At 36.3% G+C, this 72,089-nt stretch overlaps 1 protein-coding gene across 1 annotated transcript; it reads left to right on the forward strand.

Moving 5' to 3' along the window:
• Positions 1–4,162: 4,162 nt before the first annotated feature.
• On the forward strand, positions 4,163–41,326 carry SLC17A6 (solute carrier family 17 member 6; the record flags this gene model as incomplete). The annotated part of the gene is made up of 12 exons (XM_081279798.1): positions 4,163–4,248; positions 6,915–7,167; positions 8,722–8,840; positions 23,933–24,047; positions 25,014–25,101; positions 26,588–26,674; positions 29,942–30,084; positions 34,064–34,213; positions 39,010–39,142; positions 39,585–39,695; positions 40,088–40,215; positions 40,991–41,326. The coding sequence occupies 12 exons, from the start codon at positions 4,163–4,165 to the stop codon at positions 41,324–41,326; spliced, it is 1,749 nt and encodes a 582-aa protein (XP_081135924.1).
• Positions 41,327–72,089: the final 30,763 nt, after the last annotated feature.

Genomic DNA, 72,089 nt, shown 5'->3' on the forward strand with positions numbered 1-72,089 from the left:
AATATTATTAAAAATATTAGTTTGGAAGAAACAAAGTAAAAGAAATTTTCATGAGTGAATAATGAAAAATTTATAGAATTTTACTAATGGAATGTATAATAGAGATCACCTACTATAAGACTCCATTGTTGCCAATAAAAATGTGGTCCAAGGGGGCTAGAAGTCCTGGAAACTTATGAGAATGCTGAATATTGAGCCCCACCCTATACCTATTGAGTCAGAATCTCTGTTTCAATAACACCTTAAACTGTGAGAAATGGCTGCCACTCATGCTTATAATCAGGTGTGTGACTTCCAGCAATTCTTAAATCTCACTTTCCTCCTCCTTAAAATGGGAAGAAAACCATTTTAGGGCTGAGGTTGTGGCTCAGTGGCAGAGCACTTGCTTAGCATGTGTGAGACACTAGGTTCAATTCTCAGCACTGCATATAAATAAATAAAATAAAGGTTCATCGATAGCTAAAAACCTTTTTTTTTTAAATTTAGTTTAAAAATTATGAGGAATAAGTGATGTCAGAATGAAAATAAAGGCCATTCATAAACTGTAAATGCTACGCAGGTTTGTTATACTCAATGAAACCTTCTTGGGAGGAGGGACAGTTCTCCCAGAGGAAAGGTTGGTCTAATCATGGGATTTGAAGCACTGTTAAAATTGAATATAAAGTATTTGTGATAAAGGAGAGGGTCTAAAGAAAGTAATTTCTTTTTTATCCACCCAAATTAATACCATATGTATAACTGCTAACATGTCTTTGCCTAAAGATAAATCCAATTAATTTATCAGGGTCACAAAAGTCCATGTTCAGTGTTTGAAATTTGGGACCATTTATGAAGAAAATCTGTTGGGTGAGTGAATGGTATGTGGGTATACATCTCACATATTGGGAACAGCTATTATTTAAAAATAACCCCATGACATTGTTCAGCCTCAGGTGGTCCAACAACAATTCTTATAATTCTCTACATACATTTTCCCCTTGTTTATGACTTTGCTAAAAGTTCCTCCTCTGGCTGGGATGCTTTTCAACTGCTACCACCCCTCTTGCCTGCCCAGTTCCACAGGGCTGCCATCATCTTCATAGGTCTAAATTTCTTTTAAAATATTAAGACAGACAAGGGAACATTACCTTCTGAGATCTTTTGTGTTTACTTCCACACATAAGCTGAGTATTAAACTTGCCTCATTTTACCTATAATTATTTGTAACCATATTTGTCTGTCTCCCATGTAGCTTGTACAGTCTCTCATGGGGGTATTCCCAGACCTAGTGTAGTTCTTGGCACTCAATGAATATTCTTAGAATGGATAAATCAATATTAGCAATTATTTTGGTTCAGGCACTCAAACTGCTATCAAGAGAATGAAGGAAAAGGCCAGATAATATTTATTTCAGTGTAGGTGAAAATAATGTAATTATTTTACTATAGAAATAATATTTTAATGCTGGATTTATTTTGCTTGGTCTTTTTGAGATAGATAGATAAATAGATAGATAGATAGATAGATAGATAGATAGATAGAGGTAGATAGATGTGGCCCTCAAGTTTTCTGGTGGTTCAGATTTCTAGTCACTGAGGTTGAAATATAGGCAGGAATTCTTAAGAGTATGGTTTTTATATAACAATACCAGCTTCACAAACATTTGTCATAGCTTTCATTTTGCATAATTTTCAGAATTTCAAAATTATATGTATTTCTAAATGAAATAAATTTATTGGATGAGTTATTAAAGACTTACCATGGATATATTTTAAAGTACCTGGTTGAGGCAAGTCCTGAGTAACTTGAGATTTTGTTTTTAAGGGGCAAGTTTAATGAGTCTTTTTTTCTCATACCTGATATTCTTTGGAAGTAGATAATATTTTAAGGCATTCTAGGATTCACTGAAATATTTATTCACTGTTTTATTAGAGATGTATAATTTATATATGTTTATCAAAATTTAAAAGAAACTATGCTTCTATTATTATTCTTTCTTACCATAATTCATAGTGGAATATAATTTGGCAACTATCAAATTTAATAATAGTGTTTTTGAAAACTTGTGAATTTTTCCAATTATCTGTTCATCAAATCTATCCACTATATCATTTACACTATTCAGGGAATATTCTTACATGATTGTATATTTAGGTTCATATAGTTGAAGATTTAGGACCATGGTCTCTAACTAAAATCTACTCCCCCTCTTGGCTTAAATAACATTTAATGTTTTGACCTTGAGAATGTGGTTCAAGGCCAAGCTGTTTTATAAGCATTCGCCTGAATTGCATCTAAGAGGTTTGTGGGTTTGTGATTCATGTGAAAGGCATTAATAATTCATATTAATTTTGTACAGTTTTCTTGCTTTGCTTAATGAAATAAATTCATTGATGCTATACTTATAGATGAAAAATCTTAAAAAATCTTACACGGATACCTCTCCAAAAGTTTGCTTTAAGATAAAGCGGCTCAAAGGGGGGAAAGATTTCAACAGAATTTAAGTATATTAAAATAAATCTTAAAACATTTTCAAATTATATATATACATATACATATATGTATGTGTGTGTATATATACACACACATATATGTGTGTGTGTGTGTGTGTGTGTATTTGGGGGATACAGGGGATTAACTGAGGGGCACTTGATCACCAAGCCACATCCTCAGCACTATTTTGTATTTTATTTAGAGACAGGGTCTCACTGAGTTGCCTAGTGCCTTTCCATTGCTGAGGCTGGCTTTACAAATTATATACTTTTTAACAACCACAGGTATAGGTACAGATTTCATTAGTAGATTCATTTCAGTAATGTATTGAAAAATTAATTATAGATGCTTAAAATTCTAAGGAATTTATATTAATTTTTCTGTCTTTTATTTTCTCTAGTGCTCTGACATTATAGCTTTTTTTTTTTTTGCCTCCTTTCCCTTTCTCCGCCCCCTCCCCCTTATTTCTGTCTCTTAATTTCTATCTACCAGACTACCTTACTTTTCTTTTCAGGGATTAAATCAAACACACAGATGATATAATTATGCATTTTGTATTCAGATATTTTATGTTTTAAGAAATCCAGGTGCTCAGGAATATCGCAAACCTAAGTGAAATATCTTGCAATCTTCCTTCCCTGCAATACTGTCAGAGCTGGCATCATCATCGTGCTGGGCAAAACGTAGCACTGGAAGTAATTTGTCATTTTTAAAATAAAGTCTTCTTCCCTTGCAGAACCAAATACAACATTCTTCCTGCAAACTCTGGAGATGATGACATTTTCCCTTGGTTTCCATAGCATCCGTTCCTGAAGAGCCTCAGAATGGTCCTTGGTCAAGGCGATCCGCCCAGCTCCCCTAGAAAGTTGATAACCCGGGTAGCCAAAAGAAGCGGCCCCTTTTCTGAAACTCTGTCCGTGGTGCTGAACCATTCTGTCCAGAACCGCCCAGACGGGCGCTGTCAGCTGTTCTGAAAAAAATTCTTCCCTGACGCTGCCCAAATCAGAATTGTTTGTATTATTTACTCACGTCCTCAAAGAGCAGCAGACCTTCTCCATCTTAATTCGACACTACCGCAGAGCCGAGTTACGCCGGCGTGATGGGAGGAGACCAAGGGAAGGGAGGAAAAACTAGCGGCATTGCTCACCTGAGACCTGAGATGCTCCCATGAGTTTTCAAAGTGCTGGGCTTCTTACGGCAAAGACACCATTTTATAAAGTAGTATTCTTTTGATTTTTGCCCTTAAACAAGGGTTCTGCGACATTTACAGCCCCTCTGTTTAAAAGCCAGCCGACTTGACTGCAATAAGCTTTCAAAACCGGGAATGTACATTGTTTTTCAGTGAACTGATTTCCAGGACAAGAACTCATCTGCACCCGCCCAAATACCAGGGTACTGCTTGTGCCCTTTGCCACCGGATCCTTCTCTTCCAATGAGACTTTCTGATTGTGTCTACCAACTCTCCTATTAGGAAACCCGTGGGTTGCATGCGGCTATTCTGTTGTATTCTCATTCTCACTCTCCCTCCCCTCTCTCACTCGCACTCTTTGCTGGAGGCACACCAATACCATTCCGCTGAGAAGAAAAAGCCCACAACTACCTTAAGCGATTAAGACAATATGCGCAACCCTCTCCTTTCATAGTAATCGCTGTTTAAACCTGGCAAAACCGAACACCAGTCTTTGCAAGAATGGAGTCGGTAAAACAAAGGATTTTGGCCCCAGGAAAAGAGGAACTAAAGAATTTTGCTGGAAAATCCCTTGGCCAGATCTACAGGTAAGAGAAAGCAAACCCGCGGGGCTCGCCATGGGAAAAAAAAAAAAATCTGCAGGGCAATTTCCATAACCTTGGATGCTTAGAGAGACTGTAATATGATCAGAAAATCTTTTTGTTGCTCATTGCTGGAACAAGGCTGCTCTGGAAACCTGCTTATTAATGCAAGAATGTTACACTAAATGAACGTGTGTGTGTGTGTGTGTGTGTGTGTGTGTGTGTGAGAGAGAGAGAGAGAGAGAGAGAGAGAGAGAGAGATTTGTGTTGGTATCTGCAAATTTTCATCCTTTACAACCCAGTACTTATCCTATTTGCATGTGAAAATGACCAGTTCCTGTTCAAAGAGCTTTCCTTTTGGTGCTTATAAATACCTCAAATTAGATTCCTTTGATACAGACAAATGAATATCAAAGTACAACACTCTAAAAAATTAACCAAGAAATTCCGAAGACTAGTGGCAAAAAGAAATTAAGGTCTCAGCTTCGAGACCATAGTAGAAATTCCCCATGGGATCTTCCTTTTGTATTGAATGGAAAGGAATAAAAATGTATCAATAATTGATAACTAAAGTAGTTCTTCTCTCTGAACCAGCAATAATGTATATGTATTTTTAATCATTTACCCTCTTCTATATGTCTGTTTCTTTCATGGTAAATGCCCTAGTGTTTGCATGAGCAACAAAATAATAATCAGTGAATTTACTTTGAAAGTACTAGAATTGTTTTTTAAAAAATTTTAATACCCCTTGTAGCCACTGTACTAATGATGCTGTAAATTGCACAACTTAAATCTTTTCAGATATGTTATATGAATGCATCTTTTTGTTAATAATATGAGCAAAATCAACAAGAGAGAGCAGACTCAGAAGGATAAACGATTCTAAGCACTAATTTTTCACATTTGGGAAATTTGAAGCATTTATAAAATATAGGAGATGTCAAGAAAATGACCCATGCTCCTCCCAGTTTTGCAAATCTCTTCGGTTCTGGTGGGCTTCCTGTACACACCATCATGCACCTATGCGGCAGCACATACCGCAAGGGCCCTGCAGTCCCGCAGCTCCCCTAAAAAGGACTGCTCTTTCCCAGCCCAACTGCCATCAGGTGGGGAGTTTAGATGCCGAGAGAGTTCAGATTTGCATTTATGAACATATAAAATATCACATTGATGATTTTCCCCCTCGAATAAATAAATTGAATGTTTCCTAACATTGGAATCAGACTTGATGGATCAGCTTTAACCTACCTGTAAATACCTTTATGACCTATTATCCAGGTGATAGTCTATAGAATTTGAAAGTCTGATATTCTGTTCTGGTGACCTCAGATCTGGGGGCAGCTTTATACCAAGTATGCATTCTTGGTATTGATCTAAAATTTTCATTGGGTTCACTCGCGTGGGTGAAAATAACACAAATGTGCATGTGTTATTTAAAAGATCCCAGATTAAAAATTAATTCCGTAGTAAATTGGGAGAATATTTTTCAATTGTAAACGAAAAGACTTGATTTAAATATCGAAAACTATCTCAGGGGGATACAATGTTGTTACTTTTCACACTCGTTTTTTTTTTTTTAATATAAATTTCATGGACGTGTTGGATTAGAACAATAGTACCATCTTTTAGTAAATCCATTCCATCACTGGGCTTTCTCTTCCCTTTCTTTTCCCGCTTCCCCCAAGGGCGAAAGCCCGAAAGGAATTGAATAAAACAGGCGAAATCTTATGAAATACTATTTTTTTTTTAAAGTAAGATCTTTCACCTTGGTGTGGGACAGTGGTTCTGGGGGCGCCTTTGTATATTTGGAGGTCACATTTTCGTCTTTGGAAATGGGCCCCTGATATTTTTCGGTGTTTGTAACCGAGATAGTAATGACGCTAGATTGTGAATAATTAATTATTCATGTTCTAGCAGTAGAAAGCTCAGGTGTCAGCCATATGTACGGAGGCCTTTGTTTCCAACTCGAATAAAAATAAAATAAAACAAAGATGCTTAACAGAGAAGTAAGTATTTAACTGGCACCCTGGAGCTGGAGGAGAGGGAAGTAAAGTGCTTGACACAGAGAGGATTCGGGCCCTTGTTGGAGTGGCCGCGGGCCTTTTGCCCGGGTAGGGAGTGAGGGTGGGCTCAGCTGAGGGGCGGGATCCAGGCGTGCTCAACCCAGAAAGCTTCAACTTGGCTCTAAGCGAGCGGGTTGCGAGGTTGTGGCCGTGCGGGTCCGCAGCCAGGGAGCCCGCGGGAGGTTGGGTGAATGAGTAAGACCCGCAGTTGCTAGAGTAAAGCACTGCGGAACGGGGGGATGGGGGCGGGTGGGGAGAAGTCCACAGAGGAGACCAGGACACGCGGCTCTGCTAGCCCCTTCCCACAATCTGCAGACCCTAAATAAAGTCTGGTTCCAATGACCCATGCCTGAATGGAGGAACTGAAGGGGGGATCCCGAAAGCGTGGGGAGTCTCTGTTTTAGGCCCGAAGGTATTAAAATTCAAGCAACGCGGCCGTGGGGAGGGGGACTGATAAAATGTTAGAGAACGCAGAAGGCCCTGAAGCTCGAGGGAGGAACGATGTCAGTACCCCTGATCCCAGTCCCAAAGGGTCCTGGATAATGCGACTGGGCCTGCATCCTGGGTGCCTAACCCGGCGTCCTTGCTTCCCACTACTCTGACGCGCAGGGTGCTGGAGAAGAAACAGGAGACCGGGGAGACCATCGAGCTGACCGAGGATGGGAAGCCTCTGGAGGTGCCTGAGAAGAAGGCGCCGCTGTGCGACTGCACGTGCTTTGGCCTGCCGCGCCGCTACATCATCGCGATCATGAGCGGCCTAGGCTTCTGCATCTCCTTTGGCATTCGCTGCAACTTGGGCGTGGCCATTGTGGACATGGTCAACAACAGCACCATCCACCGCGGGGGCAAAGTCATCAAAGAGGTGGGCGACAGCGGGGTCCCCCAGGCTCTCCGCTCGCTGGCCTTGTGGCCTCTCAGAACCACATCAACTGAATCCTGTTATCCCCTCACCGAAAGAGGAAGGCAGGGATGCTTTCTAAGCCCTTTTCAAGTCCTGCTATTGTAGAATGGATCGCAATAGTGTTCCCCATCTCTTTATCTCTTCGTGTCTTTATCTGGGCCTTCCCTTCTTCGTCTGCAAAGTAGAACATAGCGTCCAGCTCACTAGGTTTTTGTGAAGAGTGGCTTTATACGGTTGGTGACTTACAATGCCTTCTAAGTCTAAATAGAAGTATTTTCCTTTTCCTTGGAGGGAGAGAGTAGCATATTAGTTATAATTTTCCCCGTCTTCCTCCAGATCCCACCCAAACATTTTTAATAATCAAATGAAACAAAACAAATCAAATCAGCTGTGTGCGTATCCGCAGGTTGGGTAGGGGCCCTCTAGGAAGGTCTACCTCCCTGATTTGGAAAGGATCTGGAGCACAGCGAGTCCTGGATCCACAGGGCGACCACTCAGTAGTCTTATAATGTGTGTCTTAGGTGGAGACGCCTAGAGATGGGAGGGTCAGTCCAAGGTCACAGAAGTCCCCCTAATTCTTTTTGTTTCAGGACCTGACCATAACTGGATTGTAAAAGGATTGGGAGGAGAAATTGAGGAATGCTCCGTGGGTGGAAAGCGTGAGCATTACTGGGGTCTGGGGAGTCCAGAAACCCCTACAAAACCCGTTTGGTATCAAAATTTCATTAAAGGGAGAAAAAAGGTCCCCAGTTTTCTGGACATGATAGCTGCTCTCTTACAGCGGCGAAGGCAGATATGTCACCTCAGTATCCTTTGAGACTCACCTTCTGGGGCTTTCCAGGACGGCCTGGGTGGAGTTAGGCCTGGACCTTCAGATATATCTCTCATCCACACCCTTTAATAATAGCTTCCTTTCCACTGACCCCCCCCCCCGCCGCCCCCAAAACAAAACAGAAAACTCAAGGGCAAATGGCTCTAAGACCTTCCTGCGGGAACCCTTCCGATTTGGGAGAGACACCCTTTCTCTTAACCCCTGCAGTCTTACCCTTTCCTTTTACTTAGTTTCCCTATTTGGATCAAGAGGGTTGTGTTCCATTCTCCAAAGTCATTACTGCACCCTCATTGGTGCACAGCCAGGGACAAAAATACCCTTGCCAGGAGTCTCTATCGCCCGCTAACCAGTCTTTTCCCTGGGAGTCTGAATTTCCAATTTACTGGGACAATAGAGATTCCCCACTCACTGAAGCATTCCCACCTGCCTGACGGGGAGGGGAAGCAAAGCTAGGGAGCCCAGATACACTATTTTCATGGAGATATATTTCGTTAATGAGCACTTTCTTTAATTAGACGAAGCAATTTTGTAAGGAAACGAAAATTAAGTCAGGACACCTTCAGACTAAAGGAAATGTCCCGCAGAGGTGAGGGCTGGTTTGGCCTGCAAATCCCTGCAAGTGAATTTTCAACACTAACTCTACTCTTTCTCTTCCCTCCCCTTTCCCCGCTCTACCTTTCTAGAAAGCCAAATTCAACTGGGACCCAGAAACCGTGGGAATGATCCATGGTTCCTTCTTTTGGGGCTACATTATCACCCAGATTCCGGGCGGATACATCGCGTCTCGGCTGGCAGCCAACAGGTAATGCGCCTGGCTGGGCTGTAGCTCAGGGGCTTGGTGTTTGTAACCTTCGAAGATAACCCAGTGGGCTTTAGGAACTGGGGGGGGGGGGAGTCTTTTGGTGCCTGGACCAACGCACAAAGGGCTAGACGAACTTTTATCTTTTTCCAGAGTCAAAAAGATTTAGGGTCTCTGAGGTGGCCGCGGGCAAATTTGCCCACTCCGGTGACTGAACAGGTTTTTCGAGAAAGGGTGGACAGAATAGGAGTTGTAGCCAAACAAGGAACCGCCATCCCACCCTTCGCCTCCCCCCCCCCCCCCCCCCCCGGCCAAGACAGCGTGATCCCAGGTGTGCAAAGTGGGTGTGGAGGGTCGTCAAGTGTGGTGCTTTTACCCGTGCGTCCCACGAGTTTAAAAAAAAAAAAATCATCAGTCCCAGATCTCTGCAGCGCTGACCCCCTGCAGGCCTCAAGGAATGCTTGGCCCTGGGGCATGCCTAGATGATGCTTTGTGTCTGAAGAAATCGAAATCGACTGGTCTCTATCAAAGCAGGTGGGGTTTCCCGCGCCCGGGGCGCGAGTCCACCTGTTAATGAGCTTGGCTGCTTAGGGGCGGGAGTGAGGAGAGCGCTCAGCTGCGCCCTCGGGCCTCCAGCTCAGCGGTGGTAGCTGCAGACGGGGTCCTAGCGCTAGCTTCCAGGAGTTACCCGGAAGCATCTGCAAAACCTGCCGCCGAAGGACTGATGGGTGGGGATGTCAAGGAGCACAGCCCGGCCACCCGAGGGTGAGAGGCAGCTTCATTTGCTTTATTGTGTATATTTTGATAATCAAGGCTAAATTTCTTTAGTCTGAATTGTTGTGCTGACAAAGAACACAAAAACTGCACACACCCTTCCAGGTCTTGCTGGAATTCACATTTTAGAGGAAGAAGACAATAGACCGCCTACCTAATCACAATCCAGCCTTCTTCTGTACTCTGGCCCCTCCTACTGCTAACTGAAATCTTTCAGGCCCCCTCCTCCCTTGGTTTTGGCACCTACAGTTCCTATCCCTGGAGGGATCTTTTTGACTAGTGCCTCCTACCATCTCCAGGGCCTCTGGAGAAATTCTTGGGGATTTATTTTAGGCTTTATGACCATGGAGCTCAGATTTTGGGGCAGTTCTTCAAAATGTTAAGGGGATGGTGCAATAATAGATTAGGAATAATGCCTTGGGATATTGTCTTTACCTGACAGCATAGATGATTAACCCTCAGACCCAGCAGGAGGCAAATATTCTCTTTTAAAATTAATCAATTTAAGATGGAAATAATTATCTCTAGCTGATGTAAAGACCCACGTTTTATGAATGTGATAAATCAAAGAAAAAATCCATGTTAGGGGAAAACATTTAAAGAAAATATTCACTCCACCTAATATTACTGAGTATGAACATGTGACAATTTTAGTTTTAAATTATTTTTTTCCTAAAAATCATTTCCTAAAACAAAACAAAATTTGCTAAAAGATTCTCCAAATGTATATGCATGAAATATTTTTAATTCAGGAGGAAAAAAAAATACCAAATGACCCCCCACTCTGAAAAAAAAAAAACAGCAGAAAATACAATAAGAAATTCAATATGATGTCAAAAGAAATATAATGGTGGCTCCTTTAAGGGTTGTTTCAGTGTCAAAATATTCAGCTTGCCAAATGCTAAAATGCTAACATTTTCCTGCCAGGAGAAAACACTAGGGATGCTCTAGCTTTCCTTCTTTGTAACACTGGGAGGTTAGTAAACAGGTCTTTCCTGGTTGGGGGAAAAAAAAAAAAAAGCAAGTTCATTGCTACCATTTGTGTCATGTTTAGTAATTTGTGTCATGTTTAGTAAATGAAAAGACTGGTGCTCTTAATTTATTTGCCACATTTTCCTCATAGGAAAAAAATTTGAATTTTGAAATTCTTACTGGATCTCAATTCATCTCCCTTTAAATGGATATTAAAGGGTGGGAAACTTAACAGTTTTTTATATGCAATTGTCTTGTGTTAAGTTAAAAATTATTGTAGAATATTATGAACATGCAGAAAATGAAATAGCCATACATCTTCATTTTAAAAATAAAACTAAACATTGCAAATATAGTTGAAGCCTCCTGTGAAAATATATGTTCAGCATATGTAAAATTTTCTTTTTGTGAATGTAAAAGTCTTGTATGCTTAATAATAAAAATATATTAAGAAATCATGATAAAAATCATAAATAATTTAATCAGCCAAATACACCTATTTTTTTTGCATGATGGTAAATGTCCAACTAGTCCTGTGAATGCCACATATAATTTTATTTAGAAGGCTTTTATAGGTGAAAATCTAAGAAATTTGTATAATAGATTTGAAATATGCATGTTTCCTAATGTGATTTTTTTTCAAAACCAGTAAGAACACAGCAGACCATTCTTGTACCTACAAGCATTGTATGCCCATTCATGTAAGCTTCTTCATATAGGTAATTTGGTAGTAAGATGAGATTCCCATGAGTGGAAGACTGGGGAGAGATTCTGTTCCCTCTAGATGTAAAAGATGTTTTACTTTGGAAAGTGTTTGCCATCACTGTTATGGGCAGAACTGGAGTGGAGGAACTGAGGTGTATAGAGACAGCTTCTCAGGAGAGAAAGGCTCCTTATTACTCCTGGAAAATTTCTCAATGAAAAACTAGCAGCAATGGTTTAGCTTCTCCCTTTTATTGATTAAGCAAAGACAGCCTCACTCTTTAGTCTGAACACAGACTCTTGGTCCTTTTATTGGTCAAATTCTAAGTATTTCAGCTTTCCCACTCATTGAGAAGAGAAACTGGTAGAGTCAGCAGGGGAAGAAATTCAGTCCCAAAGGAGGGCGCTTATGTAATTTTTTTCCTTTGTCTTTTCTTAAAGAGAAACTGCACATCATTGCCAGGAGAAATTAGTCACTTCCATGAAGGGCCTTAAAATGGGAAATCCAAGAAGATTCCTTTAGTAATCTGTAATGTTTTAAAATGAGAACATACTTAATATTGTGATAAAAAGATATTTGGAGCAAATTAATTTTGTCTTTAAATAATACAGGGCATGGGTAAAATAGTAATTTAGATATTTACAAATGTGAAATTGTTAAGGGTTGTTTTTATCATATGTTTCAATTGCTTTGAAGAACCTGGGTGAGTGTTTAATTGTAAAGGAAAAAAAAGAAAAAAAAAACAGATTTGTTTTTGCAAAGAGCATAACCAAAGAAGGCCAGATACACCAAAGACCAAAGGAAATTTGGTCAACATTATGACTTGAATGTATAACACTGTATCTACAAAGACTATTCTTGTCTTTATCCAGGTGGAAATATTATTTAGACCCTATGTATAATTTCCTCTCCCCTGCTCCTGTCCTCCTGATTTCTCCATGCTGCTTCTACTTTATCAGTATTTACCACCCTTCATACCAATATTTCACTTTATCCAGTAAATGCAAGCTGCACAAGTGTAGGTAATTGCAGGAAACATATCTAAATTTTTTTTGAGGTGTCTAGAACCTGGTAATTTCTTGATGTTATCATTTATTATTAATGCCATCTTAGATTAAGAAAAATCAGAATGAAAAAAACCTTATGTCTATTCAGCTTGTTCATATTTGTCTTAAGTATTAGTAATGCTAATAGATTATTTCCATTGTGATAAAAAGGCCTGTTTTCATATCTCATTTTTGTTTTTTAAAATTATTCTCCCATCCATATTATTTAGAATTGAAATCATTATTCACTAAAAATTCCATAAATCTCATTTGAGAGCTTTTTAAGAGGTAGCCTAACAATTATTTTTGGTAGAGCATAGAGTCTGCTAGTAATTCAGCGCATCTTTAAATATTAGCCAGGCATTAATACACTTATATAAATTCATTTAAGCTCAAGGCTAGATTTTTCTGTTAAAAACTACAGTATTCCTCTATTCCTATCTTTGTTTACAAAGGTTCAATTTATAGGGCAACATTTTGTTTCCTTGGATATTTCTTGCATATCTAACTTAACTTTTGCTAAGAAAAAGACATATCTCTATAAATAAGAGGCTGAAAATCACATATGCTGTAGCATACAATGACTTTCATGAGAGGAACCCATTTTAAAACTGGACAGGGCTCACCTAATCTAACCCTTCTATTTCACAGACTAGAAAATTAAATAGAGAATCAGGGATATGATGACTTAGTTAAGGTCACAAAGGGATTTTGATTAGAACTCAGGTGTCTCGAAATGCATGGCTTCAAACTACTTCTACACTGAGATTTAACATCTCTGCCTAAGCTTGTGTGCTTCACCACGAAGTTCATTTTCAGCAGCTGACTGAGCTACCTGCTCTCTGAATGAATAACTATAATCTATCCTGCTCCAAATCCAGGGGAGAATCCATGAGTTAGAAATAGAAGACTTTGGCAGACCCAAGGTTCCCCTGCCCCCTGCCCCCAGGAGAAACATACTGTATTTGTGTGTGCATACTGACTTCCTTATTATTTGTATACAACTTGGGTGATTTTTCTTTTCTTGGCAAAAAGGCAAACTCCACACTTGATAATGTTCTAGAAAAATATTCTAGAGAAAACATGGTATTTAGAATTTTTTCTCTCCAGTCACACCCTTTGACACTTTGGCTCCAAGAAGATGGGAGAGATTTGAGCATGACTAAAAGCAGTTTAGGCCTTTAGATCTACAAAAAGAAAGGGATTCTTCCTTGGGATTTTGACTCATACAACTCAATTCATAACCCTGATATGAGAAAGAGAGAAAGAGTATGTGTATTTTGAAATGAACAAATCCAAAGGCATGACTTTACATCTCTTTATAAAGGTACATTTTCATTTATAAAGGTGAAGTTTGGTATAATTTAGGTAAATATCCTGGCTTCCCTGATTATAAAAAAAAAAAATCTCTTGTTAATTTTCAGAGAGTAAAAATATTTTAAGCAAACAATTCAAATGCCAACAATTGACATTTTAAGCCCAGAAAGAAATGATTTTACTACTGCTATTCTTTTTCCTTCACAGAAGTCAAACATAAAAAGGTGCTTAGTTTATTTATTAGAAGAAGCATTGGAAATGAATTCCTAAGTCCTGTCAGCAAATACTCATGCACACACTCATTCATTCATTCATTCATTCATTCATTCATTCATTCATTCAGTCTATCTATTTATCTATCTATCTATCTATCTGTCTGTCTACTATCTATTTCTTATTGTCCTCTCTACTTAGCCATCCCTTTCAAAGAGGGATTCTTAATCCTTTCAGTAAAAAATATATTTGCCAATTCCTTTTGTGTGAGAGAAACCTGAGCATAAAGCCTGCTGCAAGTCTACCATCCTGCTGTGGTGGAAATGATTTATAGGCACACAGTCTTTAGGGCCAGAGGTGACTTTTTCTATGATTCACCTACCTGCCTATCAAACCAACATGCAGCTGTTATCTCCTTACCCCCTTAGGGGCCATATAGATTAGGTATCTGGGGGTAATGCAACCTTCTTCTTCTTCTTCTTTATTTTTTCCCTTAACAAAAGAAAATACCCTTTACCAGGAGATGAGATGGATTGAGGGCGGGGGAGGGGTCTCCAAGGACTTGCACAAGCTTTGCAGACGTGAGCTTCTCTTTCTCCATTCTCCTGTCCCCTCACCCCCTTCCTGGCTCTAGCTTCTTCTGCTGCAGCAATCTACTGCAATGCAGAGGCAGCTTTTGGAGGGGAGGGACATGATTTTGCAGGAGAGAGAGTCAGGTGGGCAGCTGGTAGAGCGCTTCTCCAGTTGCCATATGCCACCACTGGGGCCTTCTAATTTCTCTGTCGTGAGTGATGAAGTCATTTTTACAACTTAATGATGTACCAAGGGACCTAGTGGGCTGGCTTGTGCCTGTGTACTCCTTTTTTAATACGGAAATGGGGGCATCAGATGTGACAAAGGGAGGCACCCAGGCCCTGATTTGATTAGATTAAATAGATTAAACAGCCTGCATCGGTCTACTAATGCAGACCCTCCAGCAAAGGATTAGTCCCACACCTGGGGTGAGGAACACTAGTCTCCTGTTAGGTGACAAGCTACTGCCCAAATGGAAATTGATTGATTGACTTAGAGAAAAATGGATATTATCTGTGGAAGTGACAAGTCACCAGTGTTTCTGTCACCTATTCTGGGCAAATCTTTTTGGGGTGGGCTTGATACTCCAGGGGGTTTGTGACTATGTGTTATGGAAATGAGTGACTGAGAATTTCACTACTGACTCTTTATGGGGCCCCTACAGATGTTAATCTTCAGGCAGTTTGTGATGCAGTTTTTTTGCAAACACTGCTAATCTCTTTAGTTACATAGAGTCTCCCACCACACCTACACCAGTGTTCCTAAAGTGACTGTAGGAAATTTGATCATTTCATATGTAAGGGAAAGGAAAGGAAAGAGTGTGTGTGTGTGTGTGTGTGTGTGTGTGTGTGTGTGAAGTAGAGGAAAAACAAATAGAAATTAGACTTTAAATTGAAAATAATCAAATTTAATTCATTTTAGTTTGTTATTTGAGCAGAGGAAATCATGAGGAAAACAATTTTAAGTGGTTTCAAATGGTTTATCATTTTGAAAAACAACTTCAATATGCAAATGGCCCTCATTTTATCTCTCAGAGATTATAATACTATTCTTTTAAAAAAATTTTAGAGTTCCCGTATGCTTTTAATACTTTTCTTAGGGAAAGAAAAGATTTTAGAAATTAGTTGGCATTTCATTCCTTTTTTTCCCCCCTCAGCCCAGTTGCTGATGACATATCTCTGACTTGCATTCACACCCTGAGTGGGTTTTGTAGCATTTTAGCTGCCAGTTGTAAGAAGCAATTTGAACAAAATTAAATATTAGTCTGGTTGAGGTTCAATTTATTATTTGGATTTTCAACTGAGCAATACACATGCATAAATATTTAATAATTATCTAGTTTGATTATTTATTTAGTGGAAGTAATACGTTTACTTCATTGTTGAAAAAAACGTGTGTAATCTGTTAAAATTTTCATTGAGGCTTTATTTGAACATGTAATAGTGATATAAATATACTGCCTGATACGATAGAGCACTTGCCTTTAACAATTCAAAAAGTCCAAAAGAGCCAAAAGTTGGACAAGTTATTTATTTAGAAAACTTTCCTCATTTCTAAACATGCTTTTTTATGTAAGGTGTAGTATTTCTTTTCCTGTTAATTATTCACTCCTGTGTAGGAAAAAAAAAGCAATCAAGTCTTAAATGAATTTCTTTATTGAGATAGGATTATAAGGCAATAAATGATGCAAAATAAAACAACCAAAACTAGTCTGTAAAGCCAAATTCAAAGATTAATTTTACAAATATGTGATTCATTAATCACACTGAAGAGTCTTAAATGTCTCTTCTATAACCACAAATTGTTATGGCATACTCACATAAAGCTATACGATTATCACATGCTAGCATTTAATCTATGAAGAAGCATTGAAAATGCACCTGAAACATTCCACAGTGGGATGTTAAAAAACACAAAGATTGTAAAAGTACACCTAAAAAACAGTACAAAAGTTTCCTTTTTTTTTCTGTTTTGGTTTTATGATATTTTTTTCCTTGTAACCTTATGTAATCTAGTTTGTTTATTTATTTTTCCATATTTTTCATGTTGCATTATAATTATACCTAACAGTGGGATTCACTGTTAACCTATTCATGTAACACTATGTAACAGTGTAATGTGGTCTATATCATTCCCCAGTATTTACAAATGTTTTCTTTAGGCCTGCTGAAGTCAAGCCATACCTGACTCCTTAATTTACATGATGAGGAAGGGAAGACTATTCCTATCCTCTAGTTAACAACAACAGCAAAGGTCTGGGAATCTAGCTTTTAGATCAAGTTGAAACACAGAAGAGATACTCCATGTAAAGTGGAAAGGAGTCAACGAATATCAAAAGAGCTTTCCAGTCAGCATAGAGCAGATTATTCAGCAAGAAGTTTTCTACCTCCTTTTAAACAGCAGAAATTTGTATTAAGACTGGCAGAGGATATGAATTATAAATCATCTTCCTAATTGCTGTAGTTTTCCATTTGAGGAGGCACATGAAATTAGAGTTGAATGAAACAATAAATTCATAGATGAGTTAACTTTTTAATACATGTCTTTCTTTCTGACAGTGACTTTATAAGGCAAGCATCCTGAAACATATTTTACTCATGAGAAAACTGAATATAGAATTAGTAGAATTATTTTCCAAGATTCCACTCAATGGTCAGAAATATAGTATAAATCCCAGGATGTCTGATTTCAAATTATATTATTCCTTACTAAACACATTTCTCCTATTAAATTCTCCTGTTAAATAAATTTAATTTTTTAAAAATATGCACTGAGTCACTATATGACTAGGATCATAGGAAAAGAGCATGACTGTGGAATAATTTTAAGCTTTTACATGTTTGCAGGTTTTGATTTCTAGACAGATCTTTTTGATCAGAGGATGACTTAAAATATCTGCTATGGTATATATTATTTTCTGGGCAATATTTCTGTGAAACCTGATTATAGGGTTTCAGAGGATGAGGAGTGTTCAGTGATGAACAGGCAATGTGAGCACAGTTGGTTTCAGGAGATTCCAGTGTTGTTTGAAAGATCTAAGGATGAGGCCAGACTGGGCCATGTACTTGAACTTAGCAACTATCTCAAGTGAGGATTTACCCACAGGTGTGCTCTAAATTCCAACCCAAAGTTGCTGACCTACAATTATTCTGTGAAAGGAACTGAGCTTCCTAGAATTGGTAGGATGGCAGAGCAACAGTTCAAGAACAAATAAGTGGTCAATTAATTGGAAAGTTTATTGAGATAAAGGAGATTCAAAGAAGAAAGATTTGATATTGCCTACATATAGGTAGGAAGGGAAGTTATTATTATCCTTAGTTAAGGCATTTACACAAAAGTAATTGGAAATGCGTGACCTAAGGACATGTCCTATGTTCACAGCATTCTTTTAGCACTATGGGAATAAAATAAATGAAATCTGGACTCCATTCTCCATGGGACACAAATAATGGGTAAAGTGAAAGATAATATGACCTCTTGGATTAAGTGATCTACAGTGCTTTAGGAATATCTTCAAAGAGTAGAATAGAATGGAGGTGTGTGTGTGTGTGTGTGTGTGTGTGTGCGCACGTGCAAATGAGAGAGAGAAGAGAGGGAGAGAGAGAAGGAGGGAGAGAAGAAGGGAAAGAGGGAGAGAGAAGAAAGGAGATGGGATTGAAGGATAAAGGTGGGGTAAACTAAGACAGGTATTTATATAGGAAAGTTTGCACATTTTTAATTTATTATTTGCTTCCCCTTCAGATATTTTAGAAACACTATTGCGGCTCAAATTAAAAGGTTGGGGTACCTCCATCAATCCTGTGTGACTTCAGTATGGAGGATAGAATTCCTGTTACATGTCTTCATGTACCTCAGGCTGCTGGAATTTCTGTAGGACATGGAAAAACAATGTATTTAAGCTCACAGAAACAGCATAATTGAATCAAGACAAAACTGTCTGGAAGGAAAGGATGAGGAGTAATAACTGTGAAATTTATTAAAGGCTAGGGAATTTTTATGTTATGATAGCTAATGTTTATAAACCATTTATTCCAAAGCAGACATTGTACCCTTTCATGATTGATGTATTCAATCTTTTTAATGTTCCCTTGAAGTTTGGTAACTTGTTATTTCCATTTTACAGGCATAGAAAGTAAGGCTTAGAGAAGTTAAGTGAGGACAACTTGCCCAGGGTCATGCCTAATAAAAAATTAGAGCTGAAATCTGAATTCTCACAGTGTATCTACAAAACTTGTATTCTTAATTAATACTATGTCAGGTTGTTGTATAAAATTCCACAAGAAAAATATGATAGCAGCTCAGTCAATCTGGTTAGTGAAGACAAATTCAGGTCAAAGAATTTAATTTGGTTCTTGATCTAACTTCAATTTGTGGGGTTTTTTTTAAATGTACATCTTTTATTTCAGCAGGTGTTTCTATTCTAGCTTTGATCCTGCCTCTATGATAAAAAAATAAGTCCCACATTTTCATGTCTGACTCTAGTTTTGTAGGTCATCCCCACTCCCATATCTGCTTCTTTTGTGATGAGCTGGGAGAATACCTAGCATTGCTGAATCAATGATTCTCAAAGCAGGACAAGCAACATTGGCATTGCTTGGGAACTTTTCAGAAGTGCCATTCTCAGGCCCACAAAAACCTACTGCATTAGAGACTCTGACACCCAGCAATCTGTATTTTCAAAAGTGATAGTTGATTATCACGCATACTAAAGTCTAAATATCATTGTGCTAAACTATTTTATAGTCTTGAAATTCTTTTCTATACCAAATTCTAGTACTTCTTCCATTTCTTTATTGAAAGTCAGATTTCTTTACAAAAGGCAAAGCAAAAATAAGGGAATCTCTCATTTAACTACTTAATTCAAAATGAAAGAGCAAAGCAATACAATGCTATCCTCACTCTCAACTGTTTATACTGTCCATACTTCTAAATGGTTTTCATTTTTTTTTTTTGGCAGGTGCTACTAGGGATTGAACTCAGGGGCACTTGACCACTGAGCCACATCTCCAGCCCTATTTTTTGTGTTTTATTTAGAGACAGGGTCTCACTGAGTTGCTTAACACCTCGCCATTGCTGAGATTGGCTTTGAACTTGAGATCCTCCTGCCTCATCTTCCCAAGCTGCTGGGATTGTAGGTGTGTGCCACCATGCCCAGCTTCAAAGTTTTTATACAATATATATATATATATATATATATATATATATATACACACACACACACACACATATATATGTGTGTATGTGTGTGTGTGTATACACGTATATATTTACAGTCAGACTGAGAAAGTATAAAAAATAGTTTTCAGTTTATTATCTCTATTACCTGGCAAGTTATTTAAACTCATTGGGACTTGGTTACTCCATCTATAAAAGAGATCTAGAAGTCATAGCTTTATAATACTGTTGTTAGCTGAAAATGAGAATCTGGATACTCTAATTATTCAATAAGCATTGACTGTTATGGTTTCTACTTGACTGGTTCACAATTATGAATTTATTTTTATGTGCCAGGCACTATACCTTTGTTTAGTCTCAGAGCAGTCTTAAGAGCTATAATAATACATCAATACTGTCATTATACAAGTTCTAACATCCCTTGAATGCTTGGGACGTGCCAGACCCTTTTCTGAATACTTTATCTGTAATAATCTGTGTGTTCTGTTAATATTCCCATTTTGGAATCAAGGAATGAAGTACATAAAGTTAAATGCACATTTCAACGTCACTCTAGTAATAAGTGATAGAAATGATATTTGAGCCCAAGCAAGCTGGCTCTAAGTTCAAATTATTGTTCTTAGCCATTGCACAGTGCTGCTCTCTGCTCTTTTCATGGACAAAATATCAGAAGTCTAGAGAGATTAAATAACTTACCATTTACCATTATTAAATAACAGAGTTATAGAAAAATTTCTTTATTGTATCTATGTCAGTCTTTTTCTCCCTCAACCACTGCCAGTGACATTAGCTATGTGTGCCTCTGGAAGCCATCAACTCACCTGAAGAGAGGGATTTTGATCACCTTCAACTTCTTGGCTTCATGGGTCTCTCCTCTCAGTTCCAGTAAGCTTCATGCTTACTTCACTTTAGGGACATAATCATCACTCATCTCATGATCACCCCAAACTCCATCTTCTCTAGGATGTGCTAACACCTTGGACCCTACTCTCCACTTCCTTGTCCTGCCTACATGTGTTCAAACCATCCTCATTCATCACTGTATACTAGATATTCTTATTTTCCTTTCCACCACTTGTAGCCATATTCAATACTGCCCTGGTATCTGGAACATTGTGTGTTGCATAATGACATTTCAATCAATGATGACCACGTTTACAAGGAAGGCTCCGTAAGATTATATTGTAGCCACAACAGTTTGTTTAAGTACACTTTGACGTCTGCACAAGGTTAAAATCATCAGCAATGCGTCTCTTAGTACAAGTCCCATTGTTAAAGATGCACCACTGTATATAATGGATCCTCTTCTACTTTTGAAACTGTGCTGATCTGTTTCTTCTTTCAGAATTTCTTTCTTTTAATATTCATCTCCCAAGGCCTAGCTAGAAAGTTTTCCTGTGAAAGGTATGCTTCCTGGTCAATCCAACTGAAATGAGCTTTTCTCTCGTTGGGTTTCTATTTGTACTTCTGTTACGGCCTTTAGCACATGTTGTCTCTTGGTTCTCTCTTTCTCTGTCCTGTAGTACAGGAACCCATCCTTATCTTTCTGAGTGTCTGACTGCATCTTCTATATGAAAGAGCACATGTTTTCATTTCAGATATCTCTGGATTCAAATCTCAGCTCCAGCATTTACTATTTTCTGGGCCAATCTGTTTCAATTTCCTTAGTTGTTAAAGGAAAGGAAAATTAACACAGAGAGGTTTTGTAAGAATTAGAGGAGGTAATATAGGTGGGAAAAGTATAGTAAGTACTCTGCAAATCTTAGCACTCTTCCTCTAGCATACTGCTCTACTCTAAATATAATCTCACACAGGCTAGATGTGTGAATGAATAAATGAATGTTGAGGAGGGAGGCTGCTTCAATTTTAGCTGTATAGTAAAAGAAAGTATAAAGGAGTCTCATACATGGCAAAATGTTTGATAATCAGAATTTTAATTATTTGGATATTAATTTGGATAGCAGTTACATAAAATTAGATAAAATGAGGCAATGCAAATTTTGGTAGATTTTATCCTTAAACAGAATAAAGTCGATTTATTTTCAGAAGCAATGGAAACTAATAATGAAAAGCATAGCTAAAGGGATTAGTGAACTTGAAAGCATTTAGATGATATCATGAAATCATATTGTTAGAAACACTGTTCAGAGGAAGTGTGGAAATTAAACATTGGAAGTGATCTACTGGCATATTATTTCAGAAATAATAGTATGAATATTGATATTTAATTTATAGTTAGAATCCTGAAGTTCATTACTAACTGTGTAGTAATTGCATTGTCAGATATAAATCTTCTGGCAAAACTCACCATCCTGGAAATAAGATAGAACAGGAGCTGTAACAGGCATCCCTTATTTAGAAATGGTTAACAACATGAACAAGTAACTTCACTTATGTATAACTTAATTTCTATATGTATAGTAATAATACCTGTGTCATTGTGTTAATTAGTTGTGGATTTTATGGCATGTAAAATGTTAGCATGATGTCCACCAAGTCATATAAGCACTCATTAATTTTGATTATAGTTCATAATTGATTCAACTCTATGCGGGGAGAGGGGGATGATGATGTCCCCCAGGAAACATTTGTTAATTGATGGAAATGTTTTAGTTGTTATAACATGGGAATGGATGGGGACATACTACTTGCAACTAGTGTGTAGAGATGCTACTAAACATCATGCCATATGCAGGCCCACACTCTACAACAAAGAATTGTCTAACCCTAAATGTCAGTAGTATAGAAGTTGAGAGAATCTAAGAGGAAGAATGAGTAAAATTCATCTCTCACAGCTTATCTACTGTCAGTACTGTTTTACATCCCTTTAAACTAGGAGAGGGGAAGTGATGGTGGAAAGTTAGTCATACAAAATAAAATTTATGCATAATACCTTCAAGAAGAGACGTACACATGTTAGGCAAATGTAGACAAAAAGATATTTTCCCCCTCAAACCTTAGCATGCAATATTATCTTTGACTCAAACCCAAAGATATCTATTTACACAGATGTGACAGAGGAAGCAGGAAATAGAATACTTGCCTGATTAGTGATGATTTGTCTCTGGAGAGAAACCACAGAGGGGAAGTGGACATAGCCTGCATATATTTTTACACAACAGTATTTGATGAGTCCTATGAGTGACGATAAAAGAGCTGTTCCATTCAGCCCTTTATAAAGTCACCTATCAAATTTCGGGAACAAATTAATATTACTCAAGGCCCTTCTCAGAAATCCAGGTTTTTAACAATTATGCTTTTTAACAGTTTAAATGCTTCCCCTGGAACAATTTGAGATTGTATGAGGCAGCTAACCTTCACTGAATTTGGAGATCAGTGTGTGTGACCTGATAAAACTAGCCCCAAACAGAGTCAGTTCATTATAAATAGTATGTACCCAAAACAACTCTGCAAGGGCATAGTTCTTAAGTTCCCCAGCTGAGGGACATTTTTGTTCCATAGTGTGAAAATTACAGAAGCTCTTTTTAAATGATGAAATAGAATAGAATTTTTACTTGCAAATGGGTTAGGTGTCTAGCCCCATATTTGTAGCAATTCTTTCTTGAATTGTGTGTAAGTATGATCTTGGAGTTGTGCTTCTAACAGGATCTTTCCAACTACCTAAACCCCCACCCCTCAAAAAAAAAAAAAAGAAAGAAAAATAAGGTGTAATAGAAAAAGATATATTAAGTATGATTATTTGTATTATAAAAACATGTGCTATAATATGTAATCATTAGATTTCTTGTGAGGCATTTAAAATATGATTCCATTTTTGTAATTTCTATGTATATGCAGTTTCTACAAAGTTGCAAACTTGTATAATGTGAGGCCAGACTCCACTTATGCAATCATTGTTTTTCAACAACCCTTCAGTGACTACCAGCTGTGTGTCAGGCACTGTGCCAAGTGCTGGGGCTAAAACAATTGATTTGAAAAACAGGCTCTGCCCTTAAACAACTTACATTATAGACAGAGATTTGGGCCAAATACATATTCAATGATTCATTAAACATTTTCAATTTGCAATTAGATTTATGACAAAAATAAGTAAGTATAATATAAGTAAGTATAATAAGTAAGGTTTATTAGATTCTTCTTTTATTTCTTGTGCATCGAATGATGTATATTTCTTAGAGAGTTGAAGTATGCGTTTACAATGGCTAACCAATCAAGTCCAGAATATATTTTATTATTTCAGAAAAAAAAACTACTGTAAAATTATAATTGTTGATTAAGTGTTTAACTTGACCTGAGAAATTGAGCTCTGTGCCTATATGATGATGAATCATTCAAAGAGTCTTCTGTCTTTTCTATTTCAGGGTTTTTGGAGCTGCCATTCTTCTTACCTCTACCCTAAATATGCTAATCCCATCAGCTGCCAGAGTGCATTATGGATGTGTTATCTTTGTTAGAATATTGCAGGGACTTGTTGAGGTATGGAACTATAGAATGACATCATTTTAGATTATTTTGTTCTTGAGAACTACTAACTTGTCTTTGTCTAAATAAATATATTTTATTAAGTCGAACTACAGTTTATCAAAATGTAATACTGGAAAGGTTAGGTAATTAGATACTTGGAGATCAAACTGAGGGTCTCACACACAATAGGCAAACACTCTACTGTTGAGCTACATTCCCAGCCCTTGGGCATTTTATAGTAAGTCCTCAATGTCCTTAATCATAAGTATCCACTGATATAATACATTGAATATATACTTTGGGCATCTAATGGTAGTGATTTGTTCTTGTTTCATCTGTCTGCAGACATTGGAAGAATATCATTTAAATACTTGAGTTGGTCCTACCTATTGCCCCTTCTCTATCCACGGAGTATGGTAGAACTAGATAAGTAATCTAAAATATTTAGACACTGGAAAAACCTCCTCTCTACTTAAAAGTAATGACATCAAAATAATAGAAAAAGGTTAATTATTTTAAGTATCTTAAGTTCTAGACACTACTATCAGGAAGTATAAACTCCAAGGCTCTAAGCCTCAGATTCTTTTATATAGATTCTTTTTTTTTTTGAGGAATCACTGAATTTAATACTCACAAAAAATTCCCCAAATTTCATAAACTGTTCAGAATTACTTGTAACTTGATTAATATGAGGTTTTTTTTTTAAATTTTGCCTTAATCAGAAAAAATATGAGGTGGAAGAAAGACCTGAGGTTTGACGAACATTCGAACAAGTCACTGAAAAAAGATCTGTGTAGCGCATAGTCTGAACTGAAAGATTTTAAAATGAAATTTCAGGGTATTAGTGAGGACCTGTGTGTAGCAGATTTCCCTAATATCTTGGGACCATCCTTTAGGAAACAGCCTCTGCCAAGGAGACGTGCTTCTTTTCCCAAGACTCTGCATCCTAAATGGTGATAATTATCTTCTGCATTGCAGGGTGTCACCTACCCGGCATGTCATGGGATATGGAGCAAATGGGCCCCTCCTCTGGAGAGAAGTAGGCTGGCCACCACCTCCTTTTGTGGTGAGTAAAATCTTAGGAAAACCTTGAATAAGAATTAAAAATGTGCGAAACTTGACCCAGTAAACTCTCTGGATTTGGCAGGGGGTTAAGTTCTTGAACATCATTTCAATTTCATCAGTTCTTATTAGTTCCCTCAAACTCTCTATTTCTTCTGTTTTGTATTTCTCTAGGAGTTGATCCATTTCTTCTAGTTTTTAAATATAGTCATGGTTGGTTTTTATTCCACTATTTTTTTCTATTATTATTTTGAGATTCACAATGTTAGTTCTTTTTAATACAGTTAGACATAAAAATGTACAAAGCACATACATTTTAAACACATTTGGAAAAGTGAACATATAAACAAATGACATCTGTGGATTTATGTTTGCAAACATTAATTTTATTTTGAATTCTATATGGCATTATAGTCTCACAGTTTATTAGAAGTAATATTTGATACAGCTATTTGCTAGAATTTTAATGGACAAAATTGATAAAAATCCAAATCAAATACCCTATAAAATAATTTAAAATTAATATGGTTTTCAACTAGTTTCATAAGTAATGGTACCATAATTTTCTGTTCATTAAAAATTTTGCCTTAGGGAATAAAACTGATTTACCGCTATTTTAAGAAAGATAATTAATAAACATTTATTGCACTTCAATCTCTATTTTTAAAACTCAATGCTTTTTTGGCTACTCTGAAAATACTTTTGGTTCACTGCTAACTTTTAAATCCTTAAGACAATCAATATGATCAAAATTTCTTTCTTTCTCTTTCTTTTTTTGTCTGAAGAGTGCTTGGGTTCTTTATTTTTACACCAAAACTTCAAAGCAAGAAAACAGTTTTCCAAATCAAACAAAGAGAAAATATAAATCCTTTGCAAAATTCAAGGATTAGGATTATTGCAAATAATTCTAACAATAGGAAATGAGACATTAACCATAATGAAAGATTAGCAGTGTTATTACCTATAATTATAGCATTTATAAACATTTGTGCATACGTCATAGACATAAATATTGCCATATTTGTCTGCACAACTAAGTTATTGTTTTCACAATAACTTTTGGTAAGTTTTAAAATGAATTTAAAAAAAAAAACACTATGTAAAGCTGAAATTGTATGATTCTGCTACAAGGAGATACTTACCCGACCTTCAAGAACAGATCTCCAGTGTCTGGTTAATGTTGAAACACTCTGCTCTCAGCCCAGCACACATATAGCATCTAACATACACATTTGTTTATTTTTGAATCTATTTTGTGTCTTGGGTAGGTGGGTGCTATTCACTGTATAGCTCTATATTCCGTATAGGAATGCGCGCGCGTGCGCGCGCACACACACACACACACTCGCACACACATGCACACATGAGTATATGTATGACTGCACATGGAACTGGGTGAACATGTGTGACTGTGTGAACCAACCCAAGAATGTGAGATGAATTCGAATTTCTATTGATTTCACTGACTTTCCTCTTTCTTTCTACTTTAGGTTCTTATGCTGGGGCTGTAATTGCAATGCCTTTAGCTGGTATTCTTGTACAGTACACTGGCTGGTCTTCAGTATTTTATGTCTATGGTATGTTACCATTCTTTATGGTAGAATTGTATGAAATATGCATAGGCTAAAAGAAATATGGCTGTAGGCAACGAGGTCACTAAGTGTATTTTTCTGTATTCACTCATTTTCTTGCCTTAATGGGGCGGAGGGACAATGGGGTAGTAAGATGGTGGAATGAGATGGACGTCATTATGCTAGGTACATACATGTATGATTGCATGAATAGTGTGACTCTACTTCATGTACAACCAGAGAAGTGAAAAATTCTGCTCCATTTGTATACAATGAATCAAAGAGATTTCTACTGTAATGTATAACTGATTAGAACTAATTAAAAGAAGAATTCTTTCCTTATATTCTGTGGTTGAAGAAAATATTTTATAACTGCTACTTTGCCTACATTGCTATTTCTTATTTTAAAATAAAACAAGTACATTGCTGATGAAGACTTTGTAATGTATGAAATATGTTTTTGGTTATGATGATAAAGGATAGCTCTTGAGTTAAAGCTGACAAGGAGAAAAGAGGCAGAAACACACCACTCTTTGTTTTGTTTTGTTATTGTTTCTTGGTCATTTCCTTGATTCTACCTTCTTAAGACTGAACAGGGAGAGGGAGGTGTAAGATGGTAGTAGTGCTAATGCCACATTTCAAATCTGTGATGAAATATCAGAAATTAGCTCCTGCAGCAACACATCTTAGTTGTCATTTCCCCATACTTAAAAGCAATTAAGCCCCCACATTGAAGTGTAAATCGAAACCCTAAATCTAAACATGCTATCAAAAAGACAAAAGCTTACTGCTTTAAAATACCCTAAAATCGCTCTAAGAGGCATTTTAATAGCAAGGAAAGCAGTAGTATTAGATAGCTGAATTCCAATGCTGTTGTCTCTGATTAACATCATCTTTAAATATGGGTATGATAATCTGAAATATTAATGAAGTCATGCCATAGAACAGTATTGGGATGCTTCCAAATTTTCCCTGATTCATTCCCATTTTGAAATGTTCTCATCAGAACAAATACAGAATGTTCTTAGATGTTATTTTACAATAGGGGCTCTTCTGGTCAAAGATTATAGATAGTTTTTTGGTTTATTTGTTTGTTTTTGTTTTCATACATGTACTTAGGGTAATGATGTCCATATCATTCCACCGTCTTTCGTATCCTCCTGTTCCTTCCTTTCCCCTCCCTCCCGTTTGCCCTATCTAAAGTTTGTCTATTTCTCCCATGCTCCCCCCATCCGCATTATGAATCAGCATCCTTATATCAGAGAAGAAATCCAGTATTTAGCTTCTTGGGATTGGCTAACTTCACTTAACATTATATTCTCCAACTCCATCAATTTACCTGCAAATGTCATGACTTTATTCTCTTTTAATTCTGAGTAATCCATTCAGTAGATAGGTTTTTGATTCATGAATATTCTGATTTTAAGACAAATGTGAAGTTGTTTATATTTTTTTCTAGGGAGATCTTTTCATTAGATTTTAATGCATACTTCGCCTTAGATCTTCAAAGTAGTTCATAATGTAACCAACTTAAAAAGAAATTGTTTGGAATGTATAGTTTTGGTTTACATGAAGACATGAAGCCCTCTTTTTTTTTTAACCTCTTTTTGTGCCTTTTTGTTCATTACTTACTTGAATATATGATGCATCTTTAATGTAATAAGCATTTGTCTTCAAATCTTGATACTTTTTTCATGGGGGAGAGAATACTAATTTAGGTAATCTATCATGAATCTAGTCTCTTCATTTCAAGTTCTATCTCATTTAATATTTATCATTGAAGGATACAAAACTGTAATCTGAAAATCTCATAGTACTTGCTTACTTTCTGTCTCCAAGAAAAATTGGGTCTTGAGCTACACATTAAATATTTATGTATTTTGAATTAACAAGGTAAAAATTGTACAGTAGAGTAAGATGAAAAGATAATACATGCAGAGCAATTAGGAGAGTATATGACACACAAGATGAATTCATTTAGTGGTAATGTAATTATGATTGAATTATGGGTACTCTCCTTTGTTGGATACTTAATATGTGCCCTTCCCTGTCCTGGATTACAGTTGAAGTTAAAGGATTACCACTGTTAACCTCTTTTTGCCACAATATTATAAAAATGAAATATGTTCCATTTTATAGTGGCAGTTTAGAGGGATTTAGTTACTCTTTGGATTGTATAACTAACTAGGGACACCACCTGCATTTGGATCTGGGAGAGACTTATTCTACAACCACTACATTATTCCAAATTTTCACTTACTGTCTGGCCCCAAATCATGCTTGCTTCCATGTTCAGTAATTAAAAGGAACACAGCATATCAGAAGCTCTGTATGGTATTATGGAATACATTTTAGAGATTGAATAGGCAAAAAATAAAGCATTAGAAAGATCAAGGGCATTTAGATTTTTACCCAAGGGACAAAAAGAACAATAGGAGGAAAAATGAAATGTCCAGCCGCTGGGAAAACAGAATAAATCACTTGAAATTATTTCTCTTTTTAATGCATATGGATTTATGTTGCACAATAAAAACATGTTAAAATGGTGAGAATGCTGAATAAAGGAGGGTATAAAAAAAGACTTGCACACTGTTTATGAACATGGAATTTATAATTTCTTTCGCCCAAAGAATAATCAATAGACAATGTCAGTGCTGAAAATAGTGTGGTATGTTGTCACATACAGTGTGAAATGTTACCACGGTGATTACAGAGGCCCGTTGGTATGCAATATAACCACTTAGATTAAAATATTCTTCTGGATTTTAGTTAGTAGTCTGTTTATTAGGAATTGCTAACAGGAGAAGGGAATGAGCATTTTCCTCTCAGGAAATGCAGGCAACTTTCAAATAAGGCAGGCAAATATGAAAAAGATTCACCCTCAGAAAATTATTTGAGGGTAAGAATTTGTTTTGTTCATTGTATTTTTTTCCTCACTTGGCAGATTTTCTGGAGTAGGAAATGCTCAGTAAATGCTTGATGGATATGTGAATACCTTCCCAACTACATCATTCAATAGATACAGGGATTTGTTTGCATATCAGTGCATTCAAAACTCCTAGAGAGAAAACCACAGGATCAGACTTCAGGCAGCTCCAAGTTGAATTGGCAAACATAGGAAGAAGAGGCCAAAGTCAATTAGCCATATTTCAAATCAAATTCTCCATCATAATGTGTCATGAGATTACTATAGTTTTGTTTCAGCACATTCTATTCAATGAAGTATTTGTGATAGCTTTCTTTGACTTCCTTATTTTGAACTGTTTCTTGCAGGAAGCTTTGGGATGGTCTGGTACATGTTTTGGCTTTTGGTGTCTTACGAGAGCCCTGCAAAGCATCCTACTATTACAGATGAAGAACGTAGGTACATAGAAGAAAGCATTGGAGAGAGTGCAAATCTTTTAGGTGCAATGGAAGTAAGAACCTTATTATGGTGTATATTCCTACTATTATTCCCCATTTCATCTTCCTTTATCAACCACGCTGTTTTATAATTCTCTATTAAGTAAAACTAAGATGATAACAATCATCCTTTTTTTTTTTTTGAGGGAGGGTTCCATTCAGACTTCCTGACTCATTTAGGAAGGATTGCTAGCTACTTCCTCCATCTATATTCCTTTTTTCCCTTTATCTTTTCTCAAGCATCTTAAAGCTTGTCCTGTATTATAGCCATGACTTTAAATCTCAGCCAATTTTAATTCAATATTGTCCACAATTTAAACAAGTTACATTAATACTTGGTACTTTTAAGTTATAGAAAATTTCAAATTGGCCATGAAAAGGTCTATTTTTGTGTATTGAATATTCTAAATGTAGGCTCTACACATGTATATTTAGTTACATGTGATTAGTAAATAGTAAGGCATTAGAATGCCAGAAATAAACAGCTTACATGGAAAATATTCTTAACATACTTTAATATATTTATTGATAAAATGTCATTATCTTTTAGGATTTTTATGAATGTCAAATAATATGATGTTGTGAGCTTTTTCTTATAATTTAACCAAATTATATAATTGACAGGATTTGCCTACAAAGAGGGGAAAAATAAATGTTTGGATTCATGTGACATTAATATATAGTACAGAGTAATTAAAAAAAAGTGGTCAACAAAAATAGCGTTTTCTAGAGATGTACAGTAATTCATCCATTGAATGAGTTACTCCAATTTTTATGCTTAGAATTGGAAGGTATAGAGCTCTGGATGAGAAACAAACATCTGCATTATTAAAACAAAAACAACACAAACACTCTCATTTCCCTTCTTTAAGCTTGTTTAATTTCTGTTCTTATTCTCCACTTAATTTGTTAGAGAACCCTTGTTTTTGACATATCCTAGGTAAAGAGGCCCATCTTCTATTGTTGCTGAGAATATCTTGGCCTTTACTGAATATGAAATCTCAATCTTCCAGAAGCAAAATTTTCATGATTATAAAAATCCTTAATTTCTAGTTATTCCAAGAACTAGACAGATTTGGTGTTAGTACTTTTCTCATTCTGTATTCTTCTGTAAGTGGCCTGAAAGTTGCTTTCTATTGGTGGCTACTTGAGAAACAAATGGTAATGGGGTGGGGGTAGGTGGAGTAGGGCTTACAGAGTGCTGTGATATCCACATGAGCAGAAGCTAAATAGAAGATGGTCTGTGACCAGTTCTGAACAGAGCCTCAATTTCTAGCTAAAAATATTTTGATCAACATATATCCTCTTTAGTTTATCATATTTCTTTAATTTGCCAGTTTTTGAAAGACTATGAGTCTAGATCATATATACTTAAAACAAAAAAATCAGAAACTTGGACTATCTAGTTCTCAGAAATAAACCCCTAAAGAACAAGCACATAGGTTGGTAAAATAATCTCCAAACTTCCATTTCCTATACGTTATTGCTTTAAAAATGTACAATATTTTACTTCTTAATGATATTTTCTGTGTTCCTGTAGCTTTAAAGTAAACGTAAAAATGGAATCAAATGGAAGTATAATTCGTATCTTAGTTATTTTGAACTTAGAATTGTGAACAAATTCAATAAATAACAAAGCAGAAAGAAGTGTAACAGATTGTTTCCTCCCACCTAACCAGTGTACAGAGTTGCCTAAGAGTGGTGGCAGGGGAATTCCCACAAAGGAATGGCCCAAAGATTTAGAGATGGGAACTCTTCGGGGTTCCAAAGAAAGATTCGCTGAAAACCAGGGAGATCAATCCAAAGCCTTTATTAGGTGAACTTGCAAAGTGCTGCAGCCTACTCTATGGTCCACTGCAGAAGAACAGGTGTTCTAGTGAATGACTGCAGTGAGAACGCCTGTGTAGAGTTTACATGAGGGTTAAGGAGTTCAGCTCAAGGCTGGGGCCACTTTCTTTCAGCATTTTGAGTATCAACCTAGTCATCTTTATCAGTGCCTGGGAATGTTTAAGGCTTGTGCTTGAGGTCCAGCCTTGGGGGAGAACATACAGCTAGTTGAATCATAGAATGCATTTCTCAGTCAGGACAGAAGAAAAATGAGGAGAGTCTGGGATACCCCACCCAGGAAGATCTGTGTGCCACATAGGTGTACCAATTGTTAACATATTGCCATATTTATTTCATTTTTGTTTTTCTGAACAATTTCAAAGTAAAACACCATATCCATGAATACTTTACATGCATCTCTAGAGAAATAATATTCTTCACAATTTTGGTACTACTATCATACCTAACACAATTAGCTGTTACTCCCTAACATTATCTCATACCTATATCACATTCCAATTTTTAATATCCTGTCCATATTTTGAGACCCAGTCTATATTTACATATTTTGGCAGTTAAATTTGAGTTCAGATCCAATTAAGGATCCTGGGTTGTAATTGACTGTAATGTTTCTTAAATCTCCTTTTTGTTTTTAAAAATAATATTTAAATGTAGCATACAGATAGAAAAATACATAAATTCTAAACAGACAGATTTCTGATTTTTTATAAATTAAACATATCTATGAAGCAAACAGCCAATTTAATAAATAGAGCATTATTAGAATATCATAAACCCACCTCTTACTCCCAACAATCTTTATGGAATAACATTAGATATTTTCTCTTATTCTTCATGAAGTGCTCTACCACCTAAAGAATAGAATTCTTAGGGGAGATGATCCTGCTATGAATTAAAGAAAGACTTTCTCAACAGGGAAAAGTTATTTGCTTCTGATAATTTTTTGAAATGCAGACATTTCTCTTTGCCCATTTTTATTATCTGTGGAATGTGTGTATTCATCAGGCACCATTTGCCTTGGACATATTGAATTAGTTTTGAAATTGTGACTTTTGAATCAGTCTATGGTGCTGTCACTATAAATTTTGTCTAAAGTCATAGTACTCATTATGTATTATTAGGATAGATTTTTTTTGTTTTGTTTTGATTCTTTTTTTGTATTACACATATTTGTTATCACCACAATGTAACTTCTGATTAAAAAGCATTTAAAAAGCTAATTATAGTCACATTAATATTAACATTTCTGAGGTTATACATCTAGGAAAAATTACTAAGTCTGAGTTTAAAATACTGTTTACCCCTGTTTTAGTAATTTGATCAGATCAAAGATCTAAACCTAATATTAAATGTAGTTATTTTAGGCTATTGTTTCTTTGCAAATTGTATGTTAGTATTCAAAATAAAGTAATTGAGAGAGTATTTGGGAATATAAGAGATCTTTCTGAAAAAATTTTAAATATTCTAGTTTTAAGTTCTTAAAGGGTATCCTAAACAAAGGCAATCATATTCAGATTGTTAATTTTGAATGTTAACATATTATAGGTAACTAATTATATGTCCACAGTGTGCTGGATGGTCAAATATTTTAACCTAGCTGCAGATCATGTAACTTTGATAGAACCTTGTACTCTGTTGTCACAGAACTTATTAATATCCATGAGCTATCAAGAGAATTTATATGTAGGTAGTTGAATAATTGGCTTAAGACAGGATCTCAAATACTGCATTTCTTAACTTTTTCATTTATTCCTTTTACCAACTACATTTAATTTGCAATATTTTAAAAAATTATTTTGGACATCACAAGGTCACTGATTTTGCAGTGAGTATTTAGCTGAAAAAAAACTGCTAAGAATTTTAGAATCTATGCTTCTGGACTTAATTTTCTATCAATGGAATTTTGCATATTCTTAAATTGAAACAATTTAATCAGAATAAGAGTTGCATATTTTATTTTCTTCTTCCAAAGATTATTCATACAGATAAGGCTAACTGATGTTTTGAATGGTCAATTCTCTACTTCCTGCCTACTCTTACTCATGCTCCATCATATGCATCCTGAAAATGGACAGCACCTATTAGTTCAATTTGAATTAGAAAATATTAAAAATGGTCTAAATAACTGTGTTTTTCAAATTTCAGAAATTCAAGACTCCATGGAGGAAATTCTTTACATCTATGCCAGTCTATGCAATAATTGTTGCAAACTTCTGCAGAAGCTGGACTTTTTATTTATTGCTTATTAGTCAGCCAGCATATTTTGAAGAAGTCTTTGGATTTGAAATTAGCAAGGTATGTGAAAATTAACCTTATTTAAATAGTGAATGACTTTTATATTTAAGATAGCATTAACTACTTTTGCCATCAATTTATCCTGTGACTTTCTTGAGTTATTCATTTATTCATTCCACAAATAACTACTGGCAAATAGAGGCTGAGTAAAGTGTTTGAGTGTACTACTATATTCTGCTGTCTGTGAGAAGTTGCTCTCTAGTCCTGTGAATACCATTGTCTGACTCTACAGAGCTTATCTCCCAATTGGTCTGAGGACTAGTGCAGCTTTTTGACATAGATAACACAACTTTCTTGGAGTCTGAAGTCAGACATAACATAACAGTAAACAAAAAGTTATTTCAATCAAAGCAAAATAAATTTTACTTATGTAATTACCAATGTAGCTCTTCTTCCATGTTCTCAGAGATCTGTCCAATTAAAGATGTAAGTTTAGCTAAAAAAAAGAAAATATTCTTGTTTTGTTAATCAAAATATATAATTTCACAAGCATTTGTTGAGCATAGAATATGAAGCTTTGTGTGAGGTTGTTTAGATGTAAAAGCATGGTTTCTGTCTCCCAAATGTTCACAACTTGGTGCTACAGACAAAAACTAAGTTACCAATTATAGCACAACATGTTTAGTGCTGCAGACATTGGTTCACAACTATGGAAGTATAATGATTTTGAGATTTTTCTATAGGGTTGAAATGAACTTGCAATACTACCTTATATTGATATCAGGATTTGAAATTTATAAGTTCTTTCATATTCATGAACAATATTGTTTGTTTGACCCACTGAATAACTATCATCATTACTATTCAACTGATAGGCAAACAGGAACTAAGGAAATTATTTAAAATTACCTAAAACCATGCTAGTAATAAGTGACAGAATCAAATTTACCCCTTGATTATTTGATTTCTATTTCATTTCCCTTTACTATGCTATTTAAATTCAGGTAAGCCCTAGATCCATTCAAACATTTAGCACGTTATTGAATGCCATCTCTGTGCCAAGCCCTTGGGTGAGTCCTGAATACGCTTGTCTGTGCCAGCAATGGTCTTGCCATTTTTATTTCATGTCATTACATAAGACCAGCTGGGCTCTCGTTATTCATATTATGTCTCTACTTGAAAGACTATCTGAGGCCTGGGACTGAAGAAAATCTTAGTTTAGGAGTAGCTATTCTAAGAGCTCTTTTGTAATCCCTGTTTCTAAGGAAACTGTTTCCTCCATCCCTGAGAAGAATGACTGCTTTAGACAGGGCTCTTCTCTCTGGAGCTGATCAAACATTGCAGGGTAGCCTTTGGGAGCTCTGAGAGGTGTAACACTTCTCAACAAAGGATGCTGAAGGTGTGAGTCCATTTTCATAATCTAGGACAAATTGACACTGGGAGGCTATTAATAAAGTCTAGTCTCCTGGGGGAGAGTGAAGAAGCCAAGTGATGCTAATGAAACTGTGTGGTCATTTTGGCCTTCTATTTCCAATGAATTCAAAAAGCATGGATATAATCAATGATGCTTTGCAAAAACTAAACATGATAATCAGATGGGTTGATGTATTTAATTCACTGTTGTATTCTTAGCTAAAATTGTGGATAATTTCTATACACAGAGATTGGTCTAAACATTTTGATTAGACTGGAAAAAAGCATCTATGTCTTACTTGAAAAATGTGCAGAGGAAATAATGGAAGACTTAGAGCACAGGTTTTGGATTGAGGCTGATGTGGCTTTGAATCCAAGTTCTATAATGAAAAATTAATACACAACATTGGGATAGGTTTTTATTAATTCTCAGTCTCAATTTACTTTTTTCTATGAATAATGGTATTGATACCAGCTTTCAAAATTGAAGCAAATTTCATTTATTTACTTATTTTCATTAGAGTTCTACATAGTGTTTCAGTTAGCAAATTTTAAATGAAATAAAATATTCACATGGAAGTTTACTCTCTCAAACCTTCATGAAATTGGGTATCCTACAGAAAAAACTGTAAGTTCAAGGGCTTAATATTCATTCCAATATAATGACTCAGTTATGACAGAATACATATGTAAGTTAACTATATAATATAGTTTTATATGTTAGAACTAACATTTATATACATATAAGTTAACTTTGTAAGTGAGCTATAGGTTTAAAGTGATATATGTGTATATATATGTACATATATATAATATTATATTAGCCTATGCCAATATGAAAGAATTTTCAGTCTCTTTGAGAATGGCATATGAGGAGAAGCCCAATACTAGGGTTAAATAGCATTTGGGGATATGCCAAATGAGAGAGGATATATGTTTCTTTTGACCTTCATAATTTGGGGAAGAAAAATAGTATTGAATCAGTGCTACTTGCTATGGTGCATCCTGCCAATTTCTAAACAGAATATATATCAGAAGGATTCCATCCAAACTGTGACCCAGAGGAATAAAGAGGAAGATGTGGCAATATCTAATGACCTGAAGTTTCCATGAAGAATCAGTTATAGAAGTGGAATGAATCTGGTCTAACTTTCCAATGTTTATATACACACACACACACACACACACACACACACACACACACATCACAGTGAATCTCCATCTCATATACAATCACAAGACTGGTATCCTAATGAAAATAAGATGTACTTCATATTTGTATAAATATATCAAAGCATACTCTACTGTCATGTATAAATAAAAAGAACAAAAATTTAAAAAAGAATCAGTTATAGAACTAAAGCATTTACCCTACTCTTGGGCCATCTTAAAATAATTGGCAAACTTCTTAGTGATCATTATAAATTATGATACTCTTAAGAAAGGTTTGATCAGTCTGATCATGTGTCAAATGCATATTTATGATAAATCACTAAAAGATGAGAAGACACTTGGAAAATTTTCATGAAGTTTTGAAATGTCTGTGGCCTTGTTGAGGTCACATACAGACTACCTCTATATATTGCTTATGGAAGAAGAGATTCCATACCTTACAATGTTAAGTCAGTGCACTAAAAGATTCCAAAACTTCTGTCTCATTAACGAGTTTCTGCTCTTTGCATTTCCCACAATGCTTTACACCACGCTTTTCAGAAAGAATGAATAAATGATAATTATAGCTTCATTCCTTTTTTATTCAAAGTAATGAAAATGTTTACTTGAATAGATAGTAAATAGCAGAGAAAATTCAATTTAAGAATTTTTCAGATGTCTCATATACAGGGATATAATGCACGTTAATTTGGTGGGCTTAGGAAATGTAGTGACTCCCAATCTTTGAGCTTGCTTTCATGAATATCAAAGGCATGACATGTTATTCTGTGCAACTCTTTATATGGTGTGTTTAAGAATGTTTTAATTTACCCCATGGATTTTTTCTACACATTGATTTCTTGAAATGTGTCTAACTGCAACTAAGAAAGAACCATTGAATTTTTCTAAGATATTATCATCAAAAGCAATGATGTTCACCTATTGTCAGTTTGCCATATGTTTATGTACCTCGCCTTTGTTAAGTCCCTACTAAATGCTAGGTTTTGAACTAAACTAGTCACATTCATGTATATTATCTGTCATTGTTTGATTTTTCTTTATCAAGTGACTTTGGTGCTAAGCATATGGGTTAAAGGCTTAGTCTTTGGAATTAAATAGAATTGACTTAAAACTTGTCTCTGACAAAAACTTAACCCTTTTAAGTCTCAGTTTCTTCACTGAATAATAACATTACAGACTTCCACTTGGAGAAGAGAGAATTAAATAGCCTAAACAGTTAGAGTATCTTAGAATCATTCACTAAATTAGTCATTACAATAACTCAAGTTCATGATTATTAAGTTCACCATACACCATTCTAAAATAAAATAGAATTCTTGTCTCACATCTTCAGTAATGTAACTGAAAAAGCATCCTTAAACACAAATACTAAACACTTACCTATTACTTATCATATGCATGAAGTATACTTAGTGAGAAAGTATACTTCAAAGTATACTTAGTGAGAAACTTCCTTATAGGTTACATTGAAAATTTACTACCTATATATGTAGTAGTATATAATTTAAATACATTTTATTTATACTTCCTGCCCCCATAATGTCCCATAATGCCTAGAGAACCGTGCCTTGCATATAATCTATGTTAAGTTGATGCTTGTGGGTTAGTTTTTAGTTGGGGCTAAGTAGTATAAATTCAGTTCAGAAACTGTAATACTGTCTGACAATATTTCCCAAATATAGATATTTGGCAGAAAATACCTAATACTGAAGAATTAATCTGCACTCTCTGGACTTTTAGTCTATGGAACTTAAATATCATTTTATATGATGTATATATGTATATATAGTATATTTAAAATGCAAATATAGAATGTTTAGCCTTAAGAATTTGAAAACATAGACTCCTCGTTGTGTATCAAAAGCACTTTTTCTCTATTTCATCCCTCCTCCTATTCCTTCCTCTTGCTAAAGATGAATCTCTGTAAACATATGTAGGAATATAAAATGACAAAACAAATGTGTATCATTCAATGATAAGATCCATAACAGTTAATTCATGAACTCAAAATTTACTGAGTCACAACATAGCACTAAAAAAATTTCCTTGTTCATGAAGAACAAAAGGGATCAAAGTAAACTTACTTGGTCTTTATTATTTATTCAGTGGAGGTATTGCTTTGTCTAGGAATGAGTAGGAGGTCATTTGGAGACAACATTTTGCCTCCCTTTTTTCGTGAAGAGTTGAAGATGGATTCAGAAACCATGGCCATTGAATTGCCCACATATTTATGGTCACATACATCTTTCCCCCTTCTTGTTTTTCATCAGGTTGGCATGCTCTCTGCTGTGCCACACTTAGTCATGACAATCATTGTGCCTATTGGAGGACAAATTGCAGATTTTCTAAGAAGCAAGCAAATTCTTTCAACAACTACAGTGAGAAAGATCATGAACTGTGGTGGTAAGTGCATGTGTCCTAGTAAGGACATGGTTTTAGTTCAGTAAGTTCTGATCTGCATAAGAGAATAACTTCTTCTACACAGATGAAACTAATTAATTGCAACTGAATTTGTGCCTTCAGCAGTCATTTTAAAGTATTTCCCTATTTTCAAACTTTCATAACTCCTAGTTTTGGTGCATTGCATAATATTATTGTTTCTACTCATTGTAATTAAACCTTTCCAACCACTGAAACTTTATATTGCTTTGGGTATTTAAAAAATTAAAACACAAGGAAGGTATCTGCAATCACTGGCATATTTATTGCTATTATTGTCATTTTAAAATTTAAGTTTTCTGGTGTGGAATATCTAGGTCAATAAGAATGAACATTTTTAGCAATTTTGGCTCATTGTTCAAATTCACTCAAGTTTCTGAAATACTTCCATTGTTTGCTCCTGAAGGTTTTGGCATGGAAGCCACATTGCTTCTGGTTGTTGGCTATTCTCATACTAGAGGTGTAGCGATCTCATTCTTGGTGCTTGCAGTGGGGTTTAGCGGATTTGCTATATCTGGTAAGACACATTTTTCTTTCTTATATGTATGATGTCCTGATTTTGGCTGGTGGCTATATACATACATATATCTAAATTTTATATGTTGAGTAACAGTTAAGACATTTAGGAAATATTATTTAGATGTGTTACTATTTACTTTTTTCCTTGTGTACTGATTGTTTCTTGCTGTTGTTTCTTAATAGAACATTTCCCTTACTCTATGGCTTGAGCATTACATGTTAAATACTGAATAAGAAATCATAACTCATTCATTGCCACTGTATTCCTGAGCTAAATGATCAGAACATGATAAGCACCTGCTATGTGTTGAGCTGTGATATGATTCTCTACAGGTACTTATTTCTAAGAGATCAGTGACTCCCTGAGTCAAAGCTTATTGTGTATTTCAGGCTTCAACGTCAACCACTTGGATATTGCTCCAAGATATGCCAGCATCTTAATGGGCATTTCGAATGGTGTTGGCACATTGTCAGGAATGGTTTGCCCTATCATTGTTGGTGCAATGACCAAGAATAAGGTAAGATGGACCAGGATAGATATTCAGTTATAGAAAATTCTTTGTCATGATTGGAAAAAGTTACTATGTCTACCTTGGTATGCTCCTTCTGAATGTGATTCAGTCACCATATTTCTGAGTAGGAAAGATAATTGAGGTCCACAGGGAAACCTCTCCCAGAAATTCTGAAAGAGTCCACTTTCCCAATCAATAAGCAAGCTGTTCTTTGACAACTTTTAACACCTATTTCTTTTAAAAATTTTTGTGGTGCTAGGGAGTGTACCCATGTCCTTGTATATAACATGTATTTCTGGTGTTTCTGGTACAACAACAACAACAACAACCAATTACCCCTAGCTTATTAAAATAGGCAAGCAGAAGATCTCTCAGCTTTATTTGTAAGCCTCAATTTTGAATCTCCTGTAGTTGTCCATGGGAGAATATTAATATTAGCTATGTCTCCTTATAAATATATATGTAGAGCTTCAAAATTATAGTTTGACAGAAGGATATAAACAAAGGAGTAAGAAAAAAGATAAGTATATGAAAATACAAAGAGAATATGAGAGCTTTTTTAAATCAGCAGGGTGTAGATATATTTAGAGTTTCACTTTAGAACTTTTAATTAAAAAATTAAATAATGAAAGAAATAGTTTTATAAAAAGGTTCTAGAAAACTGTTTGCATGATCAGATCCAGTAGTAGTGAGAACTAAAATGGTGGGGCATTCAGATCAGATGCTAAGCTTTTCAGTCACTTAGGGTTTGTTCTCACAGTACCATATCTTGTCCCTGCAGTCACGTGAAGAGTGGCAGTATGTCTTCCTGATCGCTGCACTTGTCCACTATGGCGGAGTTATATTTTATGCAATATTTGCCTCAGGAGAGAAGCAACCCTGGGCAGACCCTGAAGAAACAAGTGAAGAAAAATGTGGATTTATCCATGAAGATGAACTTGATGAGGAAACAGGGGACATTACTCAGAATTATATAAATTATGGTACCACCAAGTCTTATGGTGCCACAACACAGGCCAATGGAGGTTGGCCTAATGGTTGGGAAAAGAAAGAGGAATTCGTACAAGAAGAAGTACAAAACTCATATACCTATAAAGACCGAGATGATTATTCATAACAAAACTACTTGCTGGATTTATTTTTAGTGTTTGTGATTAAATTGTGATTGCACAAAAAATTTAAAAACATGTCATGCAAACATGTAAACATATCAACAAGGCAAGTCTTGCTGTAAAAATGAAATCAAACAAATTCATGAAATTATCATCAAGTGCAATCTGTAGAAGTTGTGAAATTACATCATTTCCATATTGGTCCTCCATTCTTGTGTTTGTGATTTAGGGTTTCACTATAGAAACAAGTAGGATTCATTGTATTCATATGCGCTAGAACTCATCACCATTTAATAAAGCACAACTAAAACAGTTGGCACATCTCATCTTACAAAAGTTAGGAAGCCAAAGCTACTTGATCATGCAAAATGCACTTATATACTTGTTACCCTGTGCTGCAAGATATCATACAGAAAGTTCTGTGTTTAAAAAAAGAAACTGTCAAATTGGTTGTATCAGAAGTTGACAAAATTAAGTGTAAATTATGGAATTGAGATATAACTCAATTGAAGAAATATATTATGTATTATTAGCTAGCAAGTTGAAATGAATAATTATCAAGATTGCATAATGTGGAATATTTTGTGATCCTCAAAAGGAATAGATATCTTGCAGTGTTTTATATGAAATGCTTGGGCACAAACACTTATTTTTGTGAAAGAAAACTTGTAAAGTGAGGGGTATGCTTCATGTTCTTCCATTCATTACCTAACAGTATAAAAACACTTCACATTTCAATAAAATTCAACTTTTCATGTAGCATATCACATAACTTTTTTGCAAAACAAAAGATATAAAAGAAATAGACTTCAATGTATTTTTTATTACAACTTTGTACTGGTTGTAACTTGCATTAGGGAAAAAAATATATACACCATAAAGAATCTAATAAGAAATTTACTATGAAGGTATAGCCCTTATAATGCAATATTAACAACAAAAGGAATAGAAAATGATTTAGATATTCTTCTTCCTTAATAATTAAATACTATATGACACTTGTGCCACAGAGCTATATATAATATGAAAAAATAAACTTAATAGAGATATTGTAAGTAGACAATTTTATTATTTAAAGTCCCACCTAAGAGATATTTGTCTTAAATATATAGGGCAATAAATTATATTAAAATTATATCTATATATATCTATATATCTTATACATATCCATACACACAGAAACATTATAAAAAAAATCTTCACACAAAACCAAAAACAGCATACGCCTAATGTTGGGTTAGGGAATTGCAATTTCTACTTTCATAGAGTCATAGAATTTTAGATGGGGAAGAGGCATTTTGCTTGCCATTTCTTAATATAACTAAACAGGAATTACAACATTTGTGTACCAAGCAATAAGTGCAATGCATAAAATTTCCTGTCTGTATATTATCTTCATTTTGCTTGTGGTAGCTTTTTTGGGTGGTTGGAATGATTTTTTTTCCTTTCAAAAAAGTTAACATCAGATCTCTTTATAATGTTCTAAAATAATAATAATGCATTTCCCTATTCAACTCCAAATATTATTGGTGTATTTAATTGTCTGTTCTCGATATTTGATCTGTTCATTGTATTGTGCTAGTGACTGGAGGCCCTGCTACTGCAAATGTAAACCATAAAGTTTGTTAAAAAATGCAAACCATTCGTGACCTTAAGAAAATAAAAGTATCTTTTTGCTTTGTGTCTCAAAGTGATGTAATGTGACCATAGCTTTTTTTGTGATGAATAAAAATAGCGCGAACTCTCATTTTGTTGTAGGAAAAAAGTGTCAATAAAATGCTCTATTTATCCTTTTGTAAAAAGGAGTACATTAGTTTGGTTTTATCTCAGTTGGTAGCTTTGATGTGAATTTGACTGATGGATGCTCCAACGAAGCCAAGTCTAGGCTGAAGAGTAATAACCTGTTCAGCCACTTGGGATTTAATGGAATAATATGGCATTCTTTAGATTGTGTGAGACATGGTTTCCTAGGGAGAGTTTAAAACTAATAGGTCTCTGAGTCAAATTCTATCATTCAATGACAGTATTGTTATAACTGCTGCTAAATTTAAAGAAAATTTGGAAACAAATTTGAAACTTGTCAGTTCAGGACTGCCACCTAATTTTCATTGCTCACATAACTTATGCTAGGTACTACCATTCATTTTTCTATAGTATCTTATGTAACTCTAAAAATGACCCTCCAAAGGGGCTGGGGATGTGGCTCAAGTGGTAGCACGCTCGCCTGGCATGCGTGCGGCCCGGGTTCGATCCTCAGCACCACATACCAACAAAGATGTTGTGTCCGCCGAGAATTAAAAAATAAATATTAAAAATTCTCTCTCTCTCTCTCTCCTCTCTCACTCTCTCTTTTAAAAAAAATGACCCTCCAAAGTAGGTATTCATTTATTCCCAGCTTACAAATGAAACAAATGGAAGTCTGGAAAATATGATTAACTTTTCCTAGGTAAAATTGAGCAATGACATTATGTTTCAATGTTTTAGCCAAACCACTTGGCAGGGAGCAAGGCAGCCAGTTGAGTGTTTTTGCCACTGGAGAGGTAATCATTGAGCTCTGATTTCTCATTTTATGGAGGTGTAGAAAACGAATGCTATATACAATCTACAGAATCTATATATCTAAATGCAATCTATAGAATCTATGTATGTAAATATAATCTGAGACACATAAAACTGTATTGCTCAAAGTATTTATGCAATGATTTAGTTGACACAAATTATTTTAAAAATGATAAAACTGAAAATCAAAAAGGAAAACCTGGAGCTGTGGTAGTGGCTCAGTGGTAGAGTGCTTGCCTAGCATGGGTTCATTCCTCAGCATCACACAAAAATAAATAAACAAAATAAAGGTTATATATAGGAGTTCATGCTTGTATGATTATGTCAAAATTAACCCCAATATTACAAAAAAGGAAAACCCATTTGATCTAGGGGGTACAGAGATTGTTATGGTTTTGAAATAAATAATCACATTAGGTATGTGTTTATTTTAAATCAGGTTTTTATTTAAGAAATTGACTAAATAAGTTATTTATTACTTCAAAAACTACCCCCGTATTAACCACTCAAATTGTCTACAGCAAGTGTGGTTTGATAGGTGGGAATTGAAGGGATACATTTTCTCTTCCTACCAACAACTTCATAAAGAAACAAGAGACCCAACCTAACTCTAAAGGAGGTTTCGTGTATCATCTCTTCATAATTTGATGGCAGGAATGAAAATATCTTGACTCCACACTATGTAATTTTCCCAACTCCATGACACAATATTCACATTTTGTGTAGAATTGCTCTATGGATGTCTTCAAATATTACCACCAGTCACATTTGTTTTCTCTTAACCCAACCACAAAGCCATCATCCCTTTTTACTCTTTGTTCTTCCTTTCTCCTCATTTTACTCATCATTTAACTGTATCTAGTATTTTGCAATTTGCAACATGCTTATCCAATTCTATCCTCACATTTGTCTTGTAAAATTGGAAGACCATGCTTCATTATTAGTATTTCTATTTTCTAGATGAGGAGACCAGGCCTATGAGTGTAATTAACTTCTTAAAGATTCTCCAGGCAATATAAATGTAGTACTTGGTGTGAGGGAGATTCATTAAGTAGAGTTCAGTATTAAAAACTGAAAATAAAGGTAATCAATAATTTTCCTATCTTGAGAAAAGCATGATCAACATTTCAAAAATATGAAAAACACACAGAAAACTTAAACATATTTTGTAATTTGCAAATTTGAAACTACTCTTCATTTACTGTTCAACCTACTTTCTTCATTCCATAGCATGGTATGTATATTTCCCTATTTGAATAGATTTTTCTCATTTTAATATTCCACTAAGTGATATCAACCACAGTTGTGTGAAGGCCTTAAGATGTTTCCATTAGTAATGGACTGCAATATAATGGTGGTTCTATAAGTTACAAAAGAGCTGGAAATTTTCTTTTGATAGGTAGCATAAAGCCTACACAATGTCAACACCAAAAAATTTACTTACTACACATTTGTAAGATTCCAGAGTGAAGACACGTATTGCAGTTCTATTATGCATAAAAGTGTAGCACATAGTGTTATGTAAAATACATAATACTTGATAATAAACTAATATTTTATGGATCAATGTATTTACTATATTGTACTTTTTATTGTTATTTTAGAGTTTACTCCATATTTCTTGGAAAAAATGTATTGTTAAGCAATACACCACATCACTGCAGTAGCAGGGAAGTGTATCTTGGTTTGCTGCTTTTCTTAATTGAGTCAAAACCCACATGGAGTGATTAACCTGTATACACCTTTAGGCTTGTGTAAGTGCACTGCATGATGCTCACACAATGACAAGATCACCTGATGTGTTTGTTAGAACATATCACCATCATTAAGCAACACAATGACTTTATATTTAAACTAATCATCCCATACCTTATTTATGAGTATTTTAGCTATTTCTAATATTTGGCTATTGTAACCAACATTGTTACAAAGACCTTTGTGTGTTAATATTTGCTGCCCTTTCCTTTCATTTTTCTCCTTGTGTAGACAATTTTGAGATATACAAAGTCACGCATGCATATATTTAATATAGTCATTATGAATGATCAAGTTACCATCTGTGGTGTATTATTCCTGAGTTTGTCTACAGAGAATACTACTGGAAATTGGCTTTCCTGGGGTTTCACTCGATAATTGCTTATTAAGCACCTACACTATGTGAAGCCCTGGGGAAAGAGTACTGAGATGAAAGACCCAGTTTCGTATGTCTTCCAGTTGCCCATTGAGGCCACACAGATGTGACCAGGAGAAGCAGATCTGCACATCAGGCTTTCACTAGCAACCAGGAGAAAGGGTTTTTCTTAAACCTTAAAACTCCCAAAGATAGACTGACTTCAGAATGCTTCCCTGTTATTTTTTTTTTATTTAAGTAAGGAAACTCTTCTGATTCACAGAGACCCCCCAGTTGCAGGGAGTCTAAGTCATTGGGGGAAATCAGCATATACTATCTCCATTACCAGAATCCCTTCTGCTGAAAATTTGATCTAAGCTTCTAAGTGCATTTTCCAATTCTTCAAATTTCTCTCTGTTGTGTTATTCCCCTGGGCTTCTTATAACCTGTGCATTTTCCTTTCCCATTTTTTCCCTTACCCTATATGTTACATCCTTAAGTTTTAACAATACATAGTAGCTACGGAGATTAAATGCATTTTGCACAGAAGTTATTGGAAGGGATTTTCTTTTTTTCTTTTCTGTCCTTATCCAAGACTTGAAACCTGAATTTTCATTCAAATGCTGTCAAAAACACTTAATCTGTAAAGGTTGGTCTAATGCTATTCATTCCCTTAAAATGCTTGAGCTTCTCTAAGGTTTCTTAAGCACCTAAAAATGGCATTATCGAGACATATCACTCTGTGCTCTGCCCACATTCAGCAGCATTCTTGTCAATAAAAACCTTGGCTTTCACCAAGAGAAAACAAAATGAATAAATCTTTCTTATTAAATCATATTTGGAGGCATGTTTATTAATTTGCCCTCTATGAATTGATAAAGATCCTTATATTTCTAAGAGTTTGAGGATTATTTTTCTTGATACATGAGCTCATGAGCAACAATTGGAATTGGATATGAAAAAAACCTAGAGCTCTTGAGATTTTCTTCCTTATCTCCTTCGTTTGGGGAGTTTAACACTTTTGGGCTCATTTGCTGTTTTTATGTCCTTTATTTATTGTATTTGTTTTCTGTCTTTTACTTTTTGTGTGTTTAAATGTTATGTGCCTTTGATTTTATTTGAAAGAACGATGTGAAAGAGGATTTAGGAATAATAATAGGTGTATACACACATTCGATTTTCACAATAACCTTTTGTGTTAGATACTCTTGTAAACTCAATGTTATAGATGAGGGAACTTAGGCACAGAGAAGGAAACTCATGTATACAATGTCATAAAGCTTTAATGTGGTGTTGGCATGTGAACACAAGCCGCCTGGTTGCAGATCCAGTGCATTTCATCACTACAATCCACAGCCTATGCATAACTATGTGACTTTGGTAAATCAATTTCTTGGAACCTCCATTTTCCATATCTTATATGGTACTCTGATACCCAATTTGTAATTTGTTTTGTGTTTAAACTCAATGACATATATGCTTAGCACAGCACCCTGCATATTAGTTAAGTCACATATGCATATATGTGACTTACTTCTTTATCCCAAGACGATAAATAATAAAAGGTGTTAACTCTTCAAATATGTCTTCAATATCAGATCCATCATAATGGGCCATTTGTAAATATATCTCAAGTTATTTTTAGATTACTACAGATTGATTACTGACATTATTTACTTGTATTTTATAAATATCATATGATGTAAAACAAGTGTAGAACAATGAACAAGTGTAAAACAAGTGTAGAACAATGTATTTATAAAAAATATACTACATACTTTGTAGTAAGAAGAAAAAACATGAACAGGAAAGGTACATATAGACATTCATAGTTGCTCTGGAGAAGAAGGAAGAAAAATATTTAGCAAAGCATAACAAATTTTAAATTTAGCATTTTTTTTAAATTGAAAAAATATTTGAAGCAAATATAAAATATCAATATCTATTTATTCTGGGAATTGACAGATTATATGGTTTTGCATTTAAAAAAAAATGAGCAAGCCAATATAAATCCCCTCAACTCCAGAAAACATGTTTTATTGCTCTTCTGCCTTTGAATATATTTAGTTTTTAATCTCTGTGCTGCCAATGAAGATATTGTCATAATCGTCAAGGACATTTCAGTTTTCTGAATACACAGAACTCAATGCAATAGCTTTGGGAAATGCTTTTATTTTATAAAGTCAAGGTAAAGAAGGAGTTATGCACATTTATGAATAGGTTTATGAATCCAAATGAAGTTCTTCTGCACAAAGCCAACAAAAGTGTGCATGAGAATAAATGTCACAGATAAAAGCCATCTTTCCATCAGAGGCTATTGGATTGCTTCTTTAAGATTTATAAAAAGGGAATGGGGGAAGGCCTGTCTATCTCCATAAGTGTAGGGTGGAAATTAGTATGTCACCATTAGCCCAAGGCACATTAACTCTCAAGCCCAGTTGCAATGGAGTGGGAGGAAAAAGCAAGACTGCTTGTAATTGAGCCTATACCTGCTATTTCTCTCTTATATAATCTAGGAAAAGTTTTGTTAGTTTAGGTCTCAGTATCCCCATGTAGAATATAAAATAATTTACATATACCCAGCTACCTAGAGGTGGTGGGGGGAGCTTAAATTTACATTCTGGGATTCATAACTGTGTTTTTGAAATAACTGAAAACCATATTTTCATTCAGTAAGTTAATTTGTCAAAAATATTTATTGAAAATGAATTATGTGACAGATGTTAGAAACAAAGAAAACTAAATAGACTCTGCCTCCATAGAACTCTTAATACAATATGAGTAAAGAGTAAAGAAATGAAGATAAAAACCATTTACAATTATGATAGATGTCATGAAAGAGAATTTGGGTTCTTTAAAATGTCAAACAGGACCTTGACCCAGTCTATCAGTTAAGAAATTTCCTAATGGATATGATTTGAAACATGAGACCTCAAAGGTGAGTATAAGTTAGCCCTACAGAGCATGATAGAAAAGATTGTCAGAAAGGAGCAATGAAACTGCAAAAAAACCCTAGGTGGAAAGATCTTGGTATGTTTTTTAATACTTTAGTGTGAAAACAGCTCTAATACTAGTAAGCAAGTGAGGTTTACTTAATAGGTAGCAATGTTAATTAGCTAAGCCTAAATGGAATAGAAAACCATTTTCTAACAAGCAAAACTATTCATCTGTTCTTTCAACATTCTTTGAGCTATGTTCTGGCCTGCAACTGCACTTCGAGGACACAAAGATAAATGAGAAATGGTCTCAGTTCTTGAGAAACTCACAGTTTAATGGAGAAGAATGTAAGCAGAGATAGGAACAGAATGTAAAAGCCAATAAAGGGGTACTTCTTGTGTGCAGAATCTCATGGTAGCTGGGAAGCCTACCTAACACAGTAGCTCTTTGAGGAATGGTTTCAGTTCCAAACTATTACAGTAGAGTAGCAGATATGAAGCTGGTTAGAATGATCAAGCTGTTCACATAGTGCCTGAGATCTCCCACTAAGGTGATCAATGGTATCTTATAACTGATATCATAGTAAGTAGAGCCAGAAATGATCAGATCTGTGCTGCAAGGAAGTGGAGAGACTGGAAGCCAGTTCTGTGTAACAGTGCCAAAGAACACAAGGAGGCAGAAGATGGTGTGTCGTTTGATTATCCCAGGTGTCGAGACTAAAGCTTGAGGGGGTTCATTCCTTCCTCATCCCCCACTTACAACTCCAACCACCAAGAAGGATGTGAACATGAAGATTTACTGACAAATCATGTTTCATGCTTTCTGTATCTTGCATAATAATCCCAAAGCAGAAGGATCCATGTGTCCCTGACTTCTACAACTCTAGACAGAACTTATGACATTTATTATTAAAATACTTCTTTTTTTCTCCTCTTTTAATATCCAGTCTTGAACATCAAGGTTATACATAATGAGAAGAGAAAACATAAACAGTGATTTTGTTTTCTCCATCAAAGCTAGGAATGTATTTATTCTAGAAATATTCCCAGCATAGTGTCCTTCTTCAAGAAATGTAGTGCACTCAACCCAGGACATAAGAGACACATATTAATGGTATATTCAACTCAAATTTCTAACTATAACCTCATAATATTTTTGTTATATTTTCATTTGATCTATTTCTTTTCTCCTGACAGAGCATAGTTCTTTATGGTATGTCTAGAAGAATGTATGAAAGCTTTATATGTCTGAGGACTTTCAACATCAAAACCTCATTCGTCATCAATAAGGATGGAAATTACGGTCACTTGTATTAAGGCTTAATTCTAAAAGCTCTAGAAAGCACTGAGTGGTATAAAATGCCATGCTTGGGGTTTACCAAATGCAATTAGATGAGCAGTGAATTTGACTTCACACTATACCTCTGGCTCCTTATAATCAAACTTACTTCATTTCTTCAAGTTTCTGTACCCTCATTTGCAAAACATGCAAAACAGGGTAACTTACTAAACTTTGGCAAAAACTAAATGAGGTTACCTGATTTTTAAGCTTTGTTAATTTGTTGAATGAAAGATTTAAAGTTTCTCCATTTGGTTGAAGATAATTAAGTCTCTCAGGGATGCTCTGTAAAAGAAGAATTTTTAAATTAAATGTAATTATATTAAACATATTACATGTTACAGAATTCCAACACATCTCAAGATATTCTTCCTTATTTGTTATTCAGCCCAATATTTTGAAATAGAATGGAGAAGAGTAAAAATTCACATCTTTCCAAATTAAAAAAAAAATCAAGACTCAAAAAAGTCTTAAATTTGTTCAATTTGGGGCTAGAACCCAGGAAAAGTGCTAATTCAGATGCAACACAGTATTCATTCTTGGATAGTATATATCCAAGGTAGATGAACCCCAGTAGAAGTAATAATTGGAAAAAGCTATTTTCCCAGAATGGTAGGTCCAATAGGAACTCCATGGAAAGTTGGAGTAAGAGCAGCTAGGTACCTGCATGAAAATCCTACATGGGGTGAAAAGAAAGACAACACTGAGAAGGAAGAGAATGGTCTAGAAGGCTGGTATACCATGCATTTTCCTGCTCATTTATAGCACATTATCACTTTTATTTCCATTTATCTCTAATTTATTAATAACTTACTATGTGCACTTAAATTTGTGTTCAACAAAAAAACTAAATGAAGTTTATGTTTCTTGGAAATTTATCACAATGCCCAACATTGTCTCCCACCTAATAAATTCACAGTTTAATGAAGAGTAATAGTGCCCAATCCAAAATCTATCAACTTAGAACATCACTGTGTTAGTTTCATAGGGCTGTCTGATCAAGCACCACAAACTAGGTGTCATCAAAAAATGGCAGGGTTTACAGTTCCAGAAGTCATAAGTTTAAAATTGAAATTAATGTGTCATCAAGGTCATGCCCCTGCAGAGGAGTCTAGAAAAGGTTCTAGGTCTCTCTCCTATGTTCTGGAAGTTCCTTGGCTTTTTGGCAGCACATAGCTGCAATCTTGACAAAGAATTCTACTTGTGCATATGTTTGACCCTTGACATGTTTTTTTTTTTTTTTTTTTTTTTATGAAGATACTAGTTTCATTGGATTAAGGTCCCATTCAATTCTAGCATGACTTTATTTTAACCAATTACATCTGCATTGATCCTATTTCCAGATAAGATCTAATTTTAAAGCTAGAGTTAGAACTTCAATACATGAATTTTGAGTAGACAATTCAACACATAACAATCTCCCTCCTAGATAATCTATCAGATTCTCAGTTTTTAAGATCTTGTGCAACGCAGGGTCACAAAGCAGCTACCTGAACTGCAAATCTGTCCATTTCACCCTTTTTCTCTGGGTGATGAGATTCTTGACCAGCACTGTTAGATTCAGCTTAGCATGAGCACCAGTTTTCCATCATTGTATCCAAAATGTAAAAGAATATGTTCATTTTGATACCACCATTAGCACCATCCAGGATGTGGAATGCAAATCAGCAATACAGAAGTGAACATGAATTCCAGGTAGTGAGGAAGGCATCACAGAGATGCTGTTCTGCCATTCTGCTGACAAGATGTCCCTCTGACAAGACACGTTGTTGATTCCTTCAAGGATCAAGTGGCAGACTGTCCTATAGCAAAGGGCAAGAAATAAAATGAGCACAGAGACAAGGGCTTAGAACAAGTGTACTTGGCTGTGTGACCAGTGTCTGAAATCACTTAGGAATCTGATTTATTTTACTTGCTGATTTTTGTCTTAGTCTAACAACACTCAGAAAAGTCAGTGAAGCTATTCTATGTGACAGCAACTTCAATCCCTACAGAAGGTGGAGCTAGTATTTGGGGGTAATATATTTACTTAAGAAACAGTTAAACACATCTCAAGTTTAGATAAGCAAAGTATATGAAACTGAAAAAAAACTTCTGGAAAGCAAATTAAGACAGAATCCCTCTAAATTGTTATGCCTCTGGGTTTTAGTGAAGTAATTTATCAGTTAACTCAGAAAGCCCATAGCCATCTTAAAGTTCAGTTTTCTTTTGGGAGAGCATCCCTCTTGCTTCTATCTCCATCTGAGTCCTTGATTGAGCCTCTGATGTGTTAGGAGCTGGGAAATCATTTCACCCACCAGCCACTGCCTGTACTATCATAAAGAGTACCTGCAAGGACACTTCCTGATCTACCATAGTGGCTTGTTTAGGGAGATGGCTCTTTCATGGCTCACCATTGGCCAATTAGTTACAAAGAGGTAGATGTTTTTGAAAGGGATACCCCCTTTTGTTCTGGTTGAAGCTGACTCTTTCCAGGGTACATTGCTTGGCACACAGAGTTCTGGCTGAGCTTCATCTCTCACTGGCTTCTCTTAGCCTGGCCTCTTTATGCAGGTTAAATTTTGTACTAAGTTATGAGTGGTCCAAAAATCTCCTGGTTACCACTCTCATATTTCCTTCAGTCACTCACAGCACAGCCCAAGACAAGCTAAACGTTCCCAACAAGGGATTTTTCAAAGAAAAAAATCTATAATTATAAAAGTAATTTTCAATTGGACATTATGGAGATTACAACTGAAAGGCTTATATAGAGACCAATATATTATGCAAAATAAGGAGGAAAGTTAGTGGGCAACCTCACACCAGCTGAAATGGGGCTGCAGCTACTCAGTCCTAGAATAGTGTGGCCTGTGGGAATGATAGTATGTTTTTTTTCCCCAAGAGGGCTGCAAATCCAGCTATTTATACAAATAGTAACATTTTTCTTTGAGTGTTGTCAAGCATAGTGGAAACTTAACAAACAATACAAACTGAACAAAATGCCTCCAGGTCAACTTGTCCCTTAAGTTTGCACTTGGAAATCTCTGGTCTGATACTTTTAGAGTCTAGATTGTTGAGTCTCCCTTAAGTATCTTTTATAAATAGGATGCCTTGGATTGATTATTTACTGGTAAGGTTCAGAGCTATCTAACTGCCTTGTTCTCAATCTGTGTCTCTGTGGTTGAGATCGCTTCTCCCCTTTATTGTTGCTATATTAAAGGAAACATCTACCCATCTCAGAGGCGAGGCAAGAGATTCAAGTTCAAAGAAAGAAAGTACTTCCTGCCTTATCCAAGCTTGAAGCCTGCACTCTATCATTTAATCAACTTTGTAAACACACATAGACATATATATATATATATATATCCTGGATTTTATTGCATGTTTAGGAAACAGATTGTTTTTAAAAAGTAGATAAGTTAAAAAACAATTTCAGAATGTTATGTGTTAGAGCCAAAATAAAAGAGAGGTGAAATAGAAAGGATGGTGTTCTATTTAAATTGGAATGTCAACATAGCCTCTCTTGAGAGAAATCTTATGCAGGGTAAGCAGAGAACAAGGTGGAAAGTCCTATGAGTCATATGTTTAAGGAATGCTCTCAGGAGAAGGGGAACTAGGGGGAAAAGAGGGCAGGCAAAGAAAGCTAAAAAGGGATGTGATCCCAGCTGGGGTCTCTTTTGGCTTGTCTCACTAGGAGCTCTAGAACATGAATTGAGGAAAAGGCTAACCTTTTTTTTTTTTTTTAATATTCCTGTCATCAGTCACTGGCTGCATTCTAATCCCTGGTGGGAGAAACACTGTTTCTAAGGCCCAGGAACAGAGGACAATTCTTTGGAAAAAGTGAAAGCTACTAGCTGTTAATAATACACTCAACAGCTGGAGATGGGTGGCCCAGTCAGGCAAAGGGAAAATGGAGGTAGACAACCACATCTAATACAGAAGGCGGCATTTGATTTGGGACCTAAAAGTAAGAAAGAGTTGCCAAGAAAATAACTGTAGGAACAGAGCTTCAGGTCAAAAGAAGAGAAAATGATCCTCCCCAGCATGGGAATGAACTTGGTCAATGTTTGTGGAGTGCAATGAAAATGTAGAACATGTTATAAAATATGCCTTGAAAAATAAAGAGGAAACCAAGACCTGTAACGGATTTTCTTGTGCTATGTGAAACCATTTTTAAGGTTTTGGGCAGACAGCAAATATATATGTGACTTAAATTCAAAAAAAGAACCTCATTTCTTTTGAGGAGGATAAATTATAGGGGAAACAAGAATAGTGATAGGAGATGACTGAGTTCCTGCAGTATTCAGTTAAAAATAGTGTTAGTACTGGGGCAGAAGGCACAGAAAAGATGGAAGGACTGAATTATGAATGAATGAATGAATGAATGAATAAATAAATAAATAAACAAATAAATAAAAGGAGAATCAAGGATAACCTACAGAATTTTTGTAAGAAGTGGTGACTGACCTTGTTTGCGACTTAGCATCTTCCATTTCATCCCTTCTTCCTAGTGTGGCATCTGTAGAATTTGAACTGGATTGATCTCACCCCATTTCCAGAAAGGGTCTCAGTATAAACCTGTCAGGTTAATCTTATCTCTCTTGGATAGGTCAGTAGTTGGCTTCAGTAGCCTTGACTTGGGTCAATTAGTACATTGCATTATCTTTTTTTTTTAAATATTTATTTATGCCAGTGAGTGCGCTACCGCTTGAGCCACATCCCCAGCCCCAACATTATCTTGACTATAAGATTCCATTCTAATCTACACCATTCAATAAGAAAATGAGTGTTTTATCCTTCTATAAGGAAAGAAAATTTTTCATTTCTTCCTGGTTGTCCACAAGGAAGTAATTCTCCCTAGATCTGGCTCTATGTTTTCTTGTAACCATAAAGAACACACTAACAAATGAATCTGAGTCTTGTAGATGTGCCGAGCTTACACTGTGTAAAATGGGGCTGGGGCCCAGACTCTGTAAGTGTTTACTAACTTTTAACCCAACACTTTCTAGTCAATGTAGATTTCAGAAGATTATGTTAGGAAGGAAGGGGTGGAACAGTGCAAAAAACTGATGAGAGTTATTTAAAGGAGGACAGACATTAATGCTTAAGTTTTGCAGCATGAAAATTTTTGTGGCATCAATAAACATTTTTTTTCTCTTGTGACAAAGCAGAAAAGAGTTAGCACATGTAACTCCACAAGATATTTGCTATTTTGGAAGCATACCACTCTAAATCCAGACTTGGAAATAGATGTTCTCCGAAAGAAACAATATTTGGAAATGCATGTGTGCCCAGCATCAACAAACATTCACATTAGCACATCAAACATTTTAGCACCTAAGTTCCACAGCTTCTGGGACACTTTTGTTTCTGATTATAGTCTCTTCAAAACACTTGAACAGGTAAATGATCCATATGTGTGGTTTTCCAAGAACTAAGAAATTGTCTACCACAAAAGTGGAATTAAATTACCACCATCTGTGTAATAGAAGGGTAATTGTTGTGAAAATTTCTCAAATTTCTACCAGTTCCATAAATAATTAAACAATCCCAGGTGTGGAATCAGTCTGATTTTAATTATAAGCTACTTTGTGTCCATCTAGATATCTGTGCAAGAAGATAACTCTTCCTAAGCCCTTGACCTAGAAATATACCTGAACCCTGAGAGATGGCAATTTTGCTTTTCCAAATTTTCCTCTGAGGAGTCACTACCTTTTCCCCAGGATATTTGGAAGCTGACCTTCTTGACAAGTCTGCACATAATCTCTGCTAGGGTTGAGCTAGAATGCCCTATTAAAGATTTTTTTTTTTTTAGTTGCTGAAGCTATTAAGCTTACTTCTTACAAAAATATATTCAAATTTTCTCTTGTTGCCTTAGCAACTTAAGATATGTCTCTGTTTCCATTGGTGATTACCCAATGATGTTTAAAAGGATACTGTGGGGGAGGGGTGAGAGTGTACTCCTTGGTAGAGTATGTACTTAACATGCACAAGGCCCTGGGCTTGATCTCCAAAAGCATTCTTCCCATTATTTTAGCCCTCTTCTGTGTGTGTGTGTGTGTGTGTGTGTGTGTGTGTGTGTGTTTGTGTGTGTGTTACTGGGGATTGAACCTGAACCCTTAGTTTTACCACTCAGCTGCAGCACCAGCCCTTTATATATTTTGACAGGGTCTTGCTATGTTGTTCAGGCTAGCCTTGAACTTACAAACCTTCTCCCTCAGTCTTCTAAGTAGCTGTGACTTAAAGTGTGCACCACCATGTCATGCTTATTTTGTCTCTCTTTGCTTTATTCTTCCAGATTACTGATTTTATCAATAAAAATGCTTTTATTTTTCATTTTCAATTTATTCTGTCGCTGTTGGATATAATGATGCTTCTTCTCCTGAGTGGCATCCAAAGGAACTGATAAAATCTGAATTTCTCCCTATGCTTCCTGCTTAATGTTAATTAGGACTCTTTCTGGAAAGAGGAAAAAGTCTAGCCCAAATTAAAATGTATATACAACTGAAAAAACTGCATCAGTATACAAATTTCAGGAATAGATGTATCCCATCTCTCAAAGGCTAAAATTGAGGACTTGACTACTTTTCTTTCTTTTAAATTTAAGCCACTCTGTGAAGCCTACTATAGTTTTCTGGAAATAACAACTTGGCAAAGAACATGATGTTCTAATCAAGCAAACCTGAGTTTAATTCATATTCCTGGAATTAGTGGCTTAGTCAGTTCCATTTGAAGTTTATGATTTGAAAACTGTGGACAGGATGATAAAGAAGGAGGGGGTGGATATTCAAGGTCAAGGAAAGGTGATTTGTTGACAGTTTCCAAATATTCTCTTGGAACTAATTAGATTTCTGTAGGTGCAGGTATAAAGTAGAAATTTTGTCATGAAGTTTCTGATGAGACACTGAAGTAAGAAAAGAGAGCTGAAATGAGGAATTTATGTGATGACAAAGGAAAATTTAATGAGACACTTTCTGAAACAGAAATAGATGCTGGGGCATATATTTAGGAATCCAACAACAAAGAATATGAGTATCAGAGTAGGCAAAAAAAATGACCTGTATAGTTGTTTAGAAGTACATATCCAAATATATCTACTGTTTTGGCATAGGAAAGTAGCATGCTGAAGAGAGAATGTAGTTGCTCACCCAAGCTGTGACATTCCTTCCCTTAGCAAACAGATGTACTGCCTCTCCCAGTTGTTTGCATTAGGTGTTCCCATGTGACTAATCTTGGGTCAATGAATGTTAAAGGAAGTTCACAGGTACCACTTTTGAGCCTGACTCCAGAAATCTCCCGTGCCTCCGTGCCTCTGTACTAACTCTTACCTTATGAGTTGGCAAGATCTGGAGAATCCTGTGTAGGAGTTTGAAGCAACCAGAAGATGGGAAAGCCACTGGTAGAAGGATCCTGGGTTCTTTGAATGAACGAATGTAGTAAATGTCCTGGGTAAACCATACTTGACTACGGTTTAAGCAAGAAATACTCTTATTCTGTTGAACATTGCCACTGGAGTAGCTTGATGTAGTAGTTAGCGTGCCCTGACTATTGCACATTAATATAGAGTTGGGTTAGTTTTTGAAAATAAAAAATATATAGTATAACAATTATCTTGAGAAATAAAATAAGAAATGGCTACAAATGGTTTACTTGGTATTAGGTTTATTGGCAAATTTAATTTTTTCTCTGGGATATAAAACAAATTTTAAAGAAAAATATACTGTAAATAAAGGGTTTTTTTTTAAGAAAATCTACCAGGGTTTGGTGGAGCATGCCTATAATCTCAGCTTCTTGGAGGACGAGGCAGGAGGATCACAAGTTCAAAGCCAGCCTTAGCAAAAAGTGAGGTACTGAGCAACTTAGTGAGACCCTGTTTCTAAATAAAATACAAAATAGGGTGCGGATGTGGCTCAGTGTGGTCAAAATGTTCCTGAGTTCATTCCCCCATAACCCTGCCTGTCCCCAACCCTGGCCTCCCCAAAAAAAGAAAATTTAAACAGGAAGGCATGTTAAGAAATTATTTGTACTCTTTTTTTTTTTTAATTTTTTTTAAATTTTTTATTGATTATTTAAAGCATTACATAGCTCATGATATATCATCTTTCATACATTAGACTCAAATTGTGTTTTGAACTCCCATTTTCACCCCAAATATAGATTGCAGAATCACATCTGTTACATATTCACATTTTTACATAATGCCATATTAGTGTCTGTTGTATTCTGCTACCTTTCCTAACCCCTACTATCCCCCCTCCCCTCCCCTCCCCTCCCGTCTTCCCTCTCTATCTCCCCTGCTGTTGTTCAATTATCTCCCTTTTTTTTCCCTCCCCCTTGCCCCTCATAGCCTCTTATAATTTTATGTATCCTTGAAGGTCTCCTACCATTTCCATATGCTTTCCCTTCTCTCTCCGTTTCTCTCCCCCCATTCGTCTTTGTTTACTGTAGTCTTTTCCACATGCTCTTCCTGTTCTGTTCTTAGTTGTTCTCTTTATATCAAAGCAGACATTTGGCATTTGTTTTTTAGGGCTTGGCTAGCTTCACTTAGCATAATCTGCTCTAATGCCATCCATTTCCCTGCAAATTCTATGATTTTGTCATTTCTTAGTGCTGCATAATATTCCATTGTGTATAGATGCCACATTTTTTTTATCCATTCATCTATTGAAGGGCATCTAGGTTGGTTCCACAGTCTAGCTATTGTGAATTGTGCCGCTATAATCATTGATGCAGCCGTATCCCTATAGTGCGCTCTTTTGAGGTCCTCAGGGAATAGTCCGAGAAGTGCAATAGCTGGGTCAAATGGTGGTTCCATTCCCAGCTTTCCCAGGAATCTCCATACTGCTTTCCAAATTGGCCTCACCATTTTGCAGCCCCACCAGCAGTGTACAAGTGTACCTTTTTCCCCACATCCCCGCCAACACTTGTTGTTGTTTGACTTCATAATGGCTGCCAATCTTACTGGAGTGAGATGGTATCTTAGGGTGGTTTTGATTTGCATTTCTCTGATTGCTAGAGATGGTGAGCATTTTTTCATGAACTTGTTGATTGATTGTATGTCCTCCTCTGAGAAGTGTCTGTTGAGGTCCTTGGCCCATTTGTTAATTGGGTTATTTGTTATCTTATTGTTTAATTTTTTGAGTTCTTTGTACATTCTGGATATTAGGGCTCTATCGGAGGTGTGGGGGGTAAAGATTTGTTCCCAGGATGTAGGCTCTCTATTTACCTCTTTTATTGTTTCTCTTGCTGAGAAAAAACTTTTTAGTTTAAGTAAGTCCCATTTGTTTATTCTGGTTGTTATCTCTTGGGCTATGGGTGTCCTATTAAGGAATTTGGAGCCCGACCCCACAATTTGTAGATCGTAGCCAACTTTTTCTTCTATCAGACGCAGTGTCTCTGATTTGATATCTAGCTCCCTGATCCATTTTGAGTTAATTTTTGTGGATGGCGAGAGAAAGGGATTCAATTTCATTTTGTTGCATATGGATTTCCAATTTTCCCAGCACCATTTGTTGAAGATGCTATCCTTCCTCCATTGCATGCTTTTAGCCCCTTTATCAAATATAAGATAGTTGTAACTTTGTGGATTAGTCTCTGTGTCTTCTATTCTGTACCATTGGTCCACCCGCCTGTTTTGGTACCAGTACCATGCTGTTTTTGTTACTATTGCTTTGTAGTACAGTTTGACCTCTGGTATCGCTATACCTCCAGATTCACACTTCCTGCTTAGAATTGCTTTTGCTATTCTGGGTCTTTTGTTTTTCCATATGAATTTCATGATTGCTTTGTCTATTTCTACAAGAAATGCCGTTGGTATTTTGATTGGCATCGCATTAAACCTATAGAGAACTTTGGGTAATATCGCCATTTTGATGATGTTAGTTCTGCCTATCCATGAACAGGGTACATTTTTCCATCTTCTGAGATCTTCTTCTATCTCTCTCTTTAGGGTTCTGTAGTTTTCATTGTATAAATCTTTCACCTCTTTTGTTAGGTTGATACCCAAGTATCTTATTTTCTTTGAGGATATTGTGAATGGAGTGGTTTTCCTTATTTCCATTTCAGAAGTTTTGTTGCTGATATATAGGAATGCCTTTGATTTATGCGTGTTGATTTTATAACCTGCCACTTTGCTGAATTCATTTATTAACTCTAGCAGCTTCTTTGTAGACTCTTTTGGGTCTGTTAAGTATATTATCATGTCATCCGCAAATAGCGATAGTTTAATTTCTTCTTTTCCTATTTTTATGCCTTTAATTTCTTTTGTCTGTCTAATTGCTCTGGCTAGTACTTCGAGAACTAAATTGAATAGAAGTGGTGATAGAGGGCATCCCTGTCTTGTTCCAGATTTTAGAGGGAATGCCTTCAATTTTTCTCCATTCAGAATGATGCTAGCCTGAGGCTTAGCATAGATATCTTTTACAATGTTGAGGTAAGTTCCTGTTATCCCTAGTTTTTCTAGTGTTTTGAACATAAAGGGATGCTGTACTTTGTCAAATGCTTTTTCTGCATCCATCGAGATGATCATGTGGTTCTTGTCTTTAAGTCTATTGATGTGGTGGATAGCATTTATTGATTTCCGTATATTGAACCATCCTTGCATCCCAGGAATGAATCCTACTTGATCATGGTGCACAAGTTTTCTGATATGTTTTTGTATTCGATTCGCCAGAATTTTATTGAGAATTTTTGCATCCAAGTTCATTAGAGATATTGGTCTGTAGTTTTCTTTCTTTGAAGTATCTTTGTCTGGTTTTGGGATCAAAGTGATGTTGTCCTCATAGAATGAATTTGGAAGAGCTCCTTCTTTTTCTATTTCTTGAAATAGCTTGAAAAGTATTGGTATTAATTCTTCTTTGAAGGTTTTGTAGAACTCCGCTGTATACCCATCTGGTCCAGGGCTTTTCTTAGTTGGTAGTCTTTTGATGGCTTCTTCTATTTCTTCTTTTGTTATTGGTCTGTTTAAATTGTGTGTGTCTTCCTGTCTCAATCTGGGCAATTCATATGCCTTAAGAAATTTATCGATATCTTCGTTATCTTCTATTTTATTAGAATATAGGGTTTCAAAATACTTTCTAATTATCTTCTGTATTTCTGTAGTGTCTGTTGTGATATTGCCTTTTTCATCCCGTATGTTAGTAATTTGAGTTCTCTCTCTTCTTCTTTTCGTTAGCGTGGCTAAGGGCTTGTCTATCTTATTTATTTTTTCAAAGAACCAACTTTTAGTTTTATCTATTTTTTCAATGGTTTCTTTTGTTTCAATTTCATTGATTTCTGCTCTAATTTTAATTATTTCTTGTCTTCTACTACATTTGCTGTTGTTTTGCTCTTCCTTTTCTAGATTTTTGAGGTGTTGTGTGAGTTCATTTATTTGTTGGTTTTTTCTTTTTTTGAGGTAAGAACTCCAAGAAATGAATTTCCCTCTTAAAACTGCTTTCATTGTGTCCCATAAATTCCGGTATGTTGTGTCTGTGTTATCATTTGACTCTAAGAATTTTTTCATCTCCTCCTTTATGTCTTCTATAACCCATTGATCATTCAATAACATATTGTTCATTTTCCATGTGATGTAGGATTTTTCCTTCCTTCTTTTATCATTGATTTCCAATTTCATTCCATTATGGTCAGATATGGTGCATGGTATTATCTCCACGCCTTTATATTTACTAAGAGTTGTCTTATGGCATAATATATGGTCTATCTTTGAGTAGGATCCATGTGCTGCTGAGAAGAACGTGTATCCACTTGATGATGGTTGATATATTCTATATATGTCGGTTAAGTCTAGATTATTGATTGTGCTGTTGAGTTTTATAGTTTCTTTATTCAGTTTTTGTCTAGAGGATCTGTCTAATGGCGAGAGCGGTGTGTTGAAGTCACCCATAATTATTGTGTTGTGGTCTATTTGACTCTTGAACTTGAGGAGAGTTTGTTTTATGAACGTTGCAGCTCCATTGTTGGGTGCATACAAATTGATGATTGTTATGTCTTGTTGGTGGATGGTTCCTTTTAACAGTATATAGTGACCTTCTTTGTCCTTCTTGATTAACTTAGGTTTGAAGTTGATTTTATTCGATATGAGTATGGCCACTCCTGCTTGCTTCCGAGGGCCATGTGAGTGGTATGATTTTTCCCAACCTTTTACCTTCAGCCTGTGTATGTCTTTTCCTATCATATGAGTCTCTTGAAGGCAGCATATTGTTGGATTTGTTTTTTTGATCCAGTTTACTAGCCTATGTCTCTTGATTGGTGAGTTTAGGCCATTAACATTTAAGGTTACAATTGAGATATGATTTGTATTTCCAGTCATGCTTCTTTATTTATTTATTTTAGTTTGGTTAGTTTTGCTTTTTGGTTATTTTCCTCCCCCTTTACTGAGATACTTCCTGCTGTTAGTTTTGGGCACTATTTTTCACATCCTCTTCTTGTAGTGTTTTGTTCAAAATGCTTTGCAGAGCTGGTTTTCTTGCTGCAAATTCTTTTAGCTTTTGTTTATCGTGAAAGATTTTAATTTCATTGTCAAATTTGAAGCTCAATTTTGCTGGATATAGTATTCTTGGTTGGAATCCATTATTTTTCAGCGTTTGAAATACGTTATTCCAGGATCTTCTCGCTTTCAAAGTTTGTGATGAGAAATCTGTCGTTAACCTAATTGGTTTACCCCTGAAAGTAATCTGCCTCTTTTCTCTCGTAGCTTTTAATATTCTCTCCTTGTTCTGTACGTTGGCTATCTTCATAATTATATGTCTTGGGGTTGGTCTATTATGGTTTTGAATGTTTGGGGTCCTGTAGGCTTCCAGGATTTGGCAATCCATTCCATCTTTCATCTCTGGGAAGTTTTCTAGAATTATTTCATTTAATATGCTGTCCATTCCTTTGGTTTGAATCTCTGTGCCTTCTTCTATCCCTATGACTCTCAGATTTGGTTTTTTTATGACATCCCATATCTCTTGAATAGATTGCTCGTGGGAATTAAGCATCTTTTCTGTGTTGACTATATTCTTTTCAAGTTGATAAACCTTGTCTTCATTATCTGATGTTCTGACTTCTACTTGATCAAGTCTATTTGTAATATTCTCGTTTGAGTTTTTAATTTGGTTTATAGTTTCCTGTAATTCTAGGATTATTGTTTGATTTTTTTTTAATATCTCTATCTCCTGGTAGAGCTCGTTCTTTGCCATTTGAATTTGTTTGTTTAATTCATTTTCAAAATATATTTTTATTTCTTGGACTTGCTGTCTCATGTCTTCTCTAATATTCCTTTCCATTCGAGTTAGGTATGCCTTGAGTTCTTTCCCTATACCTGTTTCTGAAGTTTCTATGTCCTCCTGTAGAATTGAGTAGTCTTGCATTGTTTGTAATCCTTTTTTCCCTTGTTTTCTCATGTTGTCCACGTTACTTTCCAGCTCTTTTTGATTGTCGTGTTTCTGCTCTCCTCTATAGATTTGTTTTGTTTCTGTATTACTCTGATGTCTCTCCTTTGTGTTGTTGAAGTATGACTGCTAACGTGGATTCCGCTGGGAAGGAATTCCGACGTTCGAGCTCCAGTGACGACACTACTCTGCTATGACGGGCCCCAGTCTCCTTGCCGGGGTGCCCTAATAGGGGGGTGTGACTGGACTGTCTCTGTGTGGTTTCAGCTCCCGGTCGTGGCAGGCGGGTAGACTCCAGCCGCCCAGTATCACAGGCCGCGGGCAGGTGATCCGTCACCAACGGGAGGGCGTTCTCCTACCGCCCAGTTACGCGGGCAGTGGGTGAACTGTCGCCGGTGGGCCTGCAGTTTACAGCTGCCCAGTCGCGAGGGCCTTGCCTCTAGGCTCCTGGTTTCTCCTGCTAGCCTTGGTTTCTCCTGCTAGACCAGATTTCCCCTCAGTGATGATTCTCGGCAGTTCAAACTGTACTCTGTGCCTGTTTTGTTGTTGCAATCTGTCGGACAGTGGCGGTGGATACTTCAGCTGTCCAAGATGGTGGCCGCTGGTTACCTTAGTGGAGTGTCCCTTGTGGGGGGTGGGGCTGTACCGCTTCCGTGCGGGCTTGGGCTTGGCTGGTGGGATACCACCGTGTCGCAGCCACTTAATTCCCTGCTGACTAGTTAACCCCTTCTCTGGGGCGCCACGCCTTCTGTAGCCTCGGGGCAGGCCGCGCGTATCAGACAGCCTGGATCTCCGGGGTCACACCGTTGGCTTTTGGGATCCCCGGCACTCTATGGTTTTGATTTTTTCTGCTTGCCCCTCCCCCAGCTCTGGCTAGACAGGTTTTGTTTTGGCCGCTGATGGGAGGGGGGGTTGGGGGTCAGGTGCCTCTAGCTCTCCTTTAGTCTTTATGCAGGCTCACTCTGATAGTCCCTCCCCCTGAAAGTCTAGGAGAGATTTTAAGCGAAATCCCCCTATGTATGGGGGCTGAGCTGGGTGACACACACCTGTTTGTTGTTGCAATCTGTCAGCGAGTGGCGGTGGTTACTTCAGCTGTCCAAGATGGTGGCCGCTGGTTACCTTAGTGGAGTGTCCCTTGTGGGGGGTGGGGCTGTACCGCTTCCGTCCCCGCCAACAATCCCGAACTCAGCCCGGGGGTCAGTGCGGGCTTGGGCTTAGCTGGTGGGATACCACCGTGTCGCAGCCACTTAATTCCCTGCTGACTAGTTAACCCCCTTCTCTGGGGCGCCACGCCTTCTGTAGCCTCGGGGCAGGCCGCGCGAATCAGACAGCCTGGATCTCCGGGGTCACACCGTTGGCTTTTGGGATCCCCGGCACTCTATGGTTTTGATTTTTTCTGCTTGCCCCTCCCCCAGCTCTGGCTAGACAGGTTTTGTTTTGGCCGCTGATGGGAGGGGGGGGTTGGGGGTCAGGTGCCTCTAGCTCTCCTTTAGTCTTTATGCAGGCTCACTCTGATAGTCCCTCCCCCTGAAAGTCTAGGAGAGATTTTAAGTGAAATCCCCCTATGTATGGGGGCTGAGCTGGGTGACACACACCTGTTTGTTGTTGCAATCTGTCGGCTAGTGGCGGTGGTTACTTCAGCTGTCCAAGATGGTGGCCGCTGGTTTCCTTAGTGGAGTGTCCCTTCTCTTGTGTTGTATTGACAAGACATTTGCATAATCTATCCACTTAGAAAAGGTGTCAACTTCCAAAGATGATTCCTTTGTTTTTCTTAGGACCTCCAATGTGTGCTTCCTCTCTGGTGAAGCATCGTTGTTTCCTTTTAGAATTTTTCCTGGTTATACTTTGAAATAATTTCTGAAAACCTTAGAATCTGGGCAGGATCCTACAGCAGGTAGCAGCTTGCTTTGTCTTTAGGACCTGAGCTTGCAGCTTGTATTCTCCTTTTCCTTGCAGCACCTGGGACCCAGGAGCTGGATGGCTTCAGTCCCCTCCCAGACTGGCATCTTTGGTGCACTATCAAGAAGCTACAGGTCTTGACATCTGAGGACTGAAGGTGTCTCACTGCTGCAGCTCTCGATCCTTGACATTCTTCAGGGAAACTGTCCTCCTGTCCTCAGAATGAAGAATTTAGCCATGGATGCATCCGGGCTGGGGCTGACAGCAGCACCTGGCTCCAGGGCGCTCCTGCGGTGCTCACCAGGTGCAGACAAGGCGCTGACTGAGCCCAGGGCTGGGGAACTGCCACACAGCGAGTCCTCAACGGCTCTCTGTACTCTTTTTTGTATTGTTTTTTTTTTTGTTTGTTTGTTTCTGGAACAAAATAGCATGGAAAGGTTGATTGAGTTTAAAAAGATGGAACAAACTCTCCCCCAAAGTATTTCCATTTGAATATTCAAGGAACTTCCATCCCTTCAAGTTGCTCTGCCAATAGGTCCATAATAATCAGGAAAGATTATTTCCTATATATGAAAAAAGTTTCTTTGGAATGAAGAAACCTCTGCCTGAATAAGTTTATGGGAACTCTAAAACACCAGTTGGATCAAATACAAACCAGGAGTCTTAATCCTAGGAGAGGACCCTGGTAACATGGAGTGACCAACCCAGTGAAAACTGGTGAGGACACGAATATAGCATGATCCTTAGGTGGAGACCTGATTGTTATAAGAAAAGACCTCAACACAGTAGCTTACATGGCATAAACAATCAAGATCTAAGTTGACTTCTATCTTACCTCTTGGGAGGTGAGTCCAAGGTGAACAGAATGACTTGACAGTACTGAAGATCAAGGCATCTTCATTGGGTTACTTTTCCAACCTGAGTTGCCTTCACCTACAGTTCCAGGGATGGCCCTTCTCTACTTCTGCATCCTAGAAGTTCAACCTAGTGCTCATATTATATTGACTCAAACCTAAATAGAACCATCACATCTTCAAAGGAGAATGGAAAATGTAATGTTTATATGGATGACCCCATATACAGTTAACATTTCTCTTAATAAAAATAAAAAGAAAGAATAGGTTTTAGGGGTTAATTGAAATTATGTTGTATACCTGGAAGGATCCTGGAAAATAAAGAAGAGAGAAAAACCAAAGTCAGTTAGAACCATAACAAAGAAGGGTGGTAGAAGAAGAAGAATGGAAGGTAAATTGGCATTGTGTATGTTATTGTGTTAAAATTACCTTTCTTGTTAAAAAAAAAAAACAAACAAAAGAGTCCACAGGATGCATTTAGTGACTTTCAAAGTCTTGATTTTGTGAAGAAAATTCTTATGATATTGCAATATATTGATGAATGCCATCAGTGGGACTAAACTGACTCTTATTTTTTTATTTTATTGTTGGTTGTTCAAAACATTACATAGTTCTTAATATACCATATTTCACAGATTGATTCAAGTGGGTTATGAACTCCCATTTTTACCCCGTATACAGATTGCTGTGTCACATCAGTTACATTTCCATTGATTTACAAATTGCCTTTCTAGTGACTGATGTATTCTGCTGTCTATCCCATTCTCCACTGTCCCCTCACCCCTCCCCTCCCCTCCCCTCCCCTTCTCTCTCTCCATCCCCTCTACTATAAATCGTTTCTTCCACTTATATAATTTTTCTCCTACTCCTCCTTTCCTCTTATATGTAATTGTGTATAACCCTGAGGCTCACCTTCCAATTCCATGCAATTTCCCTTAACTCTCACTTTCCCTCCCGCCTATCATCCCTGTTTAATGTTATTCTTCTTCTCCAGCTCTTCGTCTCTACCCTGTCCTTGGTTACTCCCCTTATATCAAAGAAGACATTTGACATTTGTTTTTTAAGGATTGGCTAGCTTCACTTAGCATAATCTGCTCTAATGCCATCCATTTCCCTCCAAATTCTATGATTTTGTCATTTCTTATTGCAGAGTAATACTCCATTGTGTATAAATGCCACATTTTTTTAATCCATTCATCTATTGAAGGGCTTCTAGGTTGGTTCCACAATCTTGCTATCGTGAATTGTGCTGCTATGAACATCAATATAGCAGTGTCCCTGTAGCATGCTCTTGTTAGGTCTTTAGGGAATAGACCGAGAAGGGGAATAGCTGGGTCAAATGGTGGTTCCATTCCCAGCTTTCCAAGAAATCTCCATACTGCTTTCCAAATTGGCTGCACCATTTTGCAGTCCCACCAACAATGAACAAGTGTACCCATTTCCCCGCATCCTCGCCAGCACTTGTTGTTGTTGGACTTCTTAATGGCTGCCAATCATGAATTTTAGGCATGTTACTTATTATTCAAACAGAGCTTTAGGAAGGTACAGGTGCTGACATGGCTGTGGTGAAGATGTCTATGAGAAATGCCAATAGCTAGGAGATTCAGTGAACCAACAATAAAATTAATAGAAAAGATATCTAGGAAAGGTTAAATAAGGACAAATCTCTGATGTCAAGATCATGGCCACCCAGCCTCTGTGAGTTCTATTCCAACCTTCTCACTCTGGTAAGATGCAATTAATTCCCTCCTTGTCTGGTGAATGACTAAGACTTAGGAGGAGGATTCAGATGACTATTAAGGACTTTTCTTAGACTCAAAGAAAGCTTTCCTTGAAGGTATGGAACACTGGACTTGCCCTTTTATCTCCTGCAAATACGAGCATTTATAAGAATCAGATTACTTTCCTCCTCACATTCATCAACCTGATTTGTCACCCACTGATTCAAATACCCTGAAGAGCTGGGTCTATGCTTTCCTACAGCTACAAATCTCCACTCCATTCCCATGCTGCTTCTCTCCTCTTCCACTGTAATTTATCTTATTGTGACCTTTTGATAAGCGTAAAGACTATAGAGGTATGTGCTCTTTAAATACAGGAGAAGAATACATACTTAAAAGAAAGGTTTGATTAAGACAGAAAGGGTAAAGTTCAGCCATTTTTCAAACCCACTTGATGTGAATTACATTGTCTGTATCTTCAGAAGAGGAATTTCACAAATAGTCATCATTCACAAGGTGATTTCTCTTTCCATCTTTCTTTTGCATATAACTAGCATGAAAAAGAGAAATTCAGGCCCTATTGGAACAGTGAATGTTTTGTAGCTAAAGTTTTCTATCAATTTCTTTTTTTAAATTTATTTTTAAAAAATTATAGTTGGACACAATACCTTTATTTTATTTGTTTTTATGTGGTGCTGAGGATCGAACCCAGGGCCTCACACATACTAGGCAAGTGCTGTATCATGGAGGCACAACCCTAGCTCCTCTACCAATTTCTCATTAGCCAGAACTAGTAATTAATATTGCACTAAGAAATATTAGTATCTAGTTATTAATATTGCACTAAGAAAGCACGCATTGAACACCTTCTAATTACCACAAGACAATCCAGAACCTAACTGCACAATCCCTCATGTGAAGTAGACCTATGTGTCTTTATCAGGACAGTCATTTAAACACTATGCAGCTTGAGTAAAGAATCTCCACGGTGCCTCACAAATCCTATCCAGGAAGCTGGGATAATAAAAATACCTACATCATAGGGATTGTGAGGAAGAAATGAGAGGGCATGCATAGGGATTTAGGGGAGGGACTTGCATATAATAGGTACCTAATAAATGGACCTTGTTAGTATAAAATAGTGGTATGTCTTGAGAATCCTATGATGAATGGCATGATTCTTGGCTTTGACGGTCTTTGATGGGCCAGCAAAAAGAGGGTTCAGAGACATAGAAGAGAGTGTTGAAATCATTGTCTCAGAGGAAATTTCAAGTTTTACAGTTAATACCATCTGAAGGAGAATGAAAGATCTGAGAACAGGTTTTGATAAAAGGTGGAGATACAAAACTATACGAGGTGCATTACAGGAGGATGGTTAAATCTGTGTTGGAAAGGCTTTGGTTGAAGGAACAGTGTCACTGAAAGCCAAAACTGAGCCTGTGTGTGATGATGATTTTCTTCATTTTTCTGTCTTTTAATTTTCCTGTTATTCCATGCAGTTCTAGTTCTGCACACTTTATCAGAAGTAATACATTTTACGAATACACCTATTTTTTAATTCAGGAGAAAATTGTGTAATTTAGGGAAAAAAAAACCCAGAAATACTATACGTCAGACATTCTGCAGTTAGTACATAGTGAGAGAATATTTAATTATCTGAACATGTTTGGTACTAAGAACAGTGCTCTTGACAAAGCAAATCATATAACTGAGGCCAAACTATCATATCACTGAACCCCAAAATATCATGGATATAGAGACGGGTGAAACATCACAGACAGTAATTCAACCTACAACACGACATAATTTTCATAAGTTTTATATGAGCAAATAAAAACAGACCATGAATCCTTCTCTAATGTTCTTTTCAGATAGGATTTCTGGAGAAACTAGAGGCCAGGTAACAAATTAGGTAGAGTCTTTTAGGTCAAGATAAAAATGTTGGATTTTTATCTTAGTTTGAACGGGAACCACTGAAATGTTTTAAGCCAATGGTGAAGTAACATATCTTAAGTAATATATTTTAAGTATTTATATTCTATTTATGAATTATTATATGGTGGTTTCAGTATTGACATACATTGTAGACAGAGACTAGTGGAGATTATATACACATAGGACAATTCCCAATGTAAGATGGTTTGGTTTATGATTTTTAAAATCTTTGATGATGCAAAAGCAAGGAGTAGTAGACACTCCTCCACCTTGGTAGGGGAACTCCAGAATATCATGTGGAAGGATGTGGACACAGGGAAAGGTAAAGCATTGCAGCTGCTAATTCAAACTAAAGCATTATACAATCTTCATAAGTTTCATATGAGCAGATAAAAATGATCATGGATCCTACATGTACTTTAAAAACTTTTTTTTTTTAGTTGTAGATGGACATGATACCTTCACTTTATTTATTTATTTTTACGTGGTGCTGGGTTGAACCCAGAGCCTCATACATGCTAGGTGAGCACTCTACCACTGAGCCACAACTCCAGGCCCTTTCTGTACTTTTAGTTTACACTTTTCATTAATGCAAGATGGACAAATTCAAGAGATCTATTACACAGTATAAGGACAACAGCTAAAACTGCTGGATGTTATACTTAAAATTTGCTGAGAGGAAGATTAAATTAAATTTTCTCATCATACCCACTAACTATCTAGACCTACTATGTACATGAATTAGTCAGAATGTGGTCATCATTTAACAACATGTAAGTATATAAAAATATCAAATTGTTTACTTAAACTTATACAATGTTACTGTATCGATAATAAAGCTGCTATTTTTCACTTTTTTAGTTTAAATTTATTTTTTATCTGATACATAAAAAATATAAACATTGTATGTAATTTTTTTTTTACAAAGAGATTGCTTCCAAATTTCTGGCATAGCAACTAGTTAGGTGAGGGAGGGGGCTTATCACTGAGGTGGGAACACTGAAGAATAGCATGTTTGGTGGGAAGATGAGTGTTACCTCTAATGGCCTGTGTTTTTTTTATTTTACTCCCTGTTAATTAACTATATAGCACAGGGTTTAAAAAAATATCCTATTCTGTTTTCTCTTTGAAAGTTGATATATTTACAATAGATTTTGTGGTGAGCAGTAACCCTGAGGCGATAAAATCCTAGAAGCCTTTAGTGCAAATGAGGGACTCCCAGTGATTGCCTGGGCCTGGATATTATGGCACATAAAGGACTCAGCAAAGACAAATGTAATTAGATAAATTTCCTGAGAAAAAACATCAACATTAACTTGTCTTATATATTAATAGTCCCTCTTTCATGAATGTGAGCTATCAGACTAAATTTGGAAAGGACTATGAATCATATTTTTTTTTTTAAAGAGAGAGTGAGAGAGGAGAGAGAGAGAGAGAATTTTTTTAATATTTATTTTTTAGTTCTCGGCGGACACAACATCTTTGTTGGTATGTGGTGCTGAGGATCGAACCCGGGCCGCACGCATGCCAGGCGAGCGCGCTACCGCTTGAGCCACATCCCCAGCCCCTATGAATCATATTTTAACTGGAAAAATAATACTGAAGCCACCTCAATGAACTTTTTATCTTTCTAAAATCTTGGCACCTAAAATTCTGGCTGCATCTTCAGCTCACGGTTGCATTCAGATAAATGTGTTTTGTATTTTATTTATGTGTTGTGATGGAACAAAGTTAGAAATGGAATGGGTCTTGCCCTATTCTATAATGATCAGCTCATCAGATGAGGAGTTAGTCTGAAATGAATCAACTAGGAAAAGTAAAATTTCTATGGAGAATTCAGGGAAATCCTGAATGATAGCTGAGAGTCTATGGAATGGCCAATTGCAGGCATAAGCCACCATACCTGGCCAAAGTCTATTTTTAAATATGAAATATTTTCATAGACCCTAGGTAGCATCTTTGGTGTTATCTGTCTCAATATCTGAACCAAACTTTGAATGGGTGGGGGCGGGGGTCCATTCTCCTTCAGTAAGGTGATGGGGGGAGGAACTGAGCAGTGTCAT

Source organism: Spermophilus citellus (assembly GCF_964194105.1).
Source record: "Spermophilus citellus genome assembly, chromosome: 2".
Lineage (NCBI taxonomy): Eukaryota > Metazoa > Chordata > Mammalia > Rodentia > Sciuridae > Spermophilus > Spermophilus citellus.